This window comes from Erythrolamprus reginae, chromosome 9 (genome assembly GCF_031021105.1).
Source record: "Erythrolamprus reginae isolate rEryReg1 chromosome 9, rEryReg1.hap1, whole genome shotgun sequence".
Taxonomy (NCBI): Eukaryota; Metazoa; Chordata; class Lepidosauria; order Squamata; family Dipsadidae; genus Erythrolamprus; species Erythrolamprus reginae.
The window spans coordinates 4,511,147-4,579,601 of record NC_091958.1 but is presented as its reverse complement, the minus strand read 5'-3'; the positions used below and the strand labels follow the sequence as shown (position 1 = coordinate 4,579,601).

General features: G+C 41.1%; 1 protein-coding gene across 1 annotated transcript; it reads left to right on the top strand.

Annotated features, from left to right (window-relative positions):
• Positions 1-7,879: 7,879 nt before the first annotated feature.
• SLC6A2 (solute carrier family 6 member 2) lies at positions 7,880-54,769 on the top strand. The gene is given in 16 exon segments (XM_070761904.1): positions 7,880-8,000; positions 10,026-10,318; positions 19,351-19,482; positions 21,768-21,999; positions 25,648-25,780; positions 27,737-27,871; positions 33,897-34,000; positions 37,496-37,620; positions 39,165-39,277; positions 39,612-39,740; positions 42,447-42,489; positions 42,492-42,545; positions 46,878-46,978; positions 48,447-48,614; positions 51,505-51,576; positions 53,240-54,769. Coding segments are annotated over 15 exon segments (1,851 nt in total). The 5' UTR covers positions 7,880-8,000; positions 10,026-10,032; the 3' UTR covers positions 53,264-54,769.
• Positions 54,770-68,455: the final 13,686 nt, after the last annotated feature.

Below are 68,455 nucleotides of genomic sequence, written 5' to 3'. Positions count from 1 at the left end.
GAGGTCTGGATGCTTAAGTGAAGTGAGGCACCATTGCCCTCTCGTGGCCATTGATGCCAATTGTGCTGATGATGTTGCCTAGTACCAGTAGTTTGAGTAATGAAATGTTTGCCCAAAAACAAGCAAGCTCAGAGAGTACCAGAGATCTCACAGCCATCCTCCTCCTCCTCCACCTCCACAAGCCTCCCTCCCATCTAGCACTGATGTTGTTACCTAGTTGGACCATGAAATATCTGCAAGAAAACAAGCAAGTTCAGAAAACACTGAGGACCTCACAGCCTCCCTCTTCTTCCCCCTCCTCCACCACCTTCCTCCCGTGATTATGTTTCCAAGTTGGGCCATGAAACATTTGCCAGAAAAACAAGAGAACCAGAAAACACCAAAAACCAAGAAGCCCTACATGGCATCGGACCAGAATACCTCCGGGACCGCCTTCTGCCGCACGAATCCCAGCAACCAATTAGGTCCCACAGAGTTAATTATTGGTTCCATCGAATAAACAATGTCGCCTGGCGGGGCCCAGGGGAAGAGCCTTCTCTGTGGTGGCCCCGGCCCTCTGGAACCAACTTCCCCTGGAGAATAGGACTGCCCCCCCCCCCACCCTCCTTGCCTTTTGTAAACTCCTGAAAAGTCATCTATGTCACCAGGCATGGGGAAATTAATATACCCCTTAGCTATTATAATTTACGTATGGTTTGTTTGAGTTGTATGGTTATTTTTATAAGGGTTTTTAAAATTGTTTTTCAATTATTGGATTTGTATATTGTGTATTGTCCTGTTGTGAGCTGCTCTGAGTCCTCTGGGTATTTCCCAAAAGTATGGTATCTTGGTTCCCCATCGGCCCTAAGGACAGAGTTGTCCACCTGAATCCTATAACGCATCTCAACTCTTTAATTCAATTGCCATTTTCCCTTCATTTGGACGCAGCCCCCAGCAATCATCAAGGCGAGCCAAGAAGTCTGCTTAGAAATAATCAAATATTATTTAAAATATTGGTCCTAGCCGGAGTTGACAAATGGCTTACTCATCATCAACCTTGGATGGTGAATTTCCAGCTTCTTTCTCAGCCTTGATGGTCTTAATTCAATCAACCTGAGAAGACTGGTGTGTTTGCTGCTCTCCAGGAGACAGATATGACTGGCAGGACCACGGTGCAGGAGAAGAGCTCAGCCTTGGCCAGCACAAATACAACTACAGAGGGTGGACAAAAAAAATGGAAACATGTGACTTTTTGGCATCATAATGTTTGAACATGTTCAAACCAATCAAAACTTGACATATTTTAATGTATTTTTTAAATTCTGTTATTTGATATGTTTTTTTAAATTACCTTTTTTTTACAGAAATTTAAGGAAATTGGTTATAACCTTCTAGAAATGGCAAACCTCTCAGACTTTCAAAGAGGCCAAATTGTTGGTGCTCGAATGGCAGGCGCTAGTGTAACAGAAAGTGCCTGAATGTTGGGCGTTTCAAGAGGTCATGTCTCAAAAGTCATGACTGCTTTTGAAAGAGAAGGGAAAACGTCCTCAGCCAAGCACTGGCCTTGTCAAAAGTCGAAGTTGTCTGAGAGAGACCGCTTGTAAAGCAAATGGTTAGAGTGGATCGCAAGACCGCAGCTCCTAAAATCACTGCAGAGCTCAATAGATACGTACAGAACCCAGTTTCCACAAAAACTGTTCGAAGGGAGCTTCACAAATCTGGATTCCACGGAAGAGCTGCAAGGGGTTTCCATTTCTTTGTCCACTTCCTGTATATGTTGTGAGCCGCTCTGAGTCTCCGGAGAGGGGCGGCATATAAATCTAATTAATAATAATAATAATAATAATAATAATAATAATAATAATAATAACAACAACAACAACAACAACAACAACAATAATAAAAAATTATTACCTTTCAAAAACTGAAAGAATGTTGAAAATAAAATATTCAACTAAGAGGAGTCTCGGTTTCTAACTCTTCCTGTTGGAGTATAAATCCAGTGGCATGGTCTTCAGCAACTTCTAACCACAAAGGGGTGATAGGGTTTCAATAGACAAGGTTTTTTTTCCAGTTTAATCATGTCAGATACTCAGGGACAAGTCCCTGCAATTTTGGGACAAGGTTTTTCAGAAGTGGTTTGTCATTGGTTCCATCCAATGGCTTAGAGAATGTGACTGACCCAAAGTCACCCAGCTATTATTACTATTATTACTATTACTATTATTATTACTATTATTATTATTATTATTATTATTATTATTATTATTATTATTTAGATTTGTATGCCGCCCCTCTCCGAAGACTCGAAGCGGCTCACAACATATACAGGGAGTTGACAAGTTGGGAAAACTTATCCAGAATGTCTTGTTCTGAATGTCAATTTATGAGGAACCAAATTTATCACTTGCTTCCTACTTTTCTATTCCAATCAATAGAAAACTCAGGTATTAGTCCATTGTCAACTTCTCCCTCACTTTGCAGAGTGCTAGATGGCTCTACCTGATTCCTGGGATGACCTGAAAAGCCTCACGGAAGATTTGCTTTGAAATTTCATGAAGGGTGGGATAACAAGGACCCCCCACACACACACAAATAACAAGAGCAATAATAATAATAATTTTATTCCCAGGGAGTGGAAGAAAAGCTACAAAAATGGAGGAGAAAAATTCGGTCCTGCTTTATAAAAAAGAAAAACCAAGGAAGAGAAATTGAGAAATCGCCTCTGCAGTTTGATGGAAGGATTCATTGGCAAAATGGGCATGTTGAGTTTAAAAAAAATAAAATAAGACCACAGGAAAGTCAAGGAACGCCGCATTCTGAGTCTCTTCCGTTCTTTCATCAAGAACCTTGTCCTCCAGCCAAGATTCAAAATATGACACTCCTCACACCACAAGTTTCATCATCAGCCAAGGGTAGTGTTTTTCATTAGGCCCATCTTTCGACAAAATGACACCAACGGCTTTTATATAAAAGTAGAAGGAATGCCAAAGGGGTTGCGCAGAAAATCATGAATGTCTTCTCCCATCTTACAAAACTTGATGCCATGTCTTAATAGATCCCTTCTGTTGATTCCACACACACACACACCCTCGAAAACAGTCTCTACACCAATCCTTCACAGAGGAGGGTTAAACTTGTCACGTGTGTGACCAATTTGCCTTTTTTTCCTTTTGCAAATGACTTGAATCTCTGCAATTTATCAGCACCTTATCGCCAGGGAAGTATGAATCTCTAGGAGGAGCTGATTCCAGAGGGCTACCCCCCCCAGAGAAGGCTCTTCCCCTAGGACCTGCCAAACACAACATTGTCTAGTTGACGGCACTATCTATCTATCTATCTATCTATCTATCTATCTATCTATCTATCTATCTATCTATCTATCTATCATCTACCTACCTACCTATCATCTATCTATCTATCTATCTATCTATCTATCTATCTATCTATCTATCTATCTATCTATCTATCATCTATCTATCTATCTATCTATTATCTATCTATCTATCTATCTATCTATCTATCTATCTATCTATCTATCTATCATCAATCGATCGATCTATCAATCATCTATCATCTATATATTGATCGATCAATCAATCGATCTATATATCTACCGGTTCACCCAGCACCGAAAATGTGCCCATGTGGTTTGCTCACACAAGTGGCTTGCACAAATGCATGTAGCTTGAAAATTATTATTATCATTTATTAGATTTGTATGCCGCCCCTCTCCAGAGACTCGGAGTGGCTAAATGGGGCTAAATTGGATGGCGTAGCACCCACGAGGGTGGTGGCTTTGGCCCAGTCTACCCAATGCAAAGAGGAAGATGCCAACAGATTGTGAAGCTGGCCACACACACCCAGCCCCCCCTCCACTCCAAGATCAACGACAGCCCTGATGTGGCCCTCAATAAAATTGACTTTGACACCCCTAGCGTAGCTCATATCCAACTCCTTGCAAGAAAGTGCGTGTGTCTTCGGAGAGGGGCGGCATACAAATCTAATAAACTATAAACTATAACTATAACTTAGTATTGATCTCATTTCTGTTCCACTCCAGATACATAAAGCAGTGATTTTCAACCTTTTTTGAGCCGCGGCACATTTTTTACATTTACGAAACCCTGGGGCACATTGAGCGGGGGTGGGGTGGGGGTGGGGCTAAAAAAAGTTTGGACAAAAAAAATCTCTCTCTCTCTCTTCCTCCCTTTTGCTTTATTTCTCTCTCTCTCCCTCCCTCTTTCTTTCTCTCTATCTCCATCCCTCTTTCTTTCTCTTCCTTCCTCTCTTTTTTGCTCTCTTTCTCTCTCCCTCCCTAACTCCCTCTATGTCTTTCTCTCTCTCTCGTTCCCTCCCTCTCTTTCTCTCTCTCTTTCTTTATTTCTCTCTCTCTTGTTCTCTTTCTCTCTCGCTTGCTCTTTCTCTCTCTTTCTTTCTTTCTCTCTCTCTTTCTTTCTCTCTCTCTTGCTTTCTTTTTCTCTCTGAGCTTCACGGCACACCTGATCATGTCTCGCGGCACACTAGTGTGCCGTGGCACACTGGTTGAAAAACACTGACATAAAGGAAAGGAGTTAAGGAGTATCTTTAACAAAATCTATTTTTAACCCATTTTCGTTTTGGCACAAATGATCACAATTCCACCCCAAGGGAACATCATTTCTTATCATGTGCTCTTTGTATCAAGCGAAGGGGGTCTTGTTCATTTTAAAGCTTCTTCCAACTCTTAAGAACCCATGTTTAAACAGCTGCTACCTTTCTAGCCAAAAGCTAGTTGACTTTATCACCCCTGGCATTTAATGTTTGCAGAGCAATGCTGCAGGTCTTGTTAGATTAAAATGATTTCTTGGGTCGGTTTCCCTGTTGGGAATTTATTTGATCTTTCAGCCTTTTGAGCGTGGAAATTTACGGAAGCGTTTTCAGTCGTTACAACCTTGTTCGTCGGAGTAAGCAGAGAGCATGGTGCAGATTGGGGAAAATAGTTGCGGTTGAGTTTTGGGGTGCTTCCAAGGATTTCATGATCCACATGTTCTTGAGGAGAAGCATTGAGGTAAGACGACCAAAAAGAAACCAAGTAAGTTGTGAGTGTCCTCTTCACCGACAATGTAAAACTCTTCAACACCACTGATAACACAACTACTCTCCAAAAAGACCTTGACACTGTTTCTGAGTGGTCTAACACATGGCAACTCCAAATCTCAACTAGCAAATGTTCTGTCCTACACATTGGGAAGAAGAATCTGACCTCCAAATACGAACTGAATAATCAAATTATCACAGATAATCCCCACTCGGTTAAAGACCTTGGTATACTAATAACAAAAGATTTAAGTGCCAAAGCCCACTGCAACAACATAGCCAAGAAGGCTTCAAGAGTTGTAAACCTAATCCAACGTAACTTCTGCTCTGGAAATCTCACACTACTTACCAGAGCTTAAAAAACGTTTGCCAGACCCATCCTCGAATACAGCTCATCTGTTTGGAACCCATATCGCATCTCAGACATTAACACCCTTGAAAATGTCCAAAGATACTTCACCAGAAGAGCCCTTCACTCCTCCACTCGAAACAGAATACCCTACGAGACTAGAATTTCAATCCTGGGCCTAGAAAGTTTAGAACTAAGACGCCTTAAACAAGATCTAAGTATTGCCCACAAGATCATATGCTGCAACGTCCTGCCTGTCGGCGGCTACTTCAGCTTCAACCATAACAACACAAGAGCACACAACAGATTTAAACTTAATATTAACCGCTCCAAACTTGACTGTAAAAAATATGACTTCAGTAACCGAGTTGTCGAAGCATGGAACTCATTACCGGACTCCATAGTGTCATCCCCAAACCCCCAACACTTTACCCTTAGATTATCTACGGTTGACCTGTCCAGATTCCTAAGAGGTCAGTAAGGGGTGAGTACAAGTGCACTAGAGTGCCTTCCGTCCCCTGTCCTATTGCTCTCCTATATCTCCTATACCTTCCTTCTATTCCTATATCTCTTCTTCTATTCTTTCATTGATATGTTCTATTCCTATATCTTCTTTTCTATTCTTTCTTAGATATATTTTACTATGAGTATCTCTTCTATAACCTTCATCATGTATTTTACTATGTGTATATAGATATATACCCACTAAAACCCTCATTGTGTATTGGACAAAATAAATAAATAAATAAAATAAATAAAATAAAAATGATCCACATGTTTTTGAGGAGAAGCATTGAAGTAAGACGACCGAAAAGAAATGAAGTAAGTTGTGACCTGGGCCAAGGGATTAAAGACTCTCCACTTTCCCTCTCACAATTGCATACTCTTTGTGCGGTCTCGAATTGTCAATCCCTCCTAAGCAGTTGAAGATGAATCATAGCGATGCACATCCAAATTGTGGTCAACCTTGAAACTCTAAGAAGAAAGAGCCAAGAGACACTGTGATAGCCCTGAGCTGTGATAAGTCCTAGAAAAATTAAAAGATCCTTGCTCCCATTCTACGCAGGTAAATGGAACATAAATCACTAGCACCACTGTGTACCATCCAGGTTGGATTTCTGTCAAGGAAGATTTGCAATCTCTAGCATTATTCCTCTAGTAAAGCATGATGCCTTAACGTTGTTCTGTCGGGCTCTCTGGTAGAATCCTCCCAAAAATTCACAGGTAGAAATTTCAGACACACACACCTTTGAAAATTCAAAACAATGTTCTTTATAATGAAAATTCACTTAAACCAAGCCCTCTTTTGGGATAGCAAAGAGCACTCGTCTCCAAACAAACTGGTAATTTGTACAAGTCCCTTATCAGTTCTGAGATACTTAGCTTGCTATCCATCCCTCCATCCCTCCATCCCTCCATCCCTCCATCCCTCCATCCCTCCATCCCTCCATCCCTCCATCCATCCCTCCCTCCCTCCATCTATGTGATCCATCAATCATTCATCCATCTATGTGATCCATCAATCATTCATCCATCTATTATCTAAATCTATCAAATGATCCATCCATCATTCATTATCTTCATCTATCAATTATCTACCTACCTACCTACCTACCTACCTACCTACCTTTCTTTCTTTCTTTCTTTCTTTCTTTCTTTCTTCCCAGATCTTCTTCCGGGTTGCCTAGCAGATTGGGTACAAAATTTTCACCTGTATGATTTGGTCGTGTTTTATATGATCTCTCCCCCCTCCCCCCCCGATTTCCCCCCCTGGCCCTCAAACCATCTGTTATTTACTTTATTTTATTCTCTTGGGTTTTTCTTAGGAAAAGTGCCCAGAGTTGGTTGAAATTATAGCTCTTTCAATCTCTTTCCCTAAATGTAAATAAGCAAATAAGCCAACAGTTGAAACTCTTGTCAAACCCGATTAGGTGCAATTTGGTCCTGACAGATTCAAGATTAAGCCTGCTTTGGGCTGGGGTGGGGTGGGAGCAAATCCAATTGAGGATATATATATTTTTGTACCTTGAGGGGGCAGCTGATATTACATTTACCAGCCTGCTGTGCTCTCCCACCCAGAAGCTCAGGGGAAAACAAAGCAGAGCCATCCACTCCTAACCATAAGAAACCAAGGCAAGAATTCAAGAAGTCTAAGAAGTCAAGGGGGTTGTTTTATTTTCCTCTCTTCTTTCTTTTTTCCCTGCCTTGGAAATCAGATGTAGTGGCCTTTAGGAGAAGCAGTGAAGAGAACCAGCTGCTTCGGGCTAAAGCCTTCTTTGGTGGAAGCTTTGCTGCAGGGCAGGACATCTGTGAAGCTTTATCAATCCAGTAATTCAATCATGGAGAGAGGTTTAAAACGCTTCTCCAGTGCCTTGCCTACAGTGTCTTCCTAGTCTTGGGGAAGAAGAGGAAGAGGAAGAAGAGGAAGAAGAAGAAGAAGAAGAAGAAGAAGAAGAAGAAGAAGAAGAAGAAGAAGAAGAAGAAGAAAGGACTCGGACCATCCTTCTGATTTCTGCCCCCACCCTGCCATCTCCAACTGGGGGGGAATGGACCATCTCTCTAACATCTCCTGAAATAGTGGAACAGGCTAAAGGTGAGTCTTTCTAAGGATTTCTCTTTGGCATCCTCAGGAAAGGTAAGTGAGGTTGGGATACGGTTGAGATTTTGGCTGGCTGGCTGGCTGGGGATGCCAGCAAGAAGGTTCTTGGCCAGAACAGGCAGAAGAGATCAATGGGTGGGCAGAAACCCCACAGACAATGTGTGGGGCTGTTTCTGTGTGAGTTTGCACACAGGTGTGAGCAATTGAGGAAGACATTTCCCCTCTTTGCCAGCAGGACCTCCAACTTTTCTATTCAAAAATTACAACCTTAGTCATAATTTCACAGGAGGGTTTGTAAGTTGTTTAGTGTTTTAGGCATTGCTGAATTTTGTATGTGTGTGTGTGATTCCTAAAGACACTCTTGTCAGCCTGTCCCCAACTGATCCAGAGGGAAATAAAATAAAATAAAATTCAGATTGGTTTGTTTTAAAATGAAACTTGGGTAGCATCTGAAACCACATTCTGACCACCCCAAAAGCAAAATAAGAGATATATGTATAATGAAAAATTTACACCTCACCTTGGAGAGATGTGATGTTTGAGTGTTGATCATAGTTATTGTCCATTATGGCAAAAAAAGAGAGATGCTATTGAAATAACCTTTAGCTTTAAAAAAAAAACAATTTTAGTGGAGGAAATGCTTTGCATTCTGTCATTAATCATGGTGATTTTAAAAAGGAAGAATGAAAAACAAATTTAATGACTACATTGGTTTTAAGGGATGCAGGAATAAAACTTTTTATAAAAAAGAAATAAAATTTAGCAGTAAAGTTGGTTTCATTATTTCACTGTTTCTTGCCCTCTTGATCCAGGTGAATCTGGAGCCATTTGGGTTCTGTGCTTCTATTGTTTTCTGGCTTCTATATACCAAAAAACATGTAAATAGAGATTTACAGCTCAGATTGGGAAAATACTGCATTGTAGAATTACAAATTTAGGCAGTCTGTGAATTTCTGCAAGATAGATTCTGTCCAGGCGAGAAAAGAATAGCACCAACAAACTTAAGTCGAGTTGGCAGAATTCATTCCAGGTGGTTTAAAACCCACACCTAAAGTCTAGATTATGAATCGGATTATATCAAATTGGGCATACAAACCTCCCATTGAAAAAAGAAATCCGGGTTGCTTTTAGGCGTTTTCTTCCCTCCTGGAGAATTTTTACACATCTCAAGTCGCTTGGACAAAAAGTCTGGCTTTGATTCGGATTCTGAAACTTTAAAAAAAAAGGGGGGGGACGCTCCGTTTATCCCCGTTTGTGTGCGCTTCCTCGATTGTCATTCGGTTATTCTTCCCGGAAAAAAAATTACTTTTAGGCAGCTCCAGAACAGCAGAAGCGTGAACCTCGGGGAACTTCGGGTGCGCGTGGTGTCCAAACAAGGCACTATTCTGTTGGAGGTGTTGGTTAGCTTTAAGGGAGGCGAACCCGAACCCCGTGTCGGTGTGTGTATACGAGTCCCGTTCAGGATCCAAGAAAGAAGTCTCTTTGGAAAGCGACTTCCCTCGCGAGCAGCTGCCCAATTACGCGCGCGCTGAAGTTTGAACTGTCATGAAGATATAATGACGGGTGAGGGTCGCTTAGAACCCGCCGCCCTTGTCCCCCTCGGGTTTAGGGCCGCAGAGAGTCCTCTGCTGAGATTGGAACAACGGGAGGGGGGGGTTAGACCAGGATAGCGGCGTCGCCACTCCATCCTCTGCATCCCCCCACCGGCCTAAGTCGGAAGAGTCCTATTTGTCGACTTAAGACGGCTCTCTCCCGACCGACCTGGGAAGCCCCCTCCCCGGGGTCGGGTGGTGGTCTCTGGAGGCTGACAGGAGGGGGGAGGACGCTCCTCTGGCCCGGAGGTTCTGCGGCCCCGGAGCCCTCCTCCCTTTGGCGGGCGCGTCTTTGCGCTGCGCTCTTGGAGAGGAGAGGCTCTCGGGCGCAACGGCTCCTGCTTTCACTGTCCTCGCGCGCTCTTCTCGGCTGAGTTGCTCTCTTCTCCCCCCCCCCCACTCTCTTCCCACCCTCTCGCACCTCCAGAGCGAAGATGATCAAACCTCTGGTCCAGGCGGAGGAGCCTTCCGCGCTGCCGCCGTCTCCCCCAGCCAAGAAAGACGTGGAGCTCTTGCTGGTGAAGGAACAGAATGGGGTACAATATACCAGCAGCCACCTCCTGGAGCACGCCGGCCCCAGGTACAGCCCCGCCGGCGCCCCGCTGCAGGAACGGGAGACTTGGGGCAAAAAGATTGACTTTCTGCTCTCCGTGGTGGGCTTCTCTGTGGATCTGGCCAACGTCTGGCGGTTCCCTTACCTCTGCTACAAAAACGGAGGAGGTAAGTCCCAAGAGATTGTGATCCGGTTGTATGGAGCACAGGGGAGACCGCACTTGAAATACTGTGTTCAGTTCTGGAGACCTCACCTACGAAAAGATATTGACAAAATGGAAAGGGTCCAAAGACGGGCAACCAAAATGGTGGAAGGTCTTAAGCATAAAACGTATCAGGAAAGACTTCATGGACTCCATCTGTATAGTCTGGAGGACAGAAGGGAAATGGAGGACATGACCGAAACATTTAAATACGTTAAAGGGTTAAATAAGGGGGCACAATCTGAGGTTAGTTGGGGGAAAGATCAGAAGCAACGGGAGAAAATATGATTTTACTGAAAGAGTAGTAGATGCTTGGAACAAACTTCCAGCAGACCTGGTTGGTAAATCCACAGGAACTGAATTTAAACATGCCTGGGATAATATATATATCCATCTTAAGATAAAATACAGGAAATATTCGGAGTCTTCAGAGAGGGGCGGCATACAAATCTAATAAATTGAAATTGAATTGAAATTGAAATAGTATAAGGGCAGACTAGATGGATCATGAAGTCTTTTTCTGCCATCAATCTCCTTCTTACTCACCCACCCTAAACCTGTTAGGGTATCCATCCCATGGTCTCCACATCAGTGGGGAAGACGGAGGGAAGACTAAAGGAAGATGGCCATCTGGCTTCCCTTTGGCACTTGGTGTGCTTGGTTTTGGAGGACGTGTATATATGAGTGTGTTTGGCACACCTGGGGTCAGATGCCATTCTCCTTGAGAATGAAGTTTCAATTTGTGACTTCTCTCTTCTGGATAGCTGGGCTGTAGATGCAGAGATGGCACCCTGGTTTGAAGGAATCTTGCCAAAATAAGTAAATAAAAAGAAATAAAAAAAAACATATTTTCATCCTCTAGAGCTCTAAACTCATATTCCATCTCGGCAGAACAAGTTTAAAAGTTCAGCTTTCTTTTGCAAACTCAGATCAAAGGCAATCTGTTATACTTCCTGCCTTGACCAGCTAGACTCCTCTTGAAATGCAGGCAGAGATGGTGGTAGACTGCTTCAGAGCATAGAAGCTCCATTAACCATCATTCAGCCTCTTTCCCTCCCATGCAGGATTCCCAGTGCATTTTTTTGGGTATTGTTTTAATTAGTTTTGCTTTTGGTACAGTCCAAATATTCAGTGGTCTTCTCGTTTGGTGGCAACAGAAGCCTCCAAGTTTGTTTCTGATTGTTTGCCCCAAAATGTTGAACGGGGTTCAAAAGTAGCTTTCTCTCCCAGAAGGGAAAATGGAGGGAGGACGGTGACCCTAACTGCTTCCATATTGTAATCTGGCATGAATTTCGCGGATGTGGTGAGCTTTGTGGACTCTGCTTAAAGGCGCTTCCTTCTACTGTCGCCTGTGGGGAGAACATTGTAGTCACCTTCTAAGAAAGCACCGAGGTTCTTTGGGGCCACTCCAAGCTTAATGATTCCAGAAAACAGGCTACAATAATATCCATCCAGATGCAATTCTCAAGTTTCTAGCCAGCATGGCTAAAATTCGGGAGTTTTGGAAGTTGGGCTCCAGAAATGAATGAACACACACACATCTTCCCCAATTCAGCAACCAGTTTTGTTTTCATGTGCACAATCACTTGGAAAATATTTTTTTTTAAAAGGCTGATAATAAGGCTTTGATTAAGAAGGAACTGGACAGTTGCTAGTTATTACAGCTGTAATAGAAGATTGAGGCATATAGTTCACCACAAGGGTTGTGGAAGAATCTCAGGTTCTCCTGAGAAAACTTGAGTCTGAGTTTGAAATCCTGAAGTTTTAGTACATTTTATTTATTAACGTAGAAAATACAGACAAAATGGACTGGTGTTTGATGACAACAGCTGCTGATGTTCCTTCTCCTGTTCTCATGTAATATACAGTAAATCTCATGTACACTCATGTTGAGGCTATTGCTTCTCGATAGGTTTTTCCCCTACTAAGGAGTTTGCTTGTTGTTAGCTTCTTCTTGAATTGTTCCAGAATGAACAATTGGTATAAAGAGCAATGTCCCCATTGCTAAATCTGACTTTCCTTCTTTGGTAACATTTTCTAAATGTTCTGGTTGGGATTTCTAGAGGTGCTGCTATTGCTAGACAAAAGGCTTCTATTTTATGGTGCATGGATGGTCTAGTTGTCTGGTGATAATTAGAAGAGAAGAGAATTTTATTGGCCAAGTGTGATTGGACACACAAAGAATTTGTCTTTGGTGCAGATGCTCTCAGGGTACATAAAAGAAAAGATACATTTGTCAAGAATCAGGAGGTACGACACTTAATGAATATCATAGGGTACAAATGAGCAATCAGGAAACAATCGATATTAATATAAATTGTAAGGATACAAGCAACAAGTTACAGTTATGCAGTCATAAGTGGGAGGAGATGAGTGATAGGAACGATGAGAATATTAATAGTAATAGTAATGCAGCCTTAGTGAATAGTTTGACAGTGGTGAGGAAATTATTTGTTTAGCAGAGTGATGGCATTCAGGAAAAAAACTGTTCCTGTGTCTAGTTATTTTACTGTGCAGTGCTGTATAGCATCGTTTTGAGGGTAGGAGTTGAAACAATTTGTGTCCAGGATGCGAATATTTTCACGGTCCTCTTTTTGATTCGTGCAGTATACAGGACCTCAATGGAAGGCAGGTTGGCAGAAGTTGTTTTTTTTTCTTCAGTTCTGATTATTCTCTGAATTAAATGTATGTAAGAAGGAACACTGATCTCAAATGAAACGCAACACAATTTGAAACACTGACAGTTAGCTCTGAAAACTTTGCAAAAGTTAAATGCACAATTGACTGATTAGCTGGGCAAACCTTGAAACTAAACCTAAAAATGCAGATTGTGTGTGTTTGTGTGTATGTGTTTTTTTTCCTTGATAGCCAGAAAAAGATCTATGTGGTCTCAAAAGTTGACTGGCAGTTTTAGAGTTGTAGAGATCACCTGGAGATGGCTCATGAAGCCACTGGACTTGTTGCTGAAGTTTTGTCCACTGCATAACATATGGTGAATCTCCTATTATTAAATTGGAGTCTAATGGATGGACGTGGTTTGCTCTCAATGAACCACAGCTGTAGGAGTGTGTGTGTATTTGTGTGTCTGTGTGTATCACATCTCAACATCATCAGAGTCAAGTTCAATGAAAGTCAACTATTCTTAATTAAGAAGTCAGGTTCTATTTAATGGGATCTACTTCTAGAACTCTAGTTACACAAAAGGACAATCTTAGTACCTCATTACAGTGTTCCCTTGATTTTCGCGGGGGATGCGTTCCGAGACCGCCCGCGAAAGTTGAATTTCCGCGAATTAGAGATGAGGAAGTAAATACACTATTTTTGGCTATGAACAGTATCACAAGCCATTCCTTAACACTTTAAACCCCTAAATTGCAATTTCCCTTTCCCTTAGCAACCATTTAGATTACAGTGGTCCCTCGATTTTCGCGGGTTCGAACTTCGTGAAACCGCTATACCATGGTTTTTCAAAAATATTAATTAAAAAATACTTTGCGGTTTTTTTCCCTATACCACAGTTTTTCCCGCCCGATGATGTCATACATTATCGCCAAACTTTTGTCCGCCTTTAATAAATATTTTTTTTAATAAACTTTAATAAATAAACATGATGAGTAATAATCTAAATGGTTGCTAAGGGAATGAGAAATTGCAGTTTAGGGGTTTAAAGTGTTACGGGAAGGCTTGTGATATTGTTCATAGCCAAAAATAGTGTATTTACTTCCGCATCTCTACTTCGCAGAAATTCGACTTTTGCGGGTGGTCTCGGAACGCATCCCCCGCGAAAATCGAGGGAACACTGTATTACTCACCATGTTTCTTTATTAAAGTTTATTAAAAAAAATATTTACTAAAGGTGGACGAAAGTTTGGTGATGACATATGACATCATCGGGTGGGAAAAACCGTGGTATAGGGGGGGAAACCGCAAAGTATTTTTTAATTAATATTTTTGAAAAACCGCGGTATAGACTTTTCGTGACGTTCGAACCCGCGAAAATCGAGGGAACACTGTAATACATGAATTGGTTCCTTGAACACAGCATTTCATTATGCCTTGTCTAACGATGCTGGCCTGGGCCTGAATGCTGGCTTGTGCGGTTTGACTTTAAACACAACACTGCTCCACCAGTGTCCATATAGCAGTAGCACTTAGACTTATATACCGCTTCCCAGTGCTTTACGCCCCCTCTAAGCAGTTTAAAGAGTCAGCCTCTTGCCCCCAACAATCTGGGTCCTCTTTTTTACCCACCTTGGAAGGATGGATGGCTGAGTCAACCTTGAGCCTATTGAGATTTGATCTGCCAAATGGCTGGCAGCCGGTGATCAGCAGAAGTAGTGTATAGTACTGCACTCTAACCAGTGCGCCACCGTGGCTCTTATATTTATTTTATTTATTTATTTTATCTTGTCCAAAACATAATGAAGGTTATAGAGGATATACTCATAGTAAAATATATCAAAGAAAGAATAGAAGAAAAGATATAAGAATAAAATATATCAAAGAAAGAATAGAAGAAAAGATATAAGAATAAAATATATCAATGAAAGAATAGAAGAAAAGATATAATAATAAAATATATCAAAGAAAGAATAGAAGAAAAGATATAAGAATAAAATATATCAAAGAAAGAATAGAAGAAAAGATATAAGAATAAAATATATCAAAGAAAGAATAGAAGAAAAGATATAAGAATAAAATATATCAATGAAAGAATAGAAGAAAAGATATAAGAATAAAATATATCAAAGAAAGAATAGAAGAAAAGATATAAGAATAAAATATATCAATGAAAGAATAGAAGAAAAGATATAAGAATAAAATATATCAAAGAAAGAATAGAAGAAAAGATATAAGAATAAAATATATCAAAGAAAGAATAGAAGAAAAGATATAAGAATAAAATATATCAAAGAAAGAATAGAAGAAAAGATATAAGAATAAAATATATCAATGAAAGAATAGAAGAAAAGATATAAGAATAAAATATATCAAAGAAAGAATAGAAGAAAAGATATAAGAATAAAATATATCAATGAAAGAATAGAAGAAAAGATATAAGAATAAAATATATCAATGAAAGAATAGAAGAAAAGATATATAAAGAAATATTGGAGAGACAATAGGACAGGGGATGGAAGTCGAGGGGGGAATGAAACAGGTTTTTTCCTGATCTGGATTCCTTCAGGTGTACTGGAATCACAACTTTTTGGAAATTTTAGAGAACATCTCCCTCTCTGTGTGCAACATGTTTATAATGGGCTGCTGGAATAACTTTGGGAATAACTTTGGGAATACTACAGAGTCCGGTAATGAGTTCCACTGCTTTTAATCATGATTAAAAGCAGGTCCGGCATCACTTGTAAAACACTCACTGCTGGCTTGTTTGGATCTGGCTTAGTTACTGTATAGAGATAGACACTGTGGTTTGTTTATGGTTTATGTATATCTAGCAAATAAAAGAAAGCAAATAAGCTCAAAATAGATCTATACTAGTCTCCCTTCCTTTTCATTATCAACAAAAAATATGTTACACTTGTGTGTGTGTGTGTGTGTGTGTTGTGTACCTTATCCTGTGATTTAAAAAAAAACTTAGTCCAAAGATTATAATCCATAATATTTTTTAAAGAGATGATTTTTTTAAGATATGGCCAGAAATCTTGAAAGCTTCCTCTTTTTCTTTTCACAGGAGAAGTACACACACCCACACACACACAAAGAACAAATACATTTTTGTGTTCTCCCCCCCCCCTCTTTTGGAGTTCCCTGAGCTTTCTTCCAAAATGTTGAGGTGTGGATGAAAAACTCTCTTTGTCCACAGTTTTGCCTTTTCGGGTTACAGCTCACAAAATGAATGCTTTGATGTCTGGGCCACGTGGTTTGGAAAAACAAGAGGCGGAAACGCTGGGCAGAGAATAGGAGGGAGATTGTAGGATCAAAGTAAAGCAGCTGGGTGTCATTTGCATCTTTGCAAGGGTTTTTTTTCCAAGGCGGAGAATGCAGGAGTGAGGGTTGAGGGTGAACCAAGGAAGAGAAATAGGACCTTAAGCCGGTGCACTTCTCTCTGCACAAGAGGGCCCTCTTTTCTTCAATAATATCTCAAGTATTGGAAGATTTGCCCAGGTTCGCCTGGTGCACCAGTTGCGGCCCTATCTGGACCGGGAGTCACTGCTCACAGTCACTCATGCCCTCATCACCACGAGGCTCGACTACTGTAACGCTCTCTACACGGGGCTACCTTTGAAAAGTGTTCGGAAACTTCAGATCGTGCAGAATGCAGCTGCGAGAGCAATCATGGGCTTTCCCAAGTATGCCCATGTTTCACCAACACTCCACAGTCTGTATTGGTTGCTGATCAGTTTCCGGTCACAATTCAAAGTGTTGGTTATGACCTATAAAGCCCTTCATGACACTGGACCAGAATATCTCCTGGACCGTCTCCTTCCGCACGAATCCCAGCGACCAGTTAGGTCCCACAGAGTTGGCCTTCTCCAGGTCCCGTCGACTAAACAATATCATTTGGCGGGACCCAGGTGAAGAGCCTTCTCTGTGGCGGCCCCGGCCCTCTGGAACCAACTCCCCCCAGAGATCAGATTTGCCCCCACCCTTCTTGCCTTTCGTAAACTTCTCAAAACCCACCTCTGCTGTCAGGCATGGGGGAATTGAAATATCTTCCCCAGGCCTATATAATTTATGTATGGTGTGTTGTGTGCATGTTTTTTAAATTATGGGTTTTTAACTTCGTATTGTTAGATTTGTATTGTACATTGTTTCTATCACTGCTGTGAGCTGCCCCGAGTCTGCGGAGAGGGGTGGCATACAAATTTAATAAATAAATAAATAAAATAAAGATGCTATCAGGTCTTCACTATACCCAGGTTCCTTAGCTGTTCATCATTCAACCTGTACACCCCCGATATCTTTGTTGCTCTTCTCTGCACTCCTGCTAGGGACACAATATTTTTTAAAAATTATGGTAACCAGAACTTTCTTTAACTTGATACTTTTCAAACCTGGGGAAAAAAAGAGAGGAATATCTTGGTGGTCACCTATCAAAAGATTAATCTGGTCTTTTTGAAATTAACCAAGTCTACCTTGTTGTTGGGGCCACTGAAGATGGAGCCTGAGATTTAGCTGGTTTCTTTTTTTGGGAACCTCAGCAGGAAAAGTCTGCTCCTTTTGAATAAAAATCTGGAAAGAACTTTAAAAGATAGATTTTTTCCCCAATAAATAAATAAGCTATGTTGGCCATCAATACCTCCTTAGAGTTTTCATCTGGTTGATCCATCCTTTGACTTTTTTTGAACACATCCTGCAGACTTCCTTCTTTCTTTCTTTCCTTCTTTCCTTCCTTCCTTCCTTCCTTCCTTCCTTCCTTCCTTCCTTCCTTCCTTCCTTCCTTCCTTCCTTCCTTCCTTCCTTCCTTCCTTCCTTCCTGGACAAATGACTTAAATCTGTCCAGATTTATTTTCTTTGAACTTGAGCATCTCCCATTAGCTATAGCTACCCTTTGATATTTAAATTAGCTGTATCCTGATGGGAGAATGCATTTGGTTTCCCAGGGATGCTGCTGTTGAATTTACTGAGCTCAGTTCTGGAGCTATCACTCCAATGTACAGAGAGACATGGAGAGGGTGGGAGAGAGAGGGAGGGAGAGAGAGAGTAAGAGAGGGAGGGGGAGAAAAAGAAGGAAGGGGGAAGAGAGGGAGGGGAGGATAGGGAGGGAGGGAGAGAAAGGGAGAAAGAGAGGGAGAGGGAGAGAATGCTTTGTAAAATTCATATCCTATAACAGTACTGCATTGGAAATACTGTTCATTTAATTGAATTTTGTCTGAGTGGCCAGAGCTTAGCAAACAAATAGTTGAATCGTCAGAAAAGGACAACATTGTGTTTGCACTTGGATTGAGGAAGAGGATAATCTGATTTTGGAGTACCTTGGACTGGCTTGCAAGGTCTTGAACTTGGTGCTGCCGCTTAAGGGGATACCTGGGGAAAGTGGCCAGTTTTTCAATCAACAGTCATATCTGCAGAGAATGCCTTCAGTCTCCGGATGGCTTGTTCCAATTTATTTCGGTGTCCTCAACCAACTTGGGATATGTGACTTACAACCACAGAAGACCTTTAATTCCCTCAATGTTAGCACATCCTGTTGCTCTAGTATCTTCGTAGATAGTAGATACTCCATTCAGTAGAGTGTTTTGCCTGACTCCATTAATAGACTGGTGGAAATGAGAATTAATGGGCCAAGAGTTTTTTAAGCCATAATTCTGGCTAGGTTTGCTACTTGAATTTCCTTCCTTCCTTCCTTCCTTCCTTTCTCCCTCCCTCCCTCTTTCCCTTCCTTCCTTTTTTCTTCCTTTCTTTTTTTCTTTCGTTCTTTCTTTCTTCCTTCCTTTTTCCCCTCCCTCCCTTCCTTTCTTCTTTCTTTCTTTCTTTCTTCATTCCTTCCTTCCTTCCTCCCTCCCTCCCTCTTTCCCTCCCTTCCTTTTTTCTTCCTTTCTTTTTTCTTCCTTTCTTTCTTCCTTCCTTTTTTCTCACTCCCTTCCTTTCTTCTTCCTTCCTTCCTTCCTTTTTTTCTTCCTCCCTTCCTTTTTTCTTCCTTCCTTCCTTCCTTCCTTTCTTCCTTTTTTCTTCCTGCCTTCCTTTTTTTTCTTTCTTCCTTCCTTCCTTCTTTCTTTCTTTCTTCTTTCTCCTCCTTTTTCTTTCTCACATATATTGCAAAAACAGCAGAAATATATTGAGAGAGAAGGCTTCCAAAGCCTGTCTTGTAGACACAGGGAACAATGAAGAGGCGACATCTAGAAAAAAGAAAACACTTCTTTCTCCTTTCTACCTTTCTGCAACAGCTGCTCCTTTGTGATCTAGGATGGTTTTAAAAACAACCGAAAGAAAGAAACTCCAAGAAAGAAAGAAACTCCAATCTTCTTCTGGGGAAAAAAAAGAGAGTTTAATGCAAGCCAGCAGTTCTTTCATCTGTGTTTATTTTTGTCTTTCCAGGTGCCTTCCTCATCCCTTACAGCCTCTTCCTCATCATTGCAGGAATGCCTTTGTTTTATATGGAACTTGCTTTAGGCCAGTATAATAGAGAAGGGGCCGCTACCGTATGGAAAATATGCCCGTTGTTTAAAGGTAAATCGACACGTTTTAGCTGTCAGTCGGTGGTTGTGTCAGGGTTGAAGGAGATCTGAATCTTTATTTATGTGCCATAAAAGAAGATATTTGTAGCTCGGGGGTTGAACTGTTAGGTCCTTTCTTGCATTCGCTGGCTGGGGTATTCTGGGAGTTGAAGTCCAGATATCTTCAAGTTGCCAAGGTTGGAAAACACTGAACTAGGGAACATCATCAGTGCTAGAAGGGAGTGAGGTTGGAGGAGGAGGAAGAAGAATAAGAGGACGGGGCAGGAGGAGGAGGAGGATGACGACTGTGGGATCCTTGCTGCTCTCTGAGCTCATCAGTAGCAGAAGAGGGAGGAGGAGGAAGAGGAGGAGGAGGTGGTAGAGGAACATCTTTGGTGTTCTCAGAGCTTGGTTGATTTCTTGCAGGCATTTCATGACGCAACTAGGTAGCATCATCAGGGCTAGACAGTCTAGAGTGATTTTTTAAAATATATCTACACATACATATAATTCATACCAGTCCCCCCAAAAAGATGTCTTTGGTGGAAAAACAAAAGTGGCTATGTTGCTAAAACTGGCTATGTTGTTATAATGAGGGTAACTGCCTTTTTAGATAGTTTCACAGAGTTGGGGGTATTAGTTGTTTAGCAGAGTGGTGGCATGGGGCTGTTCTGACCCAGCTTCCCAAACACAACAAACCCTCTGAAGTTAACTCGAAGATTCTTTTTTTAGGAGTGCTGGCAACCCCAGAAAAAGTTTCTCTCTCACTTCAAGTTAAAAGGTCTGTCAAGCTGGGAGATGAATCGTTGTCTACTCATCTCACCTACACCTGCCTTTTATCCTCAAAGCTAGGGTGGGCCTCTGCTAGCAGCAGTGGCTCTTCCATCCCAAGGACCGGCCCATAGATTTCCACTGCCCTCCTCTCCTCTCCTTTCCTGTTGAATCTATTTCCTTTCCTTTCCTTTCCATTCCTCTTTCCTTTCCTTTCCCTTCTTCATCCATCCTTTCCTTTCCTTTCCCTTCTTCATATTTCCTTTCCTTTCCTTTCTTCATTCATCCTTTCCTTTCCTCTCCTCTCCTCTGCCTTCTTTGCATCTGCGGGTCACCTGTTACTCCTCTTCCTCATCAGAACTCTCAGGTTGATGCTGATCCTGATTCTCATGCCTCCTCCTCCTCCTCCTCCTCCTCCTCTTCCTCCTCCTCCTCCTCTTATTCGGCTGCTGGAGGGGCCAGCAACCAATAATGCACAACAGGGACATGTCTAAATGCTAAGTCTATTGCTCCTTAGAATGGCAGATTCTTAATTCTTCCATGTGAACCAGTGATGGGCTTCTATGGGAACGGTCAAGAATGCAGTTCCGGTAGCAAAATTTGGTGCTTCATCCCAGAGCACCCAATTTGCACTGGAAGATGTTGAAACAAAATGCATAAGCCACAGTGTGGTAGTAAAAAAATTTGGTAGCCCATCACTGATTTGAACCCACATTGTACGGCAGGGATCCTGTACCTTACACCAAACCACAATAACTCCGTATCAGATTTGTGCCTGGGGACAGAGAAGATCAATAATATATCTTTCATGTCATGAGTTGATTCCCCATGAAGTCCGGGACCAAGTTCCTGTATAATCGATTACTGCAATGCTCTCTACATGGGGCTACCTTTGAAAAGTGTTCGGAAACTTCAGATCGTGCAGAATGCAGCCGCGAGAGCCATTGTGGGGCTCCCTAGATTCGCCCACGTTTCTGCAACACTCCACGGCCTGCACTGGCTGCCGATCGGTTTCCGGTCACCATTCAAAGTGTTGGTAATGACCTTTAAAGCCCTACATGGCATTGGGCCAGAATACCTCCAGAACCGCCTTCTACCGCACGAATTCCAGCGGCCAATAAGGTCCCACAGAGTTGGCCTTCTCTGGGTCCCGTTGACTAAACAATGTCGTTTGGTGGGCCCCAGGGGAAGAGCCTTCTCTGTGGCAGCCCCGGCCCTCTGGAATCAACTCCCCCCAGAGATTAGAACAGCTCCCACCCTCCTTGTCTTTTGCAAATTACTCAAGACCCACCTTTGTCGCCAGGCATGGGGGAGTTAGGATATTCCTTCCCCTAGGCCATTACAAGTTATGTATGGTATGTTTGTGTGTATGTTTGGTTTTTATAATAAGGGTTTTTAGTTGTTTTATTAAATTGGATTGTTACATGTTGTATTTTATCATTGTTGTTAGCCGCCCCGAGTCTACGGAGAGGGTCGGCATACAAACCCAATAAATAATAATAATAACCTCTTTTCCTTTGTCTTCAGGCGTGGGCTATGCTGTGATCCTTATAGCACTCTATGTTGGCTTCTACTACAACGTTATCATCGCCTGGTCTCTCTATTACCTGTTTGCCTCCTTCTCCACGGGGGAGCTTCCCTGGATCCATTGCAATAATCATTGGAACACCCCTAACTGCACAGACCCCAAAGTCAATCACTCAATATTCTTCAACGTCAGCTCCAAGCTCAAGAATACTCCCGCTGCTGAATTTTATGAGTGAGTCTCAGTTTTTCCAGGGCTTATGGCCTCTATCCTTCTATTTCAGTACAGTGATACCTCGTCTTACAAACGCCTCGTCATACAAACTTTTCGAGATACAAACTCAGGGTTTAAGATTTTTTTGCCTCTTCTTACAAACTATTTTCACCTTACAAACCCACCGCCGCCGCTGGGATGCCCCACCTCCGGACTTCCATTGCCAGCGAAGCACCCGTTTTTGCACTGCTGGGATATCTCTGAGGCTCCTCTCCATGGGAAACCCCACCTCCGGAGGGCCATGTTTTTGTGATGCTGCAGGGGAATCCCAGAAGCGCAAAAATGGGCGCTTTGCTGGCAACGGAAGTCCGGAGGTGGGGTTTCCCAGCGAGGGGAGCCTCAGTGAAATCGCAGCATCGAGTCTACGGAGAGGGGCGGCATACAAATCTAATAAATAAATAAATAAAAACACAGAGGTCCAGAGGTGGGGTTTCAAGGACTTTGGTGTTTTTGCGATGCTGCGATTTCACTGATGCTCCCTTTGCTGGGAAACCCCACCTCCGGACTTCTGTTGCCAGCGAAGCGCTGGTTTTTGTGATGCTGGGATTCCCCTGCAGCATTGCAAAAACACGGAAGTCCAGAGGTGGGATTTCCCATGGAGGGGAGCCTCAGGGGAATCCCAGCAGCGCAAAAACGGGCATTTCGGCTGGCAAAAGAGTTGAATTTTGGGCTTGCACGCGTTAATCGCATTTTCCATTGATTCCTATTGGAAACATTGTTTCGTCTTACAAACTTTTCACCTTAAGAACCTCGTCCTGGAACTGATTAAGTGTGTAAGACAAGGTATCACTGTATTTTCCTTTTTGGGAGACGGAGGGCGTATGTGAAGTCCTCAATTTAGAGCAGTTCGTTTAGTGACTGTTCCAAGTTACAACAGCACTGAGAAAAAAAGTGACTTATGACTGTTTTTTCACACTTACAACAGTTGCAAAGTATCCCCATGGTCACATAACCAAAATTCAGAATGCTTGGCGCCTGATTCGTTTTTATGATGGTTGCGGACTCCCATTCTGTGTAACCCTTTTGTGACCTTTTGGCAAGCAAAGTCAAAGAGGAAGTCAGTTTCTCTTGACAATCACGTTACTAATTTAACAGTTGCAAGGATTCACTTATCCACTGCAGCAAGAAAGGTTCCAAAATGGAGTAAAACTCCCACAGGAATTAGAAACATAGCAACATAGAAGATTGACGGCAGCAAAAGACCTCCTGGTCCATCTAGTCTGCCCTTATACTATTTCCCGTATTTTATTTTAGGATGGATATATGTTTATCCCAGGCATGTTTAAATTCAGTTCCTGTGGATTTACCAACCACGTCTGCTGGAAATTTGTTCCAAGCATCTACTAATCTTTCAGTAAAATAATATTTTCTCATTTTACCCACCTCAGGAGGATGGAAGGCTGAGTCAACCTTGAGCCGGTGGTGAGATTTGAACTGCTGAACTATAGTTAGCAATTAGTTGAAATAGCTTGCATTGCTGCACTCCAGCTCTGAGGTTTTGGGGTTTGTGCTTAATTTTTCTTTATGGCAATGCCTTGTTTGTTTGCCATACTTGGCAAAATCAAAATTTGGAAGAGAGCGAGAGAGCATTGAGCATGGAAAAGGCATTGCACGGAGAGAGAGAGAGAAAGAGGGAGGGAGGGAGGGAGAAAGCTGTCCTAAAATAATAGAATGAGAAGAAATTACATATCAGGCAATAAAAGTGAATATACAGTTTGGCATTCAATCTGTGGTGGTGCCTCGTAGATTGCTTCATGCCTTCTAGAAAGGCAATCTAAAGCTTTCTTGAGATGAGGATGTTCCTTGGAAATATTTTGACCTCATGGTCCGACCTTGCTAAATTGATGCCTGAGATCTGTAGACCTCTGTCTTCTCTGTTTTGGAGCTCAGTGTCTAGGTTTATTATTTCTGGCTCCATCCTAAAGACCAGGATAGGAAAAACAAAGACAGTCCAACCCATGGAGGCACGTCATGTTCATTTTAAATTCTGCTTCCTGTTTAGGCTTGACTTCCTAAAGAGTTTGCTTTCAGTATTGGTCACAGAGAGAAATAGACCCCACCATGGAGTCAGGGTGGCACAGTGGTTAGAGTGCAGCACTGCAGGCTACTTCGGCGAGCTGCTAGCTGGAGTTCAGGAGTTCAGATCTCACCACCGGCTCAAGGTTGACTCAGCCTTCCATCCTTTCGAGGTGGGTAAAATGAGGACCCGGATTGTTGGGGGCAAGAGGCTGATTCTGTTAAACCACTTAGAGAGGGCTTTAAAAGCACTATGAAGTGGTATGTAAGTCTAAATGCTATTGCTAAATGATAGAAGGAAGGAAGGAAGGAGGGAGGGAGGGAGGAAGGAAGGAAGAGAGATGGGGAGGAAGGGAGGTGAGAGTGAAAGAGAAGGATGGAGGGAAAGGATGGATGGACCAAAGGAAGGAGAGTAAGAGTGATGGATGGATGGAGGAATGGATGGATAGATGGATGGATGGAGCCAGGATGGTGCAGTGGTTAGAGTGCAGCACTGCAGGTCACTAAAAGCTGACTGTAGATCTGTAGGTCAGCGGTTCAAAACTTATCCCCACCTCAAGGTTGACTCAGCCTTCCATCCTTCCGAGGTGGGTAAAACGAGGACCCAGATTGTTGGGGGCAAGAGGCTGATTCTGTTAAACCACTTAGAGAGGGCTGTAAAAGCACTATGAAGTGGTATGTAAGTCTAAATGCTATTGCTAAATACTAGAAGGAAGGAAGGAAGGCAGGAAGGAAGGAAGGCAGGAAGGAAGGAAGGAAGGAAGGAAGGAAGGAAGGAAGGAAGGGTGGAGCCGGGATGGTGCAGTGGTTAGAGTGCAGCACTGCAGGTCACTAAAAGCTGACTGTAGATCTGCAGGTCACCGGTTCAAAACTCATCCCCAGCTCAAGGTTGACTCAGCCTTCCATCCTTCCGAGGTGGGTAAAATGAGGACCCAGATTGTTGGGGGCAAGAGGCTGACTCTGTAAAGAGGGCTGTAAAAGCACTATGAAGCAGTATATAAGTCTAATGGGGAAGCAACAAGAGACCCATCCTTCCACCTCCAGTAACAAAGTCTTGCTTATCAGTTCCTTGGACCTAATTCTAATGCATTCTTGAAAGAACCACGTGGTGTTTCTAGAAATGCTGCAGGATTTTGCCCACTTTCAAGATAATGCCACCCAACAAAGATTATTTGGAGTGCAAAAGTCCTCTGCTGAAGTTCACTGTGTAGGATTTGAGTCATGGTGTACAGTCCAGGAAATAACATCTTCTCAATGGCAAATTTCTATGGAGGTTCTCAATCATCCAGGTCATGCTTGTCCCAAAGACGCTTTTCCAAAGGCAACTAGACTTTGTTGTTCTTTCTGTCTTCCTTGAAGACATTTTTGCTTCTCATCCAAGAAGCTGCTTCCTCAGTGAAGAACTGAAGAAGCTTCTTAGATGAGAAGGAAAATGTTTTTAAGGGGGAAAAAAAAGCAAGAACGTCGAGCACCTTTGAGACTTCTTGATGTTAGTTTCACAATTATAGGTCATTCTTAACTTCCTTAACTACCTGCACAGGTAACTTCTACCATATTAGATGAACTAATTCTTCCTCTTCTCTCTTTGGATAGGCGGAGAGTTTTGCAAATTAGCCAAGGGATTCACGAAATCGGGCAGCCCCGGTGGCAGCTGGTGCTGTGTCTCTTGGTGGTTGTGATAATCCTGTTTTTTAGCCTGTGGAAAGGAGTGAAGACCTCTGGGAAGGTAGGCGAATGTCTGTTTGTTTTAACTTAAAACTTTAATGTTTGGTTTTCATTCCATTTGGAGAGCAGAAAGTAGTATGGAATGATCACATTATATCATACCTGTTGTGGTTAGCTCTGGCCCTTCTCCTGCCCCAAGGACTGTGGATGTGGGGGAGACACCCACATGCTGCAGGCCTGTTTTGCCCCCGGTGGAATCTGATGATGAAGGCTCCTCTGACCAAGAAGACATGAGTGACAGGGAGGAGGAGAGTGGGGCAGACAGCTCAGAAGGAGATCAATTATCTAGCTCCTCCTTGGATTCGGAACAAGAGTAAATGATACAGCCACGCATGCGGAGAGCGATGCATAGGCAACAACAACTGAGAGATTATTATCAAAGAAAATGAGGCCACCTGTGGTTGGGTGGGGCTGTGGTCATTAGTGAGGCTGCTATAAAGAGCAGCCTGTGGGTTTGGCCATTGTGGAGGATTATCTGATCGTTGTGTTTCGTGACTGCTTTACTGACTTTGACCTTTTGTGAAAAAAGAAGGACTGTGAATTGCCTCACAGCTGCAAGCTAAGTATCACAGAACTGATAAGGGACTTGTACAAATTACCAGTTTGTTTGGAGACAGTGCTCTTTGCTATACCAAAAGAGGGCTTGGTTTAAGTGAATTTTCATTATAAAGAACATTGTTTTGAATTTTCAAACGTGTGTGTGTCTGAAATTGTATCTGTGCATTTTTGGGAGGATTCTACCAGTTCGACAGAACAATACCAATGCATAAGGACGCGGTGGCACAGTGGCTAAAACACTGAGCTTATCAATCAGAGAGGTTTGCAGTTCGGCGGTTCGAATCCCTACCTTGGCCCAGCTTCTGCCAATTTAGCAGTTTGAAAGCATGTTAAAAATGCAAGTAGAAAAATAGGGACCACGTTGGTGGGAAGGTAACAGCGCTTTGTGTGTCTTTGGCACTTACTAGCCACATGACCACCGAGACAGCGCTGGCTCTTTGGCTTTGAAACGGAGATGAGCACTGCCCCCTAGAGTCAGGAACGACTAGCACATATGTGCAAGAGGAACTTTATTAAGTTTTCTAGTTAAAAATGACAACTTTCTTTTTTCATCTTTGAAAACATTTTGTTTCTCATCCAAGAAAATTCTTTAGTTATCACTGTCCCTCAGTTAGAACTGAAGAAGCATCTTTGAACATTTTCAAAGGAAAGAAGAAGAAAAAACCCAGGGAAGTCCAGTTGCCTTTTGAAAAAAAAGAGCACCTTTTCGACAACCATGTCCTGAATGGTTGAGACTCTCTGTAGACATCAATGCTGGTAGAAATGTTCTTAACAAGCATGAAGTGAAGATCACGACTTTTATATCCCAGATATGGGACCCAGGGGAAGAGCCTTCTCTGTGGCAGCCCCGGCCCTCTGGAACCAACTCCCCCCAGAGATTAGAATTGCCCCCACCCTCCTTGCCTTTCGTAAGCTACTTAAAACCCACCTCTGCAGTCAGGCATGGGGGAACTGAGATATTCTCTCCCCCTAGGCCTTTACAATTTTATGCATGGTATGTCTGTATGTATGTTTGGTTTTTTATATTAATGGGGTTTTAATCATTTTTAGTATTGGATTATTTTGTATACTGTTTTATTATTGTTGTTAACCGCCCCGAGTCTCCGGAGAGGGGCGGCATACAAATCCAATAAATCAAATCAAATCAATCAAATTCTACACCAGATATTATTCACGGGCCGCAAATAGTGTGTTATCTTGGATACATTGCAGAATAAATTATGGAACATATTTTTTGGAAGCCATGGAGACTCTCATATCGACCATACTAGGCAAAGTAAAACAAATAATCTGGTTCAAGCGATAACAGTTTTCTGTGTCCCTAAAAGAGACTTGCATTTTTAATCAACATTTACTGTTGATGGACGGATCCCATTGTTTTCATCTGTTGACCTTACAGGTTGTATGGATAACTGCGACGTTGCCTTATGTTGTGCTGTCTGTGTTGCTAATCCATGGGCTAACTTTGCCTGGCGCGTATGAGGGAATCAAGGCGTATCTCAACATCGATTTTGGACGATTGAAAGAAGCTCAAGTAAGTCTTTGACCCTCCTACGGTCTGCTCTCTCCGTTGTCCAGTTCCCAATCCAGACATAGTTGTAGTTACGATTCTCATGAAGTGACCAAAGGAGATCTCCTTTGACCATTTGGTCTCCCTGTGAGATTTGTAACTAAAACTACAATCATTGACTTAATGAACTCCATCTGTATAGTCTGGAGGACAGAAGGAAAAGGGGGGACATGATTGAAACATTTAAATATGTTAAAGGGTTAAATAAGGTACAGAAGTGTTTTTAATAGGAAAGTGAACACAAGAACAAGGGGGCAAAATTTGAGGTTAGTTGGGGGAAAGATCAAAAGCAACGTGAGAAAATATTATTTCACTGAAAGAGTAGTAGATCCTTGGAACAAATTTCCAGCAGACGTGGTTGGTCAATCCACAGTAACTGAATTTAAACATGCCTGGGATAAACATATATCCATTGTAAGATAAAATACAGGAAATAGTATAAGGGCAGACTAGATGGACCATGAGGTCTTTTTCTGCCGTCAGTCTTCTATGTTTCTATGTTTCTATGTTTCTATGTTATTATTATCAAATACCTTATTGAAAACCAGCTTGGTGCCGTATTTATCTTTCTTGGTTTGAATATCCCACCAAAGCATTTCAGAAGTAACTAGGACAGTCTACATTAAAATCTAGTTTGGATAATAACCTTTCAGGCAACCTTATTGTCTAGTCCAGTGGTAGGCAAAGTTGGCTCTTCTACGACATGTGGACTTCAACTCCCAGAATTCCTGAGCTAGCATGATTGGCTCAGGAATTCTGGGAGTTGAAGTCCATGTGTCATAGAAGAGCCAACTTTGCCTACCCCTGGTCTAGTCCAATGAAAAGAAGGACTAGGGTGAATTAGATAGAGTCTTCCAGGACTTGAGTGGCTGCCACATAGAAAAGGCGATCAGCCTATTCTCCAAAGCACCTGTGGACAAGAAGTATGGATGGAAGCTTATCAAAGAGAGATTCAATTCAATTCAATTTATTAGATTTGTATGCCGCCCCTCTCCAAAGACTCGGGACGGCTCAACCTAGAACAAGGGTAGACAAATTAGGCTCTTCTATGACATATGGACTTCAACTCCCAGAATTCCTGAATTAGCATGATTGGCTCAGGAATTCTGGGAGTTGAAGTCCACAAGTCATAGAAGAGCCAACTTTGATTACTCCTGACCTAGATAGAACTAAGGAGAAATTTCTTGACACTGGGAACAATTCAATCAATGGAACGGCGTTTTGGGTGCGCCATCACTGTTGGTTTTCAAGAAGAGACTGGACAGCAATTTGTCCAGGATGGTATAGGGCAGTGACGGCAAAGCTTTTCAACACCGAGTGCCCAAATCTGAATGCACATGCATGCGCATGCTGGAAAACCAAAGACCAGCTAACCAGTGCACGCATGCCTGGTTTGGACCATTGTTTTTCAGGCCATGTTCAGGCTGTTTTCCAGGCCATTTCCAGGCCATTTTTCATGCCATTTCTGGTCTGAAAATGGCCTGAAAAACAGGCAAATTTTTGGCCTGAAAACAACCTCAGAAACAGTCTGGAAAACTGCTTGTTCTTTGCCCACTTTTAGACATTTTTGGGCTATTTTCAGGCCATGTTCCAGCACCCATGAGGACTAGCTGGCTGTTGCCCAGGTGCATTCTGGAAACCAGAAGTGTGGCTGGCAATGGTGTGCACACCCACAGAGAGAGAGCTCTGCATGGCACACGTGCTATAGGTTTGCCATCATAGGTGTAGGGTCCCCTGGTTGAACAAGGGGTTGGACTAGAAGACCTCTAACCCTGTTATTGTGCATTCCATGTCTTCAAATTGCTTAAAGTTATTAAGAGAACGATGATCCATAACATCTTGAAGGGACAGAAGCAGCTCATTCCGTGGTTGGAGCAAAGGGGCCAAATGACGACAAACACATCTCAACATTGTGTTGCAAGCTCTGGCCTATTAAGATCTTGTGTGCAATGTTGCAAACCAACTATGAAAGAGGGAACTTGCGTGTGTTGGGACATCATGTTCCCCATCTTGTCATTCTGCCATTCTTGTGGTGAGGAACAGCCATTTATTCTGAACTAAGCAATTGATAATGGACTCTGTACTCGGATAATTATAAAATTTGGGGGAAGTTTTATGACTGGATAGAAAATTAAGAGATATGGGTGGTTGAAGAACCAAGAAGAGTCGGAATTCTATAAAATCTGGGATAGGGTCTATATTTGGTTGAATAAAAGAAATTCTCAATGAATTCAAGGTTATATAAATTTATTATTCTGAACTGCATTTAAATAGAGAAATGAAGTAGATATATTTTTCTTTTTCCTCTGAAATAATCTAATCAACAAATTTTTTCTTTTCTTACTATGTAGACTTCTATTCTGAGCGGAGCGATTGTAGCTCCTATTTTTGTTACGTGTTTTGTTTTGTATTTTTATGTATGTGTGTTGTGTCTTGTTTTTTAAAAAAATAATACAAATATATTAATTTAAAAAAAGAAAATTAAGAGATATGTATGTATTAGCAATTGGTTACTTTTGGGAAAAATTGAAGCATGAGAATTTGATTTAAATTTGGAAGCCAGAGTGGTAGCATTACACAATGATATAACACATAATTTACTCATTGCTTAGACTTTAAACATATAGAACTTTATTTTATAAAGCGGGTGAAATATTATGAATAATTTCTTTTATTAAAGATATATATAGAATTTTTTATTAGCTATATGATACAATGTTAAAATTTAGATAAAAGAGATTTGATTATTGTTTGCATTGATGTAATGTAACTTTTTATAGTAAGATGGAAAGGAAGAATTTTTATTTAGATTTTTAAGAATTGACAGTGTTGCATAGAATTAATAGAAATTTTTAGATGAGGAGAGATAAGAGCCTCCATTGAGTGAGTAATAAGAAAAGAAGAAGTTTATATATGATTGATTTAGGGATAGTCATTTCTGAAAGTCTCAAAATGGGTGAGCAGTGTGGTCGGGCAGTAGGAAAAGCAAGTAGGATGCTTGGCTGCATAGCTAGAGGTATAACAAGCAGGAAGAGGGAGATTGTGATCCCCTTATATAGAGCGCTGGTGAGACCACATTTGGAATACTGTGTTCAGTTCTGGAGACCTTGCCTACAAAAAGATATTGACAAAATTGAACGGGTCCAAAGACAGGCTACAAGAATGGTGGAAGGTCTTAAGCATAAAACGTATCAGGAAAGACTTAATGAACTCCATCTGTATAGTCTGGAGGACAGAAGGAAAAGGGGGGACATGATCGAAACATTTAAATATGTTAAAGGGTTAAAAAATGTTCAGGAGGGAAGTGTTTTTAATAGGAAAATGAACACAAGAACAAGGGGACACAATCTGAAGTTAGTTGGGGGAAAGATCAAAAGCAACGTGAGAAAATATTATTTCACTGAAAGAGTAGTAGATCCTTGGAACAAACTTCCAGCAGACGTGGTTGGTAAATCCACAGTAACTGAATTTAAACATGCCTGGGATAAACATATATCCATTGTAAGATAAAATACAGGAAATAGTATAAGGGCAGACTAGATGGATCATGAAGTCTTTTTCTGCCGTCAGTCTTCTATGTTTCTATGTTTCTATGATTTTTAGCATTGTTATTTTGTTTATAACTATATATTGTTTTATTTTATGGTGGAGAAAATTAAAAAAATCTGATAATGGATTCTGTAGAAGTGGTGGGGAAGGGTCATATTTTCAGGGACACTTCTAGCAGGGAAGGAACATTAGTGGAACAGGAGTCTAATATCTGAAATTGAATGTCTTCTTCATGAGAAAGAAGAATGGTTGCTTCTCCAACCAAATCTTTCAGGAAGAATGAGTGGCTTTTTGCCATTGTTCTCCAGAAGGACCTTCCTGCAAAGGTCTTGGTGTCTGTGGATGTTCTGCAATTGTTTTCTTTTCCTTAGACTATAAATCTATAATTTATTATGTGCAAGCAGAGCATCATACCGCCAGCCCTGCGCTAGAGCAACGTTCTTAGCAAGGCGACAGCGGAGCTTAGAGGGGAGACTGGCTGGCTGGCTGGCATTGCTTGTAAAAACATCGAGTTCAGTAAAAATAGTTTGGGACGGTCATCCTGGGCAGGAAGAGTCACTGGCGAAGTCAACAAATAGCATTACTGCAGAGTAAACAGTTGAGGAAAGAACGTTCTTGGTGTAAATGATCAGCAGACAGGATTTCTTCACAGGGTTAATGTAAAGGAAGATGAAACAATAATGAGATACAGTGATACCTCGTCTTACAAACTTAATCGGTTCCGGGACGAGGTTCTTAAGGTGAAAAGTTTGTAAGACGAAACAATGTTTCTCATAGGAATCAATGGAAAAGCGATTAATGCGTGCAAGCCCAAAATTCACTCCTTTTGCCAGCCGAAGCGCCTGTTTTTGCGCTGCTGGGATCCCCTGAGGCTCCCCTCCATGGGAAACCCCACCTCCACACTTCTGTGCTTTTGCGATGCTGCAGGGAAATCCCAGCAGGGGAATCCCAGCATCACAAAAACGAGCGCTTCACTGGCAATGGAAGTCTGGAGGTGGGATTTCCCAGCAAAGAGAGCATAAGTGAAGTCGCAGCATTGCAAAAACACTGAAGTCCTCGAAACCTCACCTCCAGACCTCTGTGTTTTTGCGATGCTGCAATTTCACTGAGGCTCCCCTCGCTGGGAAACCCACCTCTGGAGTTTGCCAGCGAAGCACCCATTTTTGCACTGCTGGGATTCCCCTGCAGCATCACAAAAACACGGACGTCCGGAGGTGGGGTTTCCCATGGAGGGGAGCCTCAGAGGAATCCCAGCAGTGCAAAAACGGGTGCTTCGCTGGCAACGGAAGTCCAGAGGCAGGGCATCCCAGTGGCGGTGGTGGGTTTGTAAGGTGAAAATAGTTTGTAAGACGAGGCAAAAAAATCTTAAACCCCGGGTTTGTATCTCGAAAAGTTTGTATGATGAGGCATTTGTAAGACGAGGTATCACTGTATTTTCTCCACTGAGAATGGATGAATTGTGACGCATGGATGGTGTAAGAAATGAGACTTCTCCGGAAAAAGGGATAAATCCAGTATTTGTTAATATTTCTTTATGCCTTTGTTGGACTTGCGGATTGTCATTCTTCAAGCGTTTAAGGCAGAGGTCTCCAACCTTGGCAACTTTATGAGGTGTGGACTTCAAATCCCAGAAGGGAGTTGAGGTCCACACCTCATAAAGTTGCCAAGGTTGGAGACCTCTGCTTTAAGGCACTTTCCACGCAGATTTCCTAGTTCAGCTGGGAGAAAATGGCCTAAAGTCAATAATTCAGTTTTACTCCATTGTTGAAAAAAAAGCTTTGTTGTAGTTTTTGAAATTTCTGAACCACAAAGTCCTTAACTTATGACCGCAATTGGGACTAGAATTTCCATTAGTAAGCAAGGAAGGGTTAAATGACTCACATCTGATTTTACAACTTTTTTTGGCACAGTTGTTAAGCAAATTTCTTAATTTAGTAAAATGCACGCCGGGTGTCAATCATCCGAATTTTGATCACACGACCATGAGGATACTATGATGGTCCTAAGTGAGAGGACCAGTCATAAATCACTCTTTTTTCAGGGCTATTGTGAATTTAAACAGTTGCCCAATACAAGCCTTGGTGGTGCAGTGGTTAGAGTACAGTACTGCAAGCTACTTCTGCTGATCACCGGCTACCAGCAGTTTGGCAGATCGAATCTCAGTAAGTTCAAGATTGACTCAGCCTTCCATCCTTCCGAGGTTGGTAAAATGAGGACCCAGATTGTTGGGGAAAATAGGCTTACGCTCTGTAAACTGCTTAGAGAGGGCTGTAAAGCGCTGTGAAGTAGTATATAAGTCTAAATGCTATTGCTATTGCTAATGCTAAATGGATGTAAATCAAGGACAACTTGCATTCTTGCCCTATTTTTCTTGCATCTTAACACAAAAAACAAACAAGCGCCTTAAAAATGCATTTATAATGGATTCTCTTTATGTTAGGTATGGATTGATGCTGCCACCCAGATCTTTTACTCTCTCGGAGCTGGGTTTGGTGTCTTAATTGCCTTTGCAAGCTACAATGAATTCCACAACAATTGTTACAGGTAAGTTGTGCTGGTTTAATTATGTTCGCATATCAATGGTGAAATCTAGTTACCTTTCCCTACCGGTTCGGAAGTGTCCTTTTTTCACCCGCTGCGCATGGTCAGAAGGAGGCTTTTAAGAAGAGACTAGACAGCCATCGGTGTGAAATGATACAGAGGGTTGGATTGAAAGACCTCCAAGGTCTCTTCCAACTCTGTTATTGTGTTCTCTGTTTGATTAGACACATCCCCTTTCCCATACCTCATAACCAGGGGTGGGCAGCAGGCAGGACGGGGTGGAACGCAGTTTCACCAGTGGAAAGCAGTTCCACCGGCGGAAATGAAGATGTGTGTGCATCTCTAGCTGACCGGTAGCAGTCACTTCCTGGATTACCAGTCTCAGCTCAGCTCTCCTTTTTCCCCCTGCTGCTACTGCTGCATCTGAGCTCCTTGCTTTTTCCCTCTTTCTTCCTTCCTGGCCTTGGATGAGCTTCCCTCTCTCCTGCCCACCTCCCCTCCAGCCTCACACGGCCACCTCCTGGGGCCAGGAAGGAGAAAAGAGGAAAAAAGTGAGGAGCACACAGCAGCAGCAGGGGAAAAAAGGAGAGCCGAGCCGCAGCAGTCTGGGCTGTAGTATTTTTTCCCACGTGAAGCCCTCACTCCGCTCATAGCTGAGATGAAAAGGTGTCATGCGGGCAATAATAACCTTGTAACTCTCCCTCGGGTTTCTGATATTTCCTTTTCCACTCCCCCTTTTCTCAACAGCTGATCTACACCCATTTGTATGCCGCCCCGAGTCTACAGAGAGGGGCGGCATACAAATATAATAATAATAATAATAATAATAATAATAATAATAATAATAATAATAATAATATTTTTAAACATCCCCCCCTCCGTCCTCCTCATCCTCCTCGGAAATTGGCAGGCAGGGAGACCAGTTGGGGGGAGCCCTTTTCCTCCCCGCCTTTTCTCAACAGCTGATCTACACCCATTCGCCTAGCTACCCAGCCTGAGGTTTGGGGTGACCCAGGAAGGAGAGCGTGAGAAATGTGAAGCAAATTGTCACCCCAGTAAGTGACACTGGTGAGATTGTAATAATAATAATAATAATAATAATAATAATAATAATAATAATAATAATAATAATAATAATAATAATAATAAAACTACTGTGGGACTTTCGACTTCAGACTGACCGAATTCTGAAGCATAACACACCAGACATCCTAATTGTGGAGAAAAAGAAAGTATGGATCGTCGACATCGCAATCTCAGGAGACAGCAGAATTGAGGAGAAGCAGCTAGAGAAATTAGTGAAATACAAAGATCTAAAAATTGAGCTGCAACGACTCTGGCATAAGCCAGTGAAAGTGGCCCCAGTGGTACTTGGCATGCTGGGCGCAGTACCAAAAGATCTCAGGGGACATTTGAAAACCATCGGAATTGACAAAATCTCCATCTGTCAATTGCAAAAGGCCGCTTTACTGGGATCGGCAAACATAACTCGCCGCTACATCACGCAGTCCTAGGTGCTTGGGAAGCGCCCGACTGGTGATGAAATACGAAATCCAGCATAGTGATCTTGTTTGCTGTGTTGTACTGACATAATAATAATAATAATAATAATAATAATAATAATAATAATAATAATAATAATAATAATTTATTAGATTTGTATGCCACCCCTGGAGACTCAGAGCGGCTCGGAGGACTTAACAGTTCACTTGAATGATGATGATCGTTCAAGCCACTCCCATCTGGTCACATGGCCAGTAAGCCACTCCTACCCAGTCACATGACCATGAAGCCACACCCACAAAATAATCCACACCCACAGTGTGACAGTAAAAATTATGGCTGCCCATTACTGCTCATAACTATGTGATTTGAAGAACATTGTTCCACCAAAACATCAAACCCCAAAGAGCTTCCTAAAAAGAAGGATCATAAGCCATTTATTTTCCGTGATGGTGGGGAAGACTAGATATTTGTGGTGGATGGGCAAATTTCATTCAAACTAAGAATTTTCATCCTTGGGTTTATTCTGTTGTGAGGTCAGCTCCTGGCCCTGTCAGGCAGAACGGAATCCACGTTTTCATTTTAGCATCCTGATAGTTTGCTTTCATTTAGAATTTGGGCAGGTCAATAGAGATGTGCATCATGCCATAGTTGTGACATCGCTAATCGCACACACTTATCCTAATGACAGCCATCTGCCTTGGGAATCAGATGGCCATTAATTGCAGCCAATCACTAGGATGTATGCCGTTGAAAAAGTAAAAAGGAGAGAGAAATGAAACATTTCCGGTGTAATTGCTTTTATCTCTTTAATCGGAGTAAATTTACCATGCAACGTTTTAAAACGCACACGGAAAATGAAAAGGCAACTCTACCCAAGATGTGTTGAAGGATGGATGGCATTTCTCTTAGTTTTCCCTCTTGGGTTCACTTGCTTGGTGATCGTTCGACGAGCCTTCTGGCGTTTTGCTTGTGTTTCTTTTTCCTTGCCAAATAAAAGTAAATTTGCCCTCGGTCTGAAATATTTGGTCTTGATTTGGTTAATCAGCTCGGGTCCAAATTGCTGGTGAGACTAGTTAATTCAATACACTGTTTTTTTTAAAAAAAAATCATCAGTGTTTTTGAATTTGGATTTGGAAATAATGTGAAATCAAAGCAAACAAAATAAAACAAAATTAAAAAAAAGAAAAATGAAAATAATATTTTATCCCAGATCTTGCTTGTTCCTCACTTCACTTGAAATTCCTGCTTCTTCTTACCGGATAAACTAATCCAGAATTAAAATCCTATTTTTATATGACATCATAAATATCAGGTCCCACCTAAAATGCTAGGTAAATATGAAAGCCAAAAAAAGGGAGAAATATATAGCATATAGATATAACTATAGATGCAATCTATAAATATATAGATTCATCTATTTCAGATTTGCTTCTGGTCTACAAAAATGTCACTGAACCCAACTTTTTTTTCCCTTTAAAAATCCAAAGACGGGTCCAAAGACGGGCTACAAGAATGGTGGAAGGTCTTAAGCATAAATCATATCAGGAAAGACTTAATGAACTCAATCTGTATAGTCTGGAGGACAGAAGGAAAAGGGGGGACATGATCGAAACATTTAAATATGTTAAAGGTTCAGGAGGGAAGTGTTTTTAATAGGAAAGTGAACCCAAGAACAAGGGGACACAATCTGAAGTTAGTTGGGGGAATGATCAAAGGCAACATGAGAAAATATTATTTTACTGAAAGAGTAGTAGATCCTTGGAACAAACTTCCAGCAGACGTGATAGACAAATCCACAGTAACTGAATTTAAACATGCCTGGGATAAACATATATCCATCCTAAGATAAAATACAGAAAATAGTATAAGGGCAGACTAGATGGACCATGAGGTCTTTTTCTGCAGTCAGTCTTCTATGTTTCTATGTTTCTATTGAAAATGCCTTTTTCTTATTATCTTCTTTTTCTTCTTCTCAATTTTTGGTTCTCCTAGGGATGCCCTGATGACTAGTACAATCAACTGTGTCACCAGTTTTATCTCTGGCTTTGCAATTTTTTCTTTCTTGGGCTACATGGCTCATATATACAAAGTCAGCATTAAGGATGTGGCTACAGAAGGTAAGGAGTTTTCTTCCATATAACTGCATCTGTTTCAATGGACAGCTTCCCTTTAAAATACCCCAAAGTCCTCAATTCTTCATTGGAAAATTATTCTATTTTCCTCTTTGTGGTGTAAGAAGAGTGCCTGGTTAAACAAACTAGACATGTCTGGAAACGTTGGAGAGATACTTGTCCTCTATGTTAAATTTCTGAGAATCCTGTTTGTGGGTCTTGCTCTGTATTTTCTTTTCTTTCTTTCTTTTAAAAGAAAAAAGAAAAAAAGCACAAAATCTTACTCTATATTGGATTTAGAGAGATATTTCAGGGTAGGGAATAATTTCCGAATGGTGGGACATAGCGACACCTATTGACCAGTCACAAGCATCATATATGGGATTTCAGTAGTAATTTTTAATTAATTAGATTTGTTGTTGTGTTGCTTTTATATCCTGTGAGCCACCCTGTGTCTTCGGAGAAGGGCGTCTTACAAATCTAATAAATAATAATAATAAATAAATAATAATTACAATAACAAAATATATTACGGGTCTTCAATCCGATCAAGGCAAGGAGAAGAAGGGATGGGGGGGGATTATTGACCCCCTTGGAGAGGGTCCAAAACTTGGGCGTCCTCCTCGATCCACAGCTCACATTAGAGAACCATCTTTCAGCTGTGGCGAGGGGGGCGTTTGCCCAGGTTCGCCTGGTGCACCAGTATTTGGACCGGACTCACTGCTCACAGTCACTCATGTCCTCATCACCTTGAGGCTCAACTACTGTAACGCTCTCTACATGGGGCTACCTTTGAAGAGTTTTCGGAAACTTCAGATCGTGCAGAATGCAGCTGCAAGAGCAGTCATGGGCTTCCCCAGGTATGCCCATGTCACACCAACACTCCATTGGTTGCTGATCAATTTCCGGTCACAATTCAAAGTGTTGGTTATGACCTATAAAGTCCTTCATGGCATTGGACCAGAATATCTCTGAGACTGCCTTCTGCTGCATGAATCCCAGTGACTGATTAGGTCCCACAGAGTGGGCCTTTTCCGGGTCCCGTCAACTAAACAATGTCGGTTGGCGGGCCCCAGGGGAAGAGCCTTCTCTGTGGCGGCCCTGACTCTCTGGAACCAGCTCCCCCCAGAGATTAGAACTACCCCTACCCTCCTTGCCTTTCATAAACTCCTCAAAATCCACCTTTGTCGTCAGGCATGGGGGAACTGAGATATCTCCCCCGGGCCTATACAATTTATGTATGGTATGTTTGTATGTATGTCTGCGTAATAATGGGTTTTTTTTTAATATTTAAAATTGTAAATTATTAGATTTGTCATGAACTGTTTTATTGTGTTGTGAGCCACCCCGAGTCTACGGAGAGGGGCGGCATACAAATCTAATAAATAATAATAATAAATAATAAAATAATAATAATAATGGTGTTGAATGGTTACGCACGTTTGCATTGTTTGCAGTGTATAAACCTTAAGTTTATAAAAATCTGGAAATGCATGTTTTAATATCTTGAGTTTATGAAATCAGGAAAGCCAAATGTTCTTGTTTCTTAGGAGCTGGGCTGGTTTTCATCCTCTATCCAGAAGCCATTTCAACTCTCAATGGATCAACTTTTTGGGCCATTGTGTTTTTTATCATGCTCCTCAGCCTGGGCATAGACAGTTCTGTAAGTATTCTGTAAGATCCGTGGTGGCGCAGTGGTCAGTATGCGGTATTGCAGGCTAAATCTGCCTTTACTGGGATCGGCAAACATAATTCGCCGCTACATCACGCAGTCCTAGGTGCTTGGGAAGCGCCCGACTGGTGATGAAATACGAAATCCAGCATAGTGATCTCGTTTGCTGTGTTGTACTGACATAATAATAATAGTAATAATAATAATAATAATAATAATAATAATAATAATAATGATGATGATGATGTTGATTTGTTCCCACCTGTCCATTCTTAGGTTGCCAACTTTTGACGACATATCCATCTTCTCTTTCTTCCCAACTTAGATGGGTGGCATGGAAGCGGTCATTACTGGTTTGGCAGATGATTTCCAGATCCTGAAGAGAAACAGAAAACTGTTCACACTTGCCGTCTGTATTGGCACTTTCCTCCTTTCTCTCTTGTGCGTATCCAATGTAAGTGCACTCTTTGGCAGGCCTGCCTTGGGAAGTGAAATGAAATGGAATGAAAGGGAGATCTGTTGGTACCAATGGAAGAGAATATTTGTAGCTCAGGGTCGAACTGGGGGATGGTTGGTGCTCTTCAAATTGTTTTCTTGCAGATGTTTCATTATCTAAGTAGGTAACATCATGTGTGATATTCCTCCCTCCATCCCTTCCTTCCTTCCTTCTTCCTCCCTCCCTTTGTTCCTCCTCATCTCTATCCTTCCTTCCTTCCTTCCTTTGTTCCTCCTCATCTCTATCATTCCTCCCTCCCTCCTTCCCTCCCTTTGTTCCTCCTCATCTCTATCTTCCTTCCTCCCTCCCTCCCTCCCTCCCTCCACCTTGATCTTCTCTCAACTTGGTGATTTCTGGCAGATATTTCATTATTCAAACAGGTAACATTATCAGTGGTCACTTCCTCCTTCTAGCATTGATGATGTTACCCAGTTGGGTCATAAAACATCTACAAGGAAACCACCAAGTGTAGAGAGTTCCAAAGCCCCCATGCAGGTATGTTAAGTGTGCAGTCCCAGTTCTAATGGCTTGGCCAATCTTTAAAAGGAGTTTGATGCACCACATCTAAATCTTATCTCAGGCTTGTCTGAGTTGGAGGTGCGCATTCATCTCACAATGTCCTCCTTCCTAATGCACAGTTTCATCATTTTCTGATATGTAGGGAATATTTATGCCCTTGTCTACCTAAATGTTTTTCTCCTTTCTTCCCCAGCTGTCAGGGTGGTGATCTATTACCTACCTGCAATGCCTTTTATGTTGAATGTTCTTACCTTGTAAGAATTGATTTGCTTGTAGCTTAATTATTTCATTTCACTGATGCTTTATGGATATAAGTTCCTTAGGTTTTACGCTAGGATGGTGTTTTACAGAATAAATTGAACGATTCTATAAATAAAGCTTTCTTCCTTTTTGTGCATTTGTTAAAATGTTGATCTAAAATTGTGTGTTTGTGTGTGTGTGTGTGTGAGAGGTCTATTTGAACTCACCTCTTCTTTGCCTCTTGTCTCTGCAGTATTTTCTCAGCTCCAGGCAAAAAAAATATGTTCTTGTTCTTGCCCATAATGTCCTTGTTTTTACAGTAAGGGATGCAGGCATACAATGTGCAGATTTTAAAAATCGAGCAATTCAAAATTGCACATCTCCATCTGGGTTGCAAAACGAGGACTCCTGGGAGGCAGAACAACCATTTGGCTTCCCAAAGATGCTTTTTCAAAAGTCAACTGGAGTTGTTTTTTTCCTTGAATCCTTAGTCTCTTTAGCCTTGAAAGACGGCGTTTAAGGAGTGACTCGATCAAAGCGTATAAAATCATGCATGGGATAGAAAAGGTGGATAGAGAAAAAAAATATTTTCTCTATCACACAATACTAGGACGAGGGGACCCTCCCTAAAGCTCATAGGTAAGAAAGTGAGGACAAATTAAAGAGAAATATTTCTTCATCCAGAGGGTCCTTTGTTTATGGAATTCACTCCAAGAAGAGGTCATGACAGCTGTCAGCCTTGATAGCTTCAAGGCAGGATTAGACAGATTCATGGATGCCAAATGTATCAGTGGTTGTTGAAACGGATGTCCATGTGCCGCCTCTATGTTGTTGATATGCAGGATTCCCTTGAGTACCATTTATTGGGGGTCAGGGGAAAGGGAGGGTTTTGCCTTCTCTTTCTGCTCAAGATCCCCAAGGCCAATTGGTGGGCCACTATGTGACAAAGAATGATGGACTCAATGGGCATGGCTCTTCTTATGTTCTTATGTTTCTGAAGAATGGAAGAAGCTTCTGGGATGAGAAGCGAAAGGTCTTCAAGGAAAAACAAAGAAAGTCCAGTTGTCTTTTGAAAAACAAGAAAAAGAGAAAAGCACTTTGGGACAACCATGACTGAGAATCTCCATAGACAACCATTTGGTTTTAAAAATAAGACCTTGCCATGCATCAAACAATGAAAAAGAGCCATAGGGACTCTGTTATGTTCCATCCACCCTCACTGATGTCCATTCACGTTTTGCTAGTGTTAAAATGTCTGCTTATCTAGTGGGGATGAGTGGGTTTCTAACTTACATAGAAACATAGAAGATTGACGGCAGAAAAAGACCTCATGGTCCATCTAGTCTGCCCTTATACTATTTCCTGTATTTTATCTTAGGATGGATCTATGTTTATCCCAGGCATATTTAAATTCAGTTACTGTGGATTTACCAACCACGTATGCTGGAAGTTTGTTCCAAGGATCTACTACTCTTTCAGTCAAATAATATTTTAATATTAATATTACCTTGCTTCCTCCTTTGCCACATGGCCCCACCCTGCATAGTGATTTTTTTAAAAGAGCCGAAAAGCAGAAAACACTGCAAAATGCACAATGCCAGAAACTTGGCTTCTGCACATGCACAGAAGAAAAAAAGTCCCAGGAAACACCCCCCCAAAATAATAAAAAAAAGATGATGGTTCCGTGATGGTTCCACTGTGACATTGTGACTGGTTCCATTGTGATATCACCAGTGGTTTGCTACCGGTTTGGGCAAACCGGTCTGAATCTATCTCTGGTGCTTATATATTTCAGGAAGCAGGCAAAATCATTTTTAAGTGGCTCAAGTTTGGAGTAATCCGCTTTGGTTTTTTTAAAATTATGGTAACATTTATTTTACAAGCTGTTTCCTTCTCCTCTTATAGGGCGGAATCTATATCCTGACTTTGCTGGATAATTACGCTGCTGGACCTCCATCTTGTTTGCTGTTTTGGTGGAAGCCATTGGCGTTTCCTGGTTTTATGGTGAGTGGCGAGAAGAGCAATTCTAGCTCTTTTATTTCATGACTGCAGATAGACATTGAGTCTGTACCAAAGCTGGGTTTTAAACTGTTCCCAGAGTCTTCATGAATCCTGTAGAAAAAAAGTACCCAAGATGTATAGCAGTAGCATTACCATTTAGACTTATATAGCACTTCACAGTGCTTTATAACCCTCCCTAATCAGTTAACAGAGAGTCAGCGTATTGCCCCTAACAATCTAGGTCCTCCTTTACTGACCTGGAAGGATGGAAGGCTGAGTCAACGTTGACCCTATTGAGATTTGACCTGCCAATCTGCTGGCAGCCAGTGAACAGCGGAATTAGCTTGTAGTACTGCACTCTAACCACTGTGCCACCGAAGCTCTATATTTTGTTTGTTTATCTATCTATCTATCTATCTATCTATCTATCTATCTATCTATCTATCTATCTATCTATCTACCTACCTATTTATTTAGTCAAACAATTATAGGGTGGTAATTTGTACAGATAAAACATTAGATAAGTGCTGCAACCCAACAGGACTGACACAGAGTTCAGAGGAGAATAAGAACTGCAGAAAAAACAATTGCTTCCAACCTGCCTTCCATTGAGTACATGTAGACTGCACGAGTCAAAAAGAGGGCAGGGAAAATATTGACTGACCCCTTGCATCCTGGATACAAACTGTTTCAACTCCTACCCTCAAAATGTTGCTACAGAGCACTACACACCAAGACAACTAGACACAAGAACAGTTTTTTCCCCCTGAACACCATCACTCTACTAAAAACAAATAATTCCCTCAAAACTGTCAGACTTTTTACTAAATCTGCACTTCTATTTCTATTAGTTTTTCTCATCATTTATATCATCCTTTTCCTCCCACTAAGGAGTGTATGACTGGAACTTGTTACTTGTATCCTAAGATTTTTATTAATATTGATTGTTTCTTCATTGCTTATTTGACCCCTATGACAATCATTGTTTATACATCATGATTCTTGACAAATGTATCTTTTTCTTTTATGTACACTGAGGGCATATGAACCAAGACAAATTCCTTGTGTGTCCAATCACACTTGGCCAATAAAGAATTCTATTCTATTCTATTCTATTCTATTCTACTATTCTTCTATTCTATTCTATTGATAAAAAGTAGCAATAGAAGACAACAGGACAGGGACGGTAGGCACAATGGTGTGCTTATGCACGCCCCTTACAGACCTCTTAGAAAGGGGGAGAGGTCAATTGTAGACAGTCTAGGATTAAAGGTTTTGGGGTTAGGAGTAGAAACCACAGAGTATCTGAGGTATAGTTGGGGATCCATCCAAGGTCACATGGATGGATGTATTTGATGGGTCCTTGGTAGTGATGGGCGAACCCAATGGTGTTCGGGTTCGGCAAGTTCGGACAAACTTTACGCAAAATTTGGCCAAACCTGAACCGAACCCAAACTCGAACCTGAACGGGGAATCCCTCCCACGAAGAGATTCCGGGGGCGGAGCTTTGATGTCACCAGCAGGTTGCTAAGGATGCCAAGGTGATCACTTCCTGGATTCCATGGAATCCAGGAAGTAATCACCTTGGCGTCCTTAGCAACCTGCCAGTGACGTCAAAGCTCCGAATGCCGAACATGGCCCCGAACTTTGCACGTACCGCAAAAATCGGTATGGACCCGCATTGTGTGGGTTCAGTTTGCCCATCACTAGTCCTTGGTTCTCTTTGAGCATGGTTGTTATCCTGCAGACATTTCATTATCCAACTAGGGAACATCATCAGTGCGAGAAGGGAGCAGTGTTTTTGGAGAGGAGGAAGGGAGGAGTCCTTGCTCTCCGAGCTGGGTTTTTTCCTTGTAGATGTTTCATTACCCATTTCATTATTATGCAAAATCTTGCAAGGGGAAGTGTAGACCCACTGGTATAATAGAGGCACTGGGAGAGACTTACACAACGGAGGCAGATCTGACTTTTCCCAATTGTGTGCATGGCTCTAACTCAAGGCCATCCTAGGCCTGCTGCAAATTGAAATAAGCGCACTTGGATAACCCTAGACTGCGGTGGCCGTATTCATTATGACTGTGATTTGCAAGGTTTACAAACTGCCGCGAGGCAAACCTGGGGAGAAATGGTTTCTTAATCACTCCTGCCTCCTGCCAAAGCTGCGAACGACAGAAGCCTGTTACTGGCAAACCGGGAGCCGAGTTTTCATGAGACCTTCAATTATGCTGTTCCCATCCTGTCGGGTAAATGGGCTGTAATTGCAGGCCATCGGAGGCTCAGCTAGGAAAGGTAGCTTCAGTTCTCTCCTGCTATCAGGTGCTTAGTTGACAGCTTGTTTGGATCTCCAGGTGCCCTTCAGATTCTACAGCTCAACCTTTCTTCATTGAAGGCAGCAGGGAGAACGTCTGGGAAGGAAGAGGGAGATTTATTTATTTTATTTATTTATTATTTAGATTTGTATGCCCCCCCTCTCCGCGAGATTGCGATCCCGCTGTAAAGAGCGCTGGCGAGACGCCATTTGGAATACTGTGTCCAGTTCTGGAGACCTCACCTACAAAAAGATCTGCATTGGTAGCCGATCAATTTCCAGTCACAATTCAAAGTGTTGGTTATGACCTATAAAGCCCTTAATGGCATTGGACCAGAATATCTCCGGGACCACCTTCTGCCGCACGAGTTGGCCTTCTCCGGGTCCTGTCAACTAAGCAATGCCGTTTGGTGGGACCCAGGAGAAGAGCCTTCTCTGTGGCAGCCGCGGCCCTCTGGAACCAGCTCCCCCCAGATATCAGAGTTGCCCCCACTCTCCTTGCCTTTTGCAAGCTCCTTAAAACCCACCTCTGTCGTCAGGCATGGGGGAATTGAGATATTCCCTTCCCCTAGGCTTATAGAATTTGTACATGGTATGCTTGTATGTATGAGTGGTTCTTTAAATTGGGGGTTTTTAGATTGTTTTTAATATTAGATTTGTTTACATTGTCTTTTTATATTGTTGTTAGCCACCCCGAGTCTTCGGAGAGGGGCGGCATACAAATCTAATTAATAATAATAATATAGTGGTACCTCGAGATACGAGTTTAATTCGTTCTGGACCTGGGCTCTTAAGTCGAGCAGCTCTTATCTCGAACGACTTTTCCCCATAGGAATTAATGTAAATAATTTTAATTGGTTCCAGCCCTCAAAAAACTCACAAAGTTAGTCTAAATTATGCAGAAAGACATGTTTTTAATGAAGAAATGTACATGTACATATAAATGAATAATGAAGTTTCTTTCACTTAACTTGTAAACTTTCTTAAACTTTTAAATTTACATATGTTCAACTTCTCTGCCACCCAATCCTGTAGGACAGAGGTCCCCAACCCTTTTTGCACCAGGGACCGGCTTTAAGCGATCAAGAGAGGAATGGGTGAATGAATGGACGGAGGGTGGGAAGGAAGGAAGGAAAGAGGGAAGGGACAGGAACAGAGGAAGGAAGCAAGGAAACTTATGAAAGGGGAGAGTAAGAGAGGAATGAGTGAAGGGAAGGAGGGAGGGAAGAAGGTGGGAAGGAGAAAGAAAAGAAGAAATAGAGGAAGGGAAGGTAAAAGAGAGAAAGAAAAAGAGCAAGAAAGAAAGAAAGAAAGAAAGGGGGAAGGGGGAAGGGACAGGGACAGAGGAAGGAAGCAAGAAAACTTATGAAAGGGGAGAGTAAGAGAGGAATGAGTGAAGGGAGGGAGGGAGGGAAGAAGGTGGGAAGGAGAAAGAAAAGAAGAAATAGAGGAAGGGAAGGTAAAAGAGAGAAAGAAAAAGAGCAAGAAAGAAAGCTGCAAGCACCCCCCCGAGCCCCCCAGGCTGGCTGCAACCTTTTAAAACACGCGCGCCGCTTCGCAGCTGTCTCCTGAAGCCAAACGCGGAAGTTAGCGTTTGGCTTCAGGAGACAGCTCCTTGGCGCTTGTATCTCGAATTTGGGCTTGTAAGTAGAACAAAAATATCTCTCCCCTCCCAGCTCTTATCTCGAGTTGCTCTTAAGTAGAACAGCTCTTATGTCGGGGTTCCACTGTAGTAATAATAATAATAATAATAATAATAATAATAATAATAATAATAATAATAATAATAATAATAATATATAATTATAATAATATTCTATTCTATTCTATTCTATGGGGTCCATAAGCTTGTTGGAGGGGATGCAGCTTGTCTTGGAATGCTCTAAATAATAATAATAATAATAATAATAATAATAATAATAATAATAATAATAGTAATAATTTATTAGATTTCTATGCTGCTCCTCTCTGAGGACCTCTGAAAGTGAATTTTAATTTTTCTTCAACCCCTTGTGGTCAATTTTCAGGTGTGGACAGATTCAGCGAAGACATCCAGCGAATGTTGGGTTTTAAACCAGGCATCTACTGGCGATTGTGTTGGAAATTTGTGAGCCCTGGTTTTTTACTGGTATGATGCTTTATTGTTCCTTAGAAATGTTTCACTGCTTTATTTATCTTTGGCCTTCTACCTGCAATGCTTCCAGCTATGCTGGGTGTTCCGTCCCAGCATCGAACCCCCCAAAATAAGATGCACACCACCGGATTAAATCTTAAAGGTGTTACTATTTATGCAGCTTGAATTTTAAACTATTGTATTTCTAGAAAAATTCACTATTTCATTACCTGGTTGAGAATTTTGTGGTTTTTATTCCATTATAATAGAGATTAGAAAAACAACAACACAGCATTGCTAGAGCCATGACAAGTTCCTGCTAAAACTGTTTCTTCTACAGTTAACATCTTTAACTTGATGTTTGAGTGATGGGACAAATAACTAACATTATGGGCAGATCAAAATGCTCTGGGCCTTTTTGTACAACGTAATTGCACTTGGCAGTCAATATTAAACGTGAATGTTTGGTCTCCTGTCCAGTGGTGTTACTTGCTTTGATTTTAAGAAGATGCAAAAGCTTTGATAAAACGGAGAAGTTGAATGAGAGGCTTGAAGGATTTCCTAGAATTCCGAAAGGGAAAACAGCTGTTTGAATTTGGGAATAAGACCCAGATTCTAAAATGAAAGGAAGGGAGTTGCATTGGAGTATCTCTGCATGCCACTCACACAGAGATAGATAGATAGATTGATTGATTAAATTAAAATATGCCCTTCTGCAATGTCACTACTTAGCTATTGCTACCCCCTCTATATCTATCTATCTATCTATCTATCTATCTATCTATCTATCTATCTATCTATCTATCTATCTATCTATATCTTCTTCTTTCTATCTATCTATCTATCTATCTATCTATCTATCTATCATCTATCTATCTATCTTTCTATATCTATCTATCTATCTATCTATCTATCTATCTATCTATCTATCATCTCTATCTATCTTTCCATCTATCTATTATCTATCAATCCATCCACCATATAATTATCCTCTATCTATCTATCTATCTATCTATCTATCTATCTATCTATCTATCTATCTATCTATCATCTTCATCCTTATCTATCTATCTATCCATCCATCCACCCATTCATCCATCATGTAATTATCCTCTCTCTCTCATCTATCTAATCTCTGTCTGTCTATCTGTCTGTCCTCCTACCTACCTATCTGTCTGTCTGCCTGCCTACCTACCTACCTACCTACCCACCCACCCACCCACCCACCCATCATCTATCTATCTATCTATCTATCTATCTATCTATCTATCTATCTATCCATCTATCATCTATCTATCTATCATCATTATCTATCCATCCACCCACCCACCCATCAACCACTTCAACCATCTAAAAAGTAATGATAAACAAAAAATGTTGCCACAAGAATGGGATGGGAGTCCCATTCTCTTTCCATCTCAGCATAAACCTGTGATTCAAAGGAAGTTAATCTGTTCCTCTTTCTCCCCCCCCCCCTCTACAGTTTGTAATTTTAGTGAGCATCATAAATTCCAAACCGCTGACCTACGACCTATACACCTTCCCCACTTGGGCCACGTCTGTCGGGTGGGCTGTGGCATCATCTTCCATGATCCTTGTGCCGGCATACATCCTCTACAAATTACTGAGGACACCAGGGACTTTGCAACAAGTGAGTGGCCGAGCTACGAAATGTCATGGAAATGTTCTTTGCGAAATGAAAATTGCCAGCGTTAAGCTAAGAGTTTGCTTTCTTTAATTCCACAAATGCTTCATAGATAGGTGACCTTTTGGAAATCGAGTCAAAAGTAATTTTGCATTTCAAGAAAAGGATTTGGAACAATTCTGTATTTCCTCTTCTGGACATTTGGAAGCTAAGCCATCCCAGGTCTATTAAGGGACAAAGTAGATGTGAGGCAGGAAAAAATAATAATCAAAATTTGAATTTCCCAATGGCTTTTCCATGGCATCAACACAATTTCAGGGCTTCGGATTAAATTAAGGAAAAAGTCTCTTCTCAGTGGTGCTACAGGGATAAAGTACTGGACATTACCCAGGAGGAGGAGGAGGAAGAGGAGATGGAGGGGGAAGAAGAGAAAGGGGAGAAGGAAGAGAAGGAGGAAGGGAAGGAGGGGGAAATTGAGGAAGAAGAAGAGGAAGAGAAGATGGAGGAGAAAAAGGAGATAGAGGAAGATAAAGGGGAGAAGGAGGAAGGGAAGGAGGAGGGGGGATTGAGGAAGAAGAAGAGGAAGAGAAGGAGGAGGAAAAGGAGATAGAGGTGGAGATAGAGGAAGAGAAAAGGGCAAAGGAGGAAGAGAAGAGGAGGGGGGATAGAGGAAGAAGAAGAGGAAGAGAAGTAGGAGAAAAAGGAGATAGAGGAGGAGATAGAGGAAGAGAAAGGGGAGAAGGAGGAAGGGAAGGAGGAGGGGGGATTGAGGAAGAAGAAGAGGAAGAGAAAGAGGAGGAGAAAAAGGAGATAGAGGAGGAGATAGAGGAAGAGAAAGGGGAGAAGGAGGAAGAGAAGAAAGCAGGGAAGGAGGAGGAGGGAGATTAAAGAAAAGGAGGAAGAGGAGGAGAAAGAGGAGGAGGGTAGTAGGAAGAGGATATAGAGGAAGAGAAAAGGGAGAAAAAGGAAGAGAAGGAGGAAGGAAAGGAGGAAAAGGAGGAGGAGCAAGAGGAGATAGAGTAGAAGAGAGAAAGAGAAAGCAGAGAAGGGGGAAAGAAAAGAAGGAGGAAGGGAAGGTGGAGGAGGGGATTGAGGAAGAGGAAGAAGGGAAGGAGGCAAAACAATTTACGGTTTCCCTTTTTTGCAGAAATGTTTGTTCTGTGTCGGAAAACCTGCATCTCATTGATCTACCTCCCAATTGCTCTGTCCACCCCCCACCCCCCAATTCTAGATTGCCTAGAATTAGGACCGGTGACAGACAATAATTTTCTTGTCACTGCCATTGGCACTGTAAATTCTAGAAATTAATTCAATTCCAGAAAGAACACCGCCCCCCCGCCGCCTTTTGTTTTATTGCAAGTTTTCAGTAAGATATCAACCTTTGGGGTTTTTAGATTCAAATTCATACCCTATTATAAAACAGCTGAAAACATAGAGAGGATGGAGGGGGTTTTTTCTTAACAGTTGACCGTCTCTTGCTATTCCCACTCCAAATTCTGCATTATCCTGAATGGTTATTCTGATTAGATTAGATTAGATTAGATTAGATTCATTGGATTTATATAATAATAATAATAATAATAATAATAATAATAATAATAATAATAACAACAACAACAACAACAACAACAATAATAATAATAATTATAATTATTATTTATTGGATTTGTATGCCGCCCCTCTCCGTAGACTCAGGGCGGCTAACAACAATAATAAACACAACATGTACAATCCAATAATAAAAACAAATAAAAACCCCTATTATAAAACCAAACATACACACAAACATACCATGCATAACTTGTAATGGCCTAGGGGGAAGAGCTATCTCAACTCCCCCATGCCTGGCGGTAGAAATGACTCTTGAGTAGTTTACGAAAGACAGGGAGGGTGGGGGCAGTTCTAATCTCCGGGGGGAGTTAATTCCAGAGGGCCGGGGCCGCCATAGAGAAGGCTCTTCCCCTGGGGCCCGCCAAACAACATTGTTTAGTCGACAGGACCCGGAGAAGGCCTTACCGGTTGCTGGGATTCGTGCGGTAACAGGCGGTTCCGGAGGTAATCTGGTCCATTGCCATGTAGGGCTTTAAAGGTCATGACCAACACTTTGAATTGTGACCGGAAACTGATCGGCAGCCAATGCAAGCCACGGAGTGTTGAAGAAACGTGGGCGAATCTTGGAAGCCCCACGATGGCTCTCGCAGCTGCGTTCTGCACGATCTGAAGTTTCCGAACACTTTTCAAACATGTTCAAACAGGCGGCTCACAACAATGGTAAAAACAGTACATAGTAACAAATCGAATATTTAGCAATCTAAATTACAGTTTTAGGTTAAAAAGTCCAAAAAAGAAACCCCAATATATAAAAAACAAGCACACAATCAATCATACACCAAAACTACTTGGGCAAGGGGGAGATGTTTCAATTCCCCCATGCCTGACGGCAGAGGTGGGTTTTAGATGGTATCATCTAAACTGGGGTTTATTGTTCTTCAGTGCAAGGGAGTGATGTAAAAGGTTGACTGAGAAGACCTAACAGGTCTATAATTTCCTCGGGAAAACTTTCAATGAGTATGAGGCTTCCTTTCTTGGCTTAAATCTATTTTCCTAAAGGGAAACGAGTCCTATATTATGATTATACAACATAACCATAGTTGAAAGTTTCCAGACCAAATTATCTTTTGGAGAGGGGGGGGGGGGGGAAATAAAACCACATATTTGTTGAGGTTGTGCTTTACCTTATTTCTGAAACTCTTTCCTGCCTTGCTTTTAAGGAGGGTGAAAGTTTCTTCCTACGAATGAACCTCATCTATCTGGAGATATTCTTTAACTGATGTAGCATTCCTTCCATTGTGAAAATGCTGGATTAAATTTCCTTTCTCCTTCTGCTTTCTGTTAGAAAATAGCGTACTGCATCACACCACACAACGAGCAGCCTCTCGTAGACCAAGGAGATGTGAGACAGTTCAAGGTTCGTATTCTCAGCGTTTCAGCTATATTTACAAAAAGATATTGACAAAATTGAACGGGTCCAAAGACGGGGTACAAGAATGGTGGAAAGTCTTAAGCATAAAACGTATCAGGAAAGATTTCATGAACTCAATCTGTATAGTATGAAGTACAGAAGGAAAAGGGGGGACATGATCGAAACATTTAAATATGTTAAAGGGTTAAATAAGGTCCAGGAGGAAAGTGTTTTTAATAGGAAAGTGAACACAAGAACAAGGGGACACAATCTGAAGTTAGTTGGGGGAAAGATCAAAAGCAACATGAGAAAATATTATTTTACTGAAAGAGTAGTAGATCCTTGGAACAAACTTCCAGCAGATGTGGTAGATAAATCCACAGTATCTGAATTTAAACATGCCTGGGATAAACATATATCCATCCTAAGATAAAATACAGAAAATAGTATAAGGGCAGACTAGATGGACCATGAGGTCTTTTTCTGCCGTCAGACATCTATGTTTCTATGTTTCTATTTATTTATTTTATTGGTCGACCGTATATAAGATTACAAAAATAAATAAAAATAAACATGATATATGAAATGTATAAACATGATTATGAATGCATGAGATGGTTACAAATAGAGGGGAACATTAGGACCGGGATGGTAGGTCACATTGGTGTGCTTATGCACCAGTGGTGGGTTGTAAATAATTTTGCCACCGGTTTGCTTGCTCACGTGCTTGTGTGTGTCACTTCTGCAGATGTGCAGAGGTTTCTGTGCATGATGCAAAGCATCACAGGTGGGTGGACAGAGCCTTCCATCCCCAGCACTACTGGTTCTAAGTACTGGTCTGAACCGGGAGAACTTTGAGCAATTGGGGTATTAATGCGATCTTTTATTGAGTTAAGAATTTGTTTTTCACTGCCCAAGTCACTCTAATGACCCTGGGTAGTTTATAGAAATAAAATCTTAATAAAAACCCACAATGCATCCTTATCTCCTTGGGACAACAATCAAACCAAGCATTTGATGGGCTCCATTCCATTCTGGTGTCCTCAGATCCACAGGCAAAACCATATCTTCAGGGCCTTGCAAAATAAAATAAAAAAATTGGGGGCTAATCTTATCTCCACAGGGATGATGTTCCGGAGGGTGGGAGCCACCACAGAGAAGGCCCTTCTTCTTGGTCCCATTAGGTGGATCTCCTTAAGAGAAGGGTTTTTCTAACATTCCCTCCCTTCCCAGAAGAGGAATGTTGCTAACTATAACTATAACTCTGCAACTTAAAAAAAAATTAAATTCCAATGGGATCAATTTTATTTTTGGGCTTTGGCTTCAGCAGTGATTCCTGAAGGCTCAATCTCAGACAACATTGCCCAGACAAAGTTGTGTTGTAGGCTTGTACATACATCTTTGTTGCAAATATTTTGGGGTTTATTTTTGTTTTTCTGAGAAACTTGAAAACCCAGAACTATTTCCTTTGGATTGAAATCGAGAAAATAGGTAAAGGCAGCTCCATCAATCTCACATATTTGTTTCTCAACGGAATTGAACGTGGCTGGTAGGCTAGATCTTGGCATAAAATAAGCGAACTAATAAAATGTTTTCGTTGTAAAATCCCAAAAGTTTTAGCAATCATGTTGTTCGGCTAAATTCTGGTATTTCCTCCTTCTCCTTGCAGCTTCAACACTGGATATCCATATGAGAACTGTGGCATTTGACAGGAAAAGTCAATATGTGGGAAAACGCAGTTGGGAACACCTGAGAAAAACCAGTGATGAAGTCTGGATCGTTCTTGGTTGTTAATTGACTGGCTGGAAGGCTGAATCAGATTATTAATTCCAAATTTCTATGGGCGAAGATTCACCTTCCTCTCAAATACTTAATAGTTCGTGAATCGTGAGTTCCCCCCCCCCCAGATGAACTTCCTTGATAACTTGATTTTTTTAAATTATTATTTTTTAAATTTAATAATAATGAAAAGAAAAACTGCAACGATTAATTTTCAACAAGCTTAAATGCTCCTGGTCAAAAAAGGAATATGTTTGCTAATGCCAGCAGCAAAAACTAGAGAGTTCCACTTTTGCTGAAAAGGTCATTTACACTTGGAGCAAAGAGAGAGAGAGAGAGAAGAGAGAGAGATTAACAACAACAAAAACAACAACAAGAACATTTTGGAATCTTCAAAAGAAAAAGAGCAGTTGTGTTTCTTCATTCCAGGGGGGACAGTGGTAGAAAAGATTGCTTGTGATGTTGGATCTGGAGGTTTAACCAGACATGGTCACCAACTGATTTTGCACCCAGAAAACTGGTAGGACAATCCTGGACACCCAGATCAATTCTGGTCTGGTGGAAAAATCTCCCGTGAAGAAACTCTTGTGCTTCAAAGTCTTTGGCGAGCAAAAACCTGGACTGTTTATAAGATTTCCAATCAGCTGTCAAATTCCTTTCTTTCATTGTTCGAGCAGACGGTGACTTTCTTGTGTAGGTTAAGCATCATTATTCAGATACCAAATACAACACTTTCCTTAACAAGAGCCTAGGATGACATTCAATTTCAAACTCGTAGCCACGTAATACAACAGCGAAATAAATGGCTTCATAGTCTTATCTTCTAGCTATGTTTTACTCTTAATACGTACCAAATAAAGAATCCACAGAACGGGTTCCTTTAAGAAAACAAATCCACCAGTTAGTCTGGTACCATAACAACATCTTAGTAATTTATGTCATCAAGCAGTATAGCTACCTAAGTTCTAATTAACTTTCAAAGGAGCTGGGAAGAGAAATGTTGAAATTTAGCAACTTGCAGTGGCTGATCATTAGAGAAAGGGTAAATCCAAAAAACACGGAGGTTTTGTCTGAAGTTTTATAACGAACTGTATGTTTTCAGGGATAGTGCTCACCTGTTGTTGCGGCCACCATCAAAAGCTACCCCAGAACTAGTAACAAGGAACTGGATATACAGTGTGTGTGTGTGTGTGTGTGTGTGTGTGTGTGTGTATATATATATATATATATGTCACAAGTTTAAGCTGAATTTGAAAATTAAGGGAGACTAGGATAGATCTATTTCGTCCTTATTTTGGCCTCATCAGCTAGCCATACCCACTGGGACTTGAACCTGCAACCTTTGCCTTGTAAGGCAGAGAATTATCCTCTAGGCTACAGTATCCAATCCCTTCAGCTCTGTACCAGGGAGGGGTTACATTTTGTGTCGAATCACCCTGGTGTGTGTGTGTGTGTATATATATATATATATATATATATATATATATATATATATATATATATATATATATATATATATGTGTGTGTGTGTGTGTGTGTGTGTGTGTGTGTGTGTGTGTGTGTGTGTGTGTGTGTATATACACACATACATACACACACACACACACACACATATATATATATAAAAGTTCCTTTTCCCCATCTATCTCAGTAGATATTTTTCAAGGTTGCCTTACAGACAAAGCTTTATCTTTCATGTTTCTTTGGTTTTCTCTTGCTTAATTTGTAATGCCTTTTTTTTTAATAACCAAAAGGAAAGTAAGGGTACGTCTGTGTAAATCAATCTCTTAAAAGTCCGTTTTCTTTTTCATAAAAGGGGTGGGGAAATGTAGATTGTAAAACAAACAAATGAAAAACGTGTGTCCGGTCAAAATTTGTCTCTTCTTTCTAAACTGAATCCGGTCGGTGGTTCGTTCAGTTTGGAAGGATGGGTTGTCTTTTGATTCTTTGTGTAATGTAATCAAAGGAGAATAACCTGTTTGTATAGACAGCACTGTGCAATGTTTTCCAAAGCTGCCTTAACCAGATAGTCTTGTGTGGTTGTATGCTATAATCTCAAGAAGAAGGGAAAAAAAGTATTTTTCCTTGTAAGTTTTATCGTCGAAAAATTGTTCTAATTCTAAAATGGGTGGAGAGAATTTAACTGCCATTCTGGTCTACTTTCCACCTACATGTGTGCAAAACACATCAGGCTGTGATTCTTCATGAACTAAACCACAGGAGCCCAATCTTAATTTTTCAAATTGGTATATGGCATATATCAAATTCTTTATTTTAAGAAGAAGGACATTGTCGATTTTCACCTTGGCGGAGGGTGAGATTTGGAAGGTAGATTTGTTGGGAATAAAAAGAGAAGACAAGAATGTGAGAGGATAAACGGGGTAAACAAGAGTTTACAGAAGGGAAGATTTTTCTTGCAATAGCCTCTGGTTTCTTTTCAAATAAACCTAAATTTGGAGGTCAGTAAGAGCTCACACACCGCTAAAAATGCAATCTGAGCATGGTGTGGCCAAGTATTTCTCTGTTGATTTTGGCTCTCTGCTGATGGTCCAAGAACAGTTCCCGTTTATCAATCCATCCCAATTCAAATTTTGGGGTGTCTGAAAATAGCATCTTATTGTATCTCCCCCTTACCACCGCAGCCTCCCTCCTCGAGAGGTGGAAACCTCCTTTCCAAAGTATATAACCAGAAATAGCTTCTTTTCTTTCTCATTTATGGACATTGTGTGATGCTTGCATTGGTTGACTATATCCAGGATGTTTGGTCATGTTTTTGAATATCAAAATATTTGTCTCCCCTTGCCCCCATGTCTCCTTGTCCTGTGGATTCTTGAAGATAAATGGGTTATGTCTGCTTTTGTTTTTCAAGCTGTACACTGTAAATACTGTGTTTCAAAGTCTTATTTAAGTTGACCTAGAAATATGCACTATGAAGAAATATATAATAATACTGAAAATAATAAAGAATATCTTCTGTATCAATAAACTCTGCAAGTTGTCCTTTCTATAAACAGCAATTGATGTTCCTGCCTGTCTAACTTGAAAGCAAATTGTCACCATCTGCAATGAAACAATGATTGGTATGAGCAGAATGAGAGCTGGTGTCAAGACACACCCTTTGTATTCATTCCCACATGGTTCTTTTTTTCCCTTAAAATTGCAATCTTTCCCCATCACCCACATTTGGGAAGCAGGAATATAGGAAGGAAGGAAGGAAGGAAGGGAAAGAAGGAAGGGAGGGAGGAGGAAGGAAGGAAGAAAAGGAAAGAAGGGAAGGAAAGAAGGAAGGAAGGGAGGGAGGAGGAAGGAAGGAAGGAAGGAAAGGAAAGGAAAGAAGGGAGGGAGGGAGGAGGAAGGAAGGAAGGAAAGGAAAGAAGGAAGGAAAGAAGGAAGGGAGGGAGGAGGAAGGAAGGAAGGAAAGGAAAGAAGGAAGGAAGGGAGGGAGGAGGAAGGAAGGAAAAGAAAGAAGGAAGGAAGGAAAGAAAGAAAAAAAAGAAAGGAAAGAAGGAAGGGAGGGAGGAGGAAGGAAGGAATGAAGGAAAGGAAAGAAGGAAGGAAGAGAGGAGGAAGGAAGGAAGGAAGGAAGGAAAGGAAAGAAGGAAGGAAGAGAGGAGGAAGGAAGGAAAGGAAAGAAGGAAGGAAAGGAAAGAAGGAAAGAAGGAAGGAAGGAAGGAAGGAAGGAAGGAAGAGAGGGATGGGATGAAAGAAGAAAGGAAAGTGTGTAAGGAAGGAAAGGAGGGAGGGAGGGAAGGAGGAGTATAAGGGAGGGAGGGAAGAAAAAAAAGGAAGGAAGAGTTATATAGGACTTTGGGATTAATTAGAAGACTGTTGAATGTGAACTCCTGTTAATTCATTGCAAAGTTTCTCATTGTTGTAATAAAAACTTTGACCATTCTCTATCCTATTTAGTTGATAGCCATGCTCATCAATGTTAAGCAAAAATCTTCCTTGCAATCTCTTAGCCTTGCAATTTTTTACACTATTCTCAAAAATCATGTTTTTTGTTTGTTTGTTTGATACACTTCTTTCCATCACACTTGCAATCTTCTTCACTCTTCATTTTCCTTCTCGGGGAATGGGGTGCGGGACAAAGAACCACAAGTGGGGGTTTTTCCCCACTTTCTTTTCTTCCCTGGTTGATGTGGAAGCTAAATCAAGATAGGCCATGCACACAATCCTTCACTATCCCTTAGCTAAAGATATTTTCACAATGATTCTCATTGCCTTTAAAAGAACAACACAACAACCAATTATCTTTCCTCAACATTGAATAACAATTGGTGGAAAAAATTAGGAAGAAAAATTATATTTAGCACTCATTTTGATATAATGAATAGAATAGAATAGAATAGAAAATAGAAGATAATAGAACAGAACAAAACAGAACAGAATAGAATAGAGGAATTCAATTCAATTCAATTCAATTTATTAGATTTGTATGCCGCCCCTCTCCGAAGACTCGGGGCGGCTCACAACAACGTATGTAGAATAGAAAATATAAAATGGAATGGAATAGAATAGAATAGAAAATAGAAAATAATAGAACAGAACAGAATAGAGGAATGTAGAGTAGAAAATAGAATAGAATGGGATGGGATGTAATAGAATAGAATAGAGTAGAGTAGAGTAGAGTAGAATAGAATGCATCTTATTCAAGAAAGTGCAAGACTTTCTTAATCTCTCTTGAGCAAATGACTATAGAATATTGTACTATAGATGCTGAAAGAGTTGGGGTGTTTAATTAGAACTCATCGAAAAGAGAGACGAAGAAAAATTGTAGCTACAAATAACCGCGACTATCAATAATGTTGTCTTCCTAAACTTTGCATTACGTCAATAGTGACCTCAAAAAGGACCTTGTTCCAAGCCCAGACAGACCGTCTTATCCATCTGTTTCTTACAAATGTTGGAAAACACCAACTGGATGAGCACATTCATGCATTGAATGTGATCAGACGATGATAGAATATCCTTCATTGGCCAAGTGTGGTTGGGCACATAAGGAAATTGTCTTCGGTGCAGATGTTCTCAACATACATACAAACAACAAAGTCATTAATCATATATCATCATAAGATGCAAACAGCAAAAAGATAATAGGAGAAGGTAACAGGATAGATGAGAAGGATAGGAGCCATTAATTGTTGTTTCAAACCAGACCTGGCTGGAAGAAATATTGGAATACAAATTAGAAACAAAACCTGAAATGTATTTATTAGGAATAATTAGAGGCCAACACAGCAAAGAAGACTATTACCTGTTGTGGTTCCGTCTGAGGCCCCTCCGGGAACGGCTGACCTTCTGTCGGTTTCCAGCTCAGAGGGAGAGGCTGAGGAACAGGAGGTGCAGACAGACGAGGAGGAGGAATCCCAGGCTGAAGAAGAGGGAGGACAGCCAGAGTCCCACCAGGGGGAGCTCTCCCCAGCAAGCAGCCTGGATTCCTTAGAGGAAAGTGCACAAGCCATAATTGATCTGCGACAACGAAGAGCTACTCAGAGACGGAATCAATTGGCTAAATACTTTCAGCATTAAAGTGGCAACAGCTGGGTTTGGGTGTGGTGCTCTTGGGAAAGGCTAAAAGGCAGACCCACCCTTCCTGGCTTGTGGAGTTTTATCTTTGAGAGTCGTGGGACCTGACTGTGAACTTTGGCGTCTTGGAATCCTGGTTTGTGCCTTTGACTATTGAAACCTTTGGGGGGGGGGTGCCAGCAAGAAGCTTGCTGTATTGACTGGACATCAGGACCCTGCTGTACCGTATTATATCCTGTCTGTTGGGAAGAACAGGTTTTCCTCTGTGCTTATTTTTTCCAGTTATAAAATACTTTTGGCTTTTACCAGAGTGTCTGGCTGTTTTTTCCAGTTGGTGTTGAGGTCTGGGGGAACCCAGACAGAACATTACCTAATAACACACATACTAACTTCAGCAAGATTGGCATTTGCACAAACCTGGAAACAAGGAAAGATACCAAACGAAAAGATGACGATCAACAAAATGTTAGACTGCGCCAAATTAAGTAAATTAATGTATGAAATACAGAACAAACAAAATAAGAACTACTATAGAATTAACTTAGATATGTTATTTACTATATTATATTTTTTGAATACGCCTTTTATAGACAAAGTAATTAAATTAACATATAGAATTAAATTTAATAAATATCTAATATGAATGTATGTTATTTTTCTATTGATCTGATTATAGTTAGGTTTTTCTTTTTTGTAGTAGTTAGACTTCTAAGATAAGCGGAGCAATGGCAGCTCCTCGAGTGTTCAATGTTGTATGTCTTTGTTCGTCTTTTTTAAAAAAATCAATAAAATATATATTTTTTTAAAAAAAGAACTACTATAGAGTGTGGGAGAAACTGTGTAACTGGATAGGGGAAAAAAAGAAAGGGAATTAGTATTAAGGGAACATAAGGTATTTAAAACAGAATTGTAAGATATTAGTCATTATGTATATAAATAAGTTTCAATGTTTAATGTTGTTTGTATGTTTGTCGATATAAAATAAAATAAAAAATTTAAAAAAGGAGAAGGTAACAGGAAAGATGAGAAGGATAGGAGCAATTAATTGTTGTTACAAACCATACTTAAATTCCAGCTTCCTGTATCACATACAGTAGTCAATCGCTATACCGCGCTTCACCTTCATCGCGGGTTTTCAAGAAATATTAATAATATTAATAAGAAAAATCATTCGTTAATAATAATATTAATAAGAAAAATCATTCGCGGATCTTTGCTGGTTCGCGGGTTTTTGAGGAAGTCGATCGGCAGATTTAAACAGCCCGCGGAACTCGATCGGCAGGTTTTTCAAAAAATATATATCTAAAATTGTAAATACTGTATTTAAATACTGTATCTAAAATAAATACTATGTGGGAAGGGTTTATAAACACTTAAAACAATGAAAACTTACCAAACAATTACAATATAAATACTTAAATAAGTACTATCAGTCGATAAATTCCCCATCGCGGATTTCACCTATCGCGGCTGGGTCTGGAACGTAACACCAGCGATAGGTGAGGTCTTACTGTACATACAATAGGTGCCCTAGTTTCCTAATTCTCCAAGTTCAGAACGAGAAGGTTTGATGCAAGCCATATCATTGAAATGCTCCAGGTCCTTCACTGATGTTCTTCTCCTGCGGTGTGATTAATGACATATAAGTGGTGACTCGCCATTTTGATTTACGATCCAATGCATGAAATGGGCCAAAAGGTTTTGGGGAATATAAGGTTAAAACTTCATTGAGATGGAGCCCAGCTCTTCAACGACTTGATGGATGTATCCCCTCCAAGTTTCTTGGAAGTATTTCAGCAGAGCTTTTTTTCCCTGGAGTGTTTTCCAGCTGCTCATGTTATAAATGCATTCGCTTAAAATAAAGAGATCGGACTTGGCCGACAATGAACATTTAAACTGTTCACGATGCTACTTTGAATGATGCAGTTAGTAATTTGCCTTTTGTATTCTGGCTCATTTGTTAGCTTAAAGGTCTTGGCTGTTTATGCTGCTTCAACCGATTGACTGTTTTTAACCATTGGTATGCCGAGCAAATAAGCGAGCCGGGCTTGATATAGAACAGGACCATTCTTCTAGTCTTCTGTTATGGATTCATTAACAACCCCTTAAGCAGGGTTTAACAAGCAGGAATAGGGAGATTATGATCCCGCTATATAGAGCACTGGTGAGACCACATTTGGAATACTGTGTTCAGTTCTCACCTACAAAAAGATATTGACAAAATTGAAAGGGGTCCAAAGACGGGCCACAAGAATGGTGGAAGGTCCTAAGCATAAAACATATCAGGAAAGACTTCATGAACTCAATCTGTATAGTCTGGAGGACAGAAGAGAAAGGGGGGACATGATCGAAACATTTAAATAGGTTAAAGGGTTAAATAAGGTCCAGGAGGGAAGTGTTTTTAATAGGAAAGTGAACACAAGAACAAGGGGACACAATCTGAGGTTAGTTGGGGGAAAGATCAAAAGCAATGTGAGAAAATATTATTTCACTGAAAGAGTAGTAGATCCTTGGAACAAACTTCCAGCAGACGTGGTTGGTAAATCCACAAGAACTGAATTTAAACATGCCTGGGATAAACATATATCCATCCTAAGATAAAATACAGAAAATAGTATAAGGGCAGACTAGATGGACCATGAGGTCTTTTTCGGCCGTCAGTCTTCTATGTTTCTATGTTTCTATGTTTCTATGTTAAGATGAGACAAACTATGCCTTAATGTCATGTATGATCCAGGAAGAAGTTCTCTTCCTTCTTGTATTGAAAGAAGGTTCAGAAGGGAAGTGTTTTTAATAGGAAAGTGAACACAAGAACAAGGGTGCACAATCTGAAGTTAGTTTGGGGAAAAGATTAGAAGTAACATGAGAAAATATTAATTTACTGAAAGAGTAGTAGAAGCTTGGAACAAACCTCCAGCAGACGTGGTTGGGTAATCCACAGTGCAGTAACTGGATTTAAACATGTCTGGGATAAACGCATGTCCATCCTCAGATAAAATACAGGAAATAGTATACGGGCAGTCAATCTTCTATTTTTCTATGAAATATCTTGTATTTTAGATTAGCTACATTTGAAATTATTTTTCCTTGTAGTAGCAAAAATAGCAGTTATATACAATACAGGCAGGGGTGGGCAGCAGGCAGGACGGGGTGGAACACAGTTCCACTGGAGGAAATGAAGATGCGTGCACAGCTCCAGCTGATTGGCGGCTGTCACTTCCTGTATTACCGGTCTCAGCTCGCCTCTCCTTTTTTTCCTTCCTGCTGCTGCTGCTGTGTCTGTGCTCCTTGCTTTTTTCCTCTTTCCTCCTTCCTGGCCTCTGACGAGCTTCCCTCTCTGCTGCCCGGCTCCCCTCCAGCCTCACGCCACCACCTCCCGACTGAGGTGCAAGCATCTTCATTTCCACCGGTGGAACTGCGTTCCACCCCATCCTGCCTGTTGCCCACCCCTGCCTACCAGTAAACCTATCCCTAACCCATCCCAGCTCTATTAATAAAGTTTTAACTTCCTTGTAGACATGATTTCTTGATTTGGTCTATCTCATGGGTCTGACCCAGCAGTAGGTTACTCCTGGTTTGGCGAACTGGTAGTGGTGGCAGGAGGCTCCGCCCACCTTCCCAGTGATGGGATTTGGAACCCACAACTGCCCTCCCTCATTTAGAGAAGCCATTATGTACAATTCTTTGTAAGTCCTCAATGACCAATTCAAGGGAGCAGTCTGGTTGAGTACAACACTCGTATTTTCCAAATGTTGCCCATTGCTACCTCTTTTATCTTTTCAATCAGGAGTAGAAGCCATGGGTGGAAATTATAGGGTGGTAGATTCTTGCTGATCATTAGAGGAAGTGACCTGATGATAATTGCTACTTAACAAAGGAACCAGCTGTTGTACAGGAAGTGAAGAGCTCTATTTTACGCAGCGGATTTAATGAGAAACTGGGTTGCTGCCACAGATGCTGAAGTTGGAGGTAGCTTCATGAAGACATCATATCGGCTAGTCCTTCAGAATCTTTTCTAACCCTTTGGTTTTAGGCTGAGCTGCACAAAAGATACAACAATAATTAATAATTTAATAATAATAATTTATTAGATTTGTATGCCGCCCCTTTCCGAAGACTCGGGGCAGCTTACAACGTAACTATAATACAGTACAAATACAATATTAAAATCCAATATTAAAAAGTTAAAAAACTAATTTAAGAATACATTGTCATGGCAATCATCAACTACACAGTCATACACATTCAATCCAACTAATCATGATACAAGTCCTGTCTCTTTCCATTGAGAGCAATATAAATCTGTAAGAAAACCCCTTTCTGATGGGTTTCCAACTAATCTTCCATAGGAACTGTTCTGTCGGGCTCTCTGGTAGACTCCTCCCAAAAATTCACAGGTACAAATTTCAGACACACACACACGTTTGAAAATTCAAAACAATGTTCTTTATAATGAAAATTCACTTAACCTAAGCCCTCTTTTTGTATAGCAAAGAACACTCCTCTCCAAGCAAACTGGTAATTTGTACAAGTCCCTTATCAGTTCTGTGATACTTAGCTTGCAGCTGTGAGGCAATTCACAGTCCTTCTTCTTTCACAAAGTGAAACACCCTTTGCTCTGGTTTAGTTTCAAAGCGGGGGAAAATCAGCACACAAAAAGTCAAAGTCAGTAAAGCAGTCACGAAACACAAGGATCAGATAATCCTCCACAATGGCCAAACCCACAGGCTGCTCTTTATAGCAGCCTCACTAATGACCACAGCCCCACCCAACCACAGGTGGCCTCATTTTCTTTGATAATAATCTCTCAGTTGTTGCTGCCTATGCATCGCTCTCCGCATGCGTGGCTGTATCATTAACTCTTGTTCTGAATCCAAGGAGGAGCTAGATAATTGATCTCCTTCTGAGCTGTCTGCCCCACTCTCCTCCTCCCTGTCACTCATGTCTTCTTTGTCAGAGGAGCCTTCATCATCAGATTCCACTGGGGGCAAAACAGGCCTGCAGCATGTGGATGTCTCCCCCACATCCACAGTGCTTGGGGCAGGAGCTGGGCCAGAGCTAACCACAACAGGAACAAATACCTGAGATGCATAATAATAAAGAAGGCTTCCAACATTTTGAATAACTTCAGGTACCAAAGAGGATGGAAGAGCTACTTGCTTATGGAGGCAAAGTGGTGCAGTGGTTAGAATGCAGTACTACATGCCATTTCTGCTGACTGCTGGCTGCCTGCAATTTGGCAGTTTGAATCTCACCAGACTAAAAGTTGACATCCTTCCGAGGTCGGTAAAATTAGGACCCAAATGGTGAGGGGGTGGAAATATGCTGACTCTGTAAACCACTTGGAGAGGGCTGTAAAGCACTGTGAAGTGGTCGATACGTTTCCATGCTAAGTGCTTAAGTTGGTTGGACCTGGTTGCTAAGAAGAAACTTTGGATCAAAATCACCATGGAGCTGGGTTTTCTTTTAAACAACATCATTCAAAAATAGGTCAAGCCCATGTTTAGCACATGAAGAAAAACTGAAGCATTCTCAACTGGCTAATAACAGTTGGGCTTATAAACAGTGGCATAGAATCAAAACCAAGTGAAGTATTAGTATCTCTTTATACATTCTTAGTAACATCTGCATTCAGTTTTGGTCACATTACAAAAAAAGATTTTGAGATGCTGGAAAAAAAGTGCAAAGTTGAGCAATTAGGATGATTAAAGACCTGGAGACAAAGAAAACATATGAAGAACAGTTGCAGGATTTGGGTTTGGCTAATCTAGAGAAAAGAAGGACTTACGGGATGACATGATAGTGGTATTCCAGTATTTGAGGGTCTGCCATGAAGAAGAGGGGATCAACTTATTTTCCAATGTACCAGAAGGCAAACAAGGGATGGAAACAATTCAAGGACAAAACCAACCTAGAATTAAGGAGAAACCTCCTAACCATGAGGACAATTAACCAGTGGAAGGATTTGTCTTCAGAAGGAGGATTTTAAGAAGAGGCTGGACAGTCTGAAATGGCATAGGATCTCCTGTTTGAGCACGGGCTTGGATTAGATGACCTTCAAGGTCCCTTCCAGCTCTATTCTGATTGATTGATTGGTTGGTAGCTGCCTACCTTCCATTGAGGGCCTTTAAGTATAGCAATAGCATTGGCAATAGCATTTAGACTTATATACAACTTCATAGTGCTTTTACAGAGTCAGCCTCTTGCCCCCATCAATCTGGGTCCTCATTTGACCCACCTTGGAAGGATGGAAGGCTGAGTCAACCTTGAGCCAGTGGTGAGATTTGAACTGCTGAACTACAGCTAGCAGTTAGCAGAAGGAGCCTGCAGAGCTGCACTCTAACCACTGCGCCACCCCCGACTCTTGAGATCTCACCAGCTCTCTAGATTCCAGAGAACATGGTCAAAACCAGCTTTGAAACAGAATACTGAGCTAGAAAGCTCGATGGGTATCTGTGTCTTTCAGAAGAAATGGATAGATAGAATTAGTTGCCCGTAGTTTGCCAGGCCACGGTGGAAAAGGTCAGCTGGGTTTGGTAGTCCCTCCACTGCGGCTGTTCTTGAAAACTCACACTACCTTTGTTGCCTCCAGCAAAGTTCTTATTTATCCAAGTTTTATGGGCACAATGTAAATGTTGATTTTATTATGTGGCCTATTTGTCTTCACAGAAGGTGAATGTCAGGCAAGTCTTATTAATAAAAAAAGACACAAACAAAATAAAGGTTGACATTTTCTTTATTTTTCTTTCTCTTTCTTCCTTCCTTTCTTTCTTTCTTCGTTTCTTTTTTACTTTTTCTTTCTCTCTCTCTCTCTTTCTTTCTTTCTTTCTCTCTTATTTACTTACTTACTTTTTCTCTCTCTCTTTCTTTCTTTTTTACTTACTCTTTCTTCCTTTCTCTCTCTCTCTCCTCTCTTTCTTTCTTTCTTTCTTTCCCTTTCTCTCTCTCTCTCTCTCCCCGCCTCTCAGAGAGACTGAAAGGGGAGGAGGGGGCAGAAAATATTTGAAGCCTATTGAGAATGAGGCAATAAAATAAAAAATACAATGACACTGTAGAGGCCCTATCAAACTACCGAATGAAACATACGTAAGAATATATACACAATAGAACCATATGTAAAAGTGCAATACAAGAAACCTACTTTAGTATGTATGGCAAAGATAATTCATACAATATCATGTTTCGGTATGACCCCTATCATTTATCCTGCTCCGACCCACATATGTAGATCTAAGCTGAATTGTTTTATTCAAAAAAGGACCAAGTTATATGTGAGCTTTGAATTACATGAAACATAAGGGTCCCAACAGGTCTTTCATCTAATGCATGATCCAAGATATTGTGCTATCTGTCCATCCATCCATCCATCCATCCCCCCCACCTCTCTCTCTCTCTCTCTCTATCTATCTCTGTCTGTCTCTGTCCGTCTGTCCGTCCGTCCGTCCATCCATCCATCCATCCATCCATCCATCCATCCATCCATCTATCTATCTATCTATCTATCTATCTATCTATCTATCTATCTATCTATCCCTCCCTCTCTCTTCCCTTCTCTTTTTCTCTGTCTCTCTCTGTCTCCCTCCTTCCATCTCTCTCTCTCTGTCTCTGTCTCTCTCTGTCTCTGTTTCTCTCTCTGTCTCTTTCATACTTGACAATGAAACAATCTAAGCCTTATATCTTGCACAGTGGTGAATCAAATCAGGGAACTGGAGGACAAATTTCAGCATAGTGTTAATTTCAAATCCACATGGATAATAACGAAGCAAGAAAAATGGGTTTTCAGTTGCTCGATGTTATCATTAAAGAGTTGTGGAAAGAAGCTCCATCAAACAAAAGGCAAGAGTGTATTAAAGCCTTTTGGAATCTGGACACAAGTTGTCTTTACAGATCACAAGAGACATGAGAAGACCTGACATTTTTATGTTTTTCTCTGTCCAATTTCATTCTTTTTCACCCAGTCCGCTCTCCTGCTGCCTGGGCCCACCACGATCAGAGATGTTTGGAAAGGTCGAGCTCACAAAATTCTTTCAAATTTAGTTAAACAATAAAAGTCAGAAAAGCCATCGCCAACCTCAGCATAATTGTTGTGGCTTAATCCAATTCGAGGGAAGAAAAGAGTGTTTGTATCGCAAACTCATTCAGACAATTCCGAGGCTAATCGAATTGGGGAGATGTTAATCTGCCTGGTCCCTCAGCTGAAAGCAACTTTGGTCAAAGAAAACCATGCAATCTAATCCAATTTGAATATTTTAAGACTATATAAAAAAAAACCCCACAAAGTCTTCAAAGGCCACTTTGGCTGAGAATAGCCATTGTGGCAATGTAGATTTCCATGAAATGTCTTCTCGTCTACTCTGAGTGTTTGATTGAAAATAATGGTTCATTTTGCTAACAACAAAAAAAGGCCTCCGGAGTGGAAAAGGATTAAGTGCTTTGTTTACAACAGCTAATACAAGGAGTTTAAAATCTTGCCCTCTCCCTACCTTTACATCCAAATCTGCAAAAAGTGGAATTTGCGAGGAGGAGGAGGAGAAGGAGAAGGAGAAGTAGAAAGAAGGAAAGAGGAAAGAGGAGCAGGAGGAAGAGGAAGAAGAAGAAGGAAGAAGGAGAAAGAGGAAGAGGAGAAGAAGGAGGAGGAAGACGAAGAAGAAGAAGAAGAAAAAGAAGAAGAAGAAGAAGAAAGAGAGAGAGAAAGAGAGAGAGAGAGAATATGTTGATGGATATGTGGATGGCTTGATGATAGAAGGAGGAGAAAGAAGGAATAAGGAAAAAGGAGGAGGGGGAGAAGAAGGAAGAAGAAGGAAGCAGAGGAGGAGGAAGAGGAGGAGGAGGAGGAGGAACAGGAAGAGGAAGAGGAAGAAGAAGAAGAAGAAGAAGAAGAAGAAGAAGAAGAAGAAGAAGAAGAAGAAGAAGAAGAAGAAGAAGAAGAAGAAGTCTCCCAAGATTCATCTGCAAGTTATTTTTATGGCTTTTCACTACACATGACCACTTCAGAAATTTGGAACCTGTGTCTGAAATTCAAGCAAAAGAAATATTAACATTTCAACAAAACAAATTAATATGCCAACATAAGTAAGGAAAGAAACAGGGAACACAATAACTTTACAAGGTGAATGAGAAATCCTGCGGCTCAGGGACCTCCTTGTCTCCCAGGCATGCTTTGAATTTACAATATTGACGTCCAACCTCCTTTTCAAACCAGGACTTGGTTCACAACTCACTCTGGAAGCCGTTTCTAACCTGCCTCTACTTCTCAAAACGTCAAAAGAGGGGGTGCCATTCTATTGTTCTCCGACTGCATGTAGAAAGAAGGACCATGGATGATGTGGAGAAGCAAAGGTGGACTTCCATGTTTAGTGCTCAACTTGTCATAGAGTATGACATTTTCAAAGGCTCAAGAAGAAGAATCTGGTACTTATGCAATTCTTACAAATTAATAACATTCATCAGGATGTTCAACATATCCATTAACCAGAAGTTAACAGAACAATAGCATAGGTCTGAAGGGACCCTTGGAGATCTTCTAGTCCAACCCCTGAGCAAGGCAGGTTCCATTATTCCATCTCAAACAAATAGT